The following is a 68,488-nucleotide window of genomic DNA, read 5'->3' as shown; positions in this document are numbered from 1 at the left end:
GCCTCTTCTCCTCTGTCTCCTCTCACAGGGAGGAGATGATCTGCAGCATCCTGGTGATCTTCATCCTGACCTCCTGTGTCTGTGGTCAGTTCACTTTAGTGTTTGTAAAGCAGCTGTGAAGCATCAGCACACACTCCTCAGAAACATCTGGAGATGGAGTCTAAAGGCTCCATGTTAAAGCTGTCACTTTGTCACCTCCTCCTCTCCTTCTCTGTCTCCTCAGCAGGGTCATTTGTAGTGAATGTGACACAGAGCTGGTATCATGCAGAGGAGAAGCACAACATCTCACTGGAATGGATGTTCCCCACCAGCACGGACCACTCCACCAACTCCCTCTATGTCTCCTGTGAGATGTTAGCTAATCAGACACCATATTTCCTGCTTCATCTACATGAAGGTGTGGAGGTCCCAGAGTATCAGCATGAACGCTTTGCAGGACGAGTCCAGTGGGACAAAGACGTCCTCAGAGAAGGACGACTCAGACTTCACATCTCCAGACTCCAGACTAGTGACTCTGGGCTGTACTGGTGTCAAGTGGACACAAGTTATGGGAAGAACTATAAGGAATGTCACCTCAATGTCACTGGTAGGTTCATGAAGTTAAACTTACTAACACGTTTAATTCAGCAGCTTTATTCAGATAAATAAACCTCTTTCTTTACATTAATAAACAGATTTGTTGGGTCTCTTTGCAGCAGTGAAGGATCGACCTGAACCTGAGAGAACCAGTGACACCAGTCTGAGAGCAAGCATCGTTTTCTACTGTGTACTGGGAATACTGGGACTAGCAGCAGCTCTACTGGGTTTTTGTTTATTATCTTTTGCATTGCAAAAAAAAGAGAGGAGTTCTGAATTACATCCACCTGAGATACATTTGGACCTAGTGGTAGAATGACTGTTAGATGTTGGAGGTTTGGTCTCCCTCTGACATCCCCTGCTTCATTTTGTTCGATGCTTCACAGAAAAAAAATATTTAGTCAGCCACCAATGGTGCAAGTTCTCCTACTTAAAAAGATGAGAGAGGCCTATAATTTTCATCATACCCTTCAACTCTGAGAAGCAGAATGGGGGGAAGAATCCAGGAAATCACATTGTAGGATTTTTAATGACTTAATTGGTGGTGCAATTCTTTGCATCACAACCGAGTGGTGCAAAGAATTGCACCACATAAACTGTGTTAAACCATGAAGAACTGTGATCTTATATGTTGTGTTGTAATTGAAGTGTACTACTTATAAGATGAACACACACTATGTATGCCATCTTACATTCACTCTTTGAGGCATAAAGCCAGATGTTTCTACATAGAGTGCATTGGAATGTGAGGGAGAGACAGACAGAAGACAGAGAGGTTTCAGGTTACTGCAGCAGTCACCTTTGACTTGGTCAGAAGTGACAATTCTCCATTTTGCAAAATACATCACTATTCACATTGTATTTCACTTTGTAAATTGTATTCCTGATCACTTTGTTTAGTTATTAAATCCTTTTTAAAATTTAAAAAATCAAGCCAGGTGACTCTCTTGATTCATCGCAGTGTGATCTCCCTCGAGGGGCCTCCAGAACCTTTACAGTAACACCAAGTCTCCAAGCCCCTCTACTGGCACCACCCCATGGACAGCAACCCTTCAGCATGAGACGTCCTGAAGAACCACCCTCACTCACAAATGACCCACTGCTCAGAGCTCTCACTGAAGAACCAGTAGAGAACTCATGATTCGGTGAATGCAAACACTTCATCCAGGAGGACCAGCCCCATGATACCATGAGGTTTCATTAGATGTATCCTGTGTCGATTCATACTGGTCACATGTCCAAACCTGGGAGACGATTTTTGAGTCTTTCTTACTTCTCAGATTTCTCAGATGACAGAATTCTTCCTTGTTTTATTCCCAAAGGGAGTTGTTGTTCTGTGCCAGATATGAGTGAACAAAGGGTGTCTGGATGTACATGTTATGATTAGAATGTGTAAGATCAAGCATATCACATTGGATCAAACGTTATGCTAAAACATATCATGCCCCTATTCGGTATTAGGTAATGAGAATATTGTAAAACCAATCGATATAAAATATGATTGTATTCAATGTAATGTAACCAACCAAAATGCATTCATGTAATACTTGAAAGCACCACGGCTGATTGCCAAAGGTCATTAAATGTACTGAGTATTAAGTGAGAGGCGATTGGTCAGGTCAGTGAGGGATTTCAGATGGAGCCAGGCTCGATTGTGCAGCCAATCACATACGACAACAGCACAAGGGACGTTCACTTTGTATTTTGTTATTTTGACACCAATGGACCTTCATACTAAAGAAGGGACACATACATCCAAACTTCTTAAGTTTTAACCTTAAAAGTAAGACCAATATAATCAGCCATATTACAGGGTACATGAGCTGCTTAAATAGTTATTATAAGAGCTATAAAATCATCTTTATTGACACACCACACATGTAAAGATGTTTTTGTTATTTCAGACAGACAAGTAGGGAGAATTGACAGCAGGTCAACGTTAAGAGGAGACGTCCAGGTGCAAGGTGGACACCTGGTAGCTGTGATGTGAGGCCCCAGAGGCCTTGAAGGGGACTTCCCCCCTCTGTGCTTCTGTGGGGACGTTCCTCAGTCTGTGGACTCTCTGGGACCATAAGGAGGACAGTTAGAGGGGAAGACGTGTTGGAGTGACCGGAGACAGAGGTCTGACTCAGGAGCGCTCGTGATTAGTGAGGGATGAAAAGTCCTGAGGAGACTTCTCTAAAGTGAGGTGGAGATGAATAACGACCTGCTGGCCAGGTCCTCTCATCACAGATGTTCCCCTGATGTTCCAGACGCTCGTCCTCCTCTGCAGTAGTCGAGACCATCAGTGTTCACCCTCGTCTCAGTCAGTCGGCCTCTGTGAGTAGATGAATATGTGGTAGAACACCTGAGAACACACGTGTGTGCAGGTCCTCCAGTGCTGTGGAGTCTGTTTACGTTGTGAATGAACAAGGAGGACATGTGAAGGACACACATCATGAGGCATGATGGGACACATCTAGTAGTTTAGGGACCAATGGCTGTCCCTCAGGGAGCAGATGTTCAACTAGAAGACGACACCTGTTCAATCCACCAGGGGGCGTCATGTGATCACACCTCTAACCAACCAGGTTCTCTGCATTTGCACTCCTGCAGTAGTTCCCACCCTTTTCCTGTCAGGGCCCCTTTGAGGACACAGACCCATCGTAAAAATCCCGTCGTTAAAAATATACAAAAGACAATGTAAAAAATTAAATACAAAATAAATACAACAAAAATCTGCAGTCCAGGTTTAGAGAACCATGATTTTGAAGATGTGGTTCATGTGGGTTCAAAACGTATCAGCAGACCATTCAGTGCTTTATGAACCTACAGCAGGAGGTTGAAGTCAACTCTTTGTTTGACAGGGAGTCTGTGTGAAGACCTGAGAACTGGGGTCATGTGATCACTTCCCTGTCCTATCAGGACTCGAGCTGCGGGGAGTTCAAAACCTTAACAAGGGCAGTTTCAGTTGAAAAGACACTTTGAAAGGCAGGTTTGATATTGGCCTTTAACTTTTCATTGTTGCAGCCTGTGATTGTGGGGTGGTGTGGAGAACAGATGTTACTCTGAGATGAGGACACAACATGTCCTGTGTCTGCTGTGGAGGAACTCACTGCTTTGTCTAAGTGTCTGAATGTCAACAGGGACGTTCTTGCATTTCTAAACTCTAAATTATTATAACAAAGTCTTTATAGATGTCGTCTGACTCTTTTCATCATTCTGGCATTTCTCCAATGAGATCTTTGCTTTCCTGCGACAACTTTCACTTCAGTGGGTGCAAAGTCCTCCATGCTGCGTTCTGCTGGGGAGGAACACTTCTGCAGGAGTAGTTCATGATGCTTTCAGGGACCTCATTCTGGACATTTGTGTGCAGGGAGACTGCACCAAATGATAAGTGTAAATTGCGCTTTGAGTGGTCGAGAGACTAGAAAAGTCCATTTACCATATTATATTTGTACAAAAAAACATTGCTTTCATATTGTGTCCTCTTGTTACCATTGTACTTTAGAATGTAAAACATATATAATAAATGATAATATATAATAAAAGATGAACACAAATGAAATCATTAACCCCTCACCAAACACTAACATTATATTTTTAAATACTTAATTTTTCCTTTCCATATTCCAATCAGAACATCGACACCCACCTTTCCAGAACTGCTTTTAATGTGTGACCAAAATTGTATTATTAAAAAGTGTCTTAAGCTAAATCAGCCTCTTCATTTTTCGTATTATTTTCAAAAAATCACAGTGATCAAAACCATCCTCAATAATACAAATGCGTCACATGAAGGTAAATGTTAAGAGAGAAGCACACATTAAATACACATAACATACAAGGTGTAGGCGACGTGGTTTGCTTCGTGTCGCTGAGAGGCTGAGTAGGGGAGAAATCTGCGGATGCACTTGATTCAATGACATCCGGATGCGGTAACTATTCACTTTAGTTTTATTTTAAGTACATTTATACGATCATCCGTGTTTAAAATTTTAATATCGTTTTGCGGTCAACAAAATATAAACTCCATCTCTCACCCCCTCTCTTTCCCATTTTCCAACCAAACCTTGAAGACGCCCCTTTATCCCTGTTGAAGACAAAAAACACCACGTGACTCAATTAACGTTCTCAAGGAAAAAAGGGGGGTACCAGGTAGCACCATCAATACCTGGCTCCTACACAAGGTACACACACTTCTCAGCATTCTGTCACTACAGTGAACTCTTTTATTTCATCATGTGATCAGTGAAGAAGACAAAAGGACAGATGTTTAGAGTCATTATCAGCTTCGTGAAGCATTAAACTGACTTCCTGCTGTGTGAGTTTCCTTTTAGGATCAAAGCTGGAACATGAATAAGAACTCATATGTGGTACAATAAAGAATAAAACATCTATCTGGAATGTAGTAAAGTTTATAATACAGATTACAGATTAAATCAAGCGCTCTGATTGGTTGAGAGTGAGTCACAGGGTGTAGTGTATTGAGCCATAAAGTAGTGTCCCAGTTGGCATGGTAGTGTCAGTTTTTATCTCGGTGCACAAGAGACCAGGAACGCCACAGATGATGGTTTAGGTCCATGCTTGTTGCTTTCACTGATGTAGGACACCTTTAAGCCAGAGAGGACAATTCAGGTGGACTTCATGAGAAATGTAAATCTGCTCAAGTCGGTCTTAACAAAACCCAAGAACTGTAACATTAATGAAGATAAAGTACAGACTCTCTGTAAATTCTTCACATATTTAAAGTCTTTGGGGTTTTTAGGACTTTATTTCAGTCCCATGATGACGCCACTTTGACATGAGGAAGAGAAGAGAAGTATTCTCCTCGATGATTGAATGTTTCAACACTGAATACTAAAGTGTTTATGGACCCTCAGACGGAGGCTCGGGTCAAAACTTAAGAGTCAAAACCTGAACATCAGACTATCAATGAGTTACATGATGCTCATTTTAAACCTTCTTCACTTCTGCTTTGACAACAACATTAATACCAAATGTAAAAGAGCAGAATGTTGAATCAGTTCAACATGATGATAACGCCATCATTAAGTCATCCAGTCACTTTCATGTGTGCAGCAGCAACAAGCGACTCAGACCAAAGTGCACCAGTAATAAGAGACGTTTTATGGGAACTTTCACTGCCTCTTTGATTCAGAGTGTTTCAAAACAGCTTGTTGACTTACAGCCTCGTTCTCCTTCACGTCGTGTCCTCGCTGTGCGCCTTAAACTGAGAAGAATCCAGACACAGAAGAAGAAGAGCCGCGTCGCTTCATGTCTTCATACGACTGAGGACGTGCAAGGTAACCAATGAACTAATGAGTGAATGGATGAATGTCCTGATGTTTGTGTTCTTATCATTTGGTCGACTTGCTTCGTCCTTCAGCTGTGAGTTATGTGGTCAGATCAGTCTCAATAATTGCAAATGCACAGAAAAGGACTTACAAATACATACAAATGCACAAATAAATAGAAAAATCCACACACAAACGCTGAAATTTATAAATATAAATATAAATATTTATTTATTTATTTTATTTGGTTGATGTTGCTGTCTTCAAGGAGTGTTTTTGTTTGTAAAGGGTTAATTAACTGCTTCACTCTCAGTGGAGAACGTGGTGTAATGCACCACATTCCCCAGTGAGCATTTTTTGGTTGAAAAGACTTTGCAAAATGGTTTAAAAGTGAAAATTGTTTCAACGTCTATTCGTAGACGTTGAATAGACGTCTATGTTCAGACCGCATATCAACGTGATTTTTAATACGGTAAAATGTCGCCCTCTACTTTGTGCTATAGCCTTAATTTATAGGTTTAAAAATACCACCGATATTAAAAATTAACGTTGAAAACGGGTCTAAACATAGACGTTATTTCATTTACAAGCAGTAGATGACTAATTTACTTTGTGGATGTAGATCTCAGGGAGGTTGTCATCAGCATCAAAGCTTTGTGTGTTTGTAACAAACATGATGATGAACACAAAGAGCATCAGGATGTGAAGACACACTGTAGATTGTTGATGTGATGATGATGTGATGTTGGAGCCTCTTCTCCTCTGTCTCCTCTCACAGGGAGGAGATGATCTGCAGCATCCTGGTGATCTTCATCCTGACCTCCTGTGTCTGTGGTCAGTTCACTTTAGTGTTTGTGAAGCAGCTGTGAAGCATCAGCACACACTCCTCAGAAACATCTGGAGATGGAGTCTAAAGGCTCCATGTTAAAGCTGTCACTTTGTCACCTCCTCCTCTCCTTCTCTGTCTCCTCAGCAGGGTCATTTGTAGTGAATGTGACACAGAGCTGGTATCATGCAGAGGAGAACCACAACATCTCACTGGAATGGATGTTCCCCACCAGCACGGACCACTCCACCAACGCCCTTTATGTCTCCTGTGAGATGTTAGCTGATCAGACACCATATGTCCTGCTTTATCTCTACGACGGTGTGGAGGTCCCAGAGGTTCAGGATAAACGCTTTGCAGGACGAGTCCAGTGGGACAAAGACGTCCTCAGAGAAGGACGACTCAGACTTCACATCTCCAGACTCCAGACTAATGACTCTGGGCTGTACTGGTGTGCTGTGGACACAAGTTATGGGAAGAACTATAAGGAATGTCACCTCAATGTCACTGGTAGGTTTATGAAGTTAAACTTACTAACACGTTTAATTCAGCAGCTTTATTCAGATAAATAAACCTCTTTCTTTACATTAATAAACACATTTGTTGGGTCTCTTTGCAGCAGTGAAGGATCGACCTGAACCTGAGAGAACCAGTGATACCAGTCTGAGAGGAAGGATCATTCTCTACTATGTACTGGGAATACTGGGACTGGGACTAGCAGCAGCTCTACTTGTCTTTTATTAATTTTATCTGTGCTTTGGAGAAATAATTAGTGATCAGCACAACAAACGATACATCGGAGCCAAAATTGAAGTTATTGATCCTTTAAGTGTTTGCACAGAAAGAGTCTGGGGTTGTCATAAAATAGCGCGTTAACGGCGTTAATGAGTTTTTTGTTGTTAATTACGTCCATTTTTTTAACACATTTCACGCATGCCCAGTGTGACAAATTATTCAGGTCAGGAAAGTAGCTCTTCCTCTAGGGAATGCAACACATTACTGCCACCTGCAGGCATATGTCAGGCCGTCAGGTTCAGCAAGTCGTTTGCGCCACGCTGAATGTTCGCAGCCATTAACAAAATCAACCTCAGATCATTTGACCAACACAATAGCAAAATGTTCCAACACGTTGGAATTCGACGCTGGAAATTGTCAAGCACGTGAGCAGAAATAAAGAGGCCGTCATCGCCAGACCGGGGGGGGTGCGGGTCAGAGCTGGACTGGTAATCGGGCATACCGGGCAAATGTCATTTTCATCGATGACTGTGTTTTATGTATTTTATATTCATTTTATTCAATGTCTTAATACATTCGTAGCTGTTACTGCTGTTCTGATGAGTCGCCAACTTAATTTTGTATGTTTTTACAGTGTAGAAAAACATCCTTATTCTAATTTAGTAATGAGGTAGAAACAAAGAGAAAAATCTCCCCCACTGGTTGTTGGTAAATAAACAAAAAGCTGCAGTACAGAAATGTCCTCACTTTGAGACATTCATACAGTTCTTTTATAAACTAACATTCATGTCAACATGCAGGTTCAAAAGAACAGTGTTTTCCTTTAAAAAGGCACTAAGCTTTGGTTCTCTTACTCATGAGTAAGTGGAGGGTGGAGGCCTCCATCATGTTCTCTTCTTACATTCCCCCCCTTGAGTCGTGACTTCTCTGCTATCATTTCTTTTTGTTTCTCATTCTAAAGGCTTCAGATAACGCACCAATTCCATTATTTGTTATTGGGGAACTTGTCACATATTCCATCACATATTCCATCACATGACACGCTGATTGGATGCCACACTGATGAACAACCAGTAGAACCAGTGATCCTCTGGGAGTCGACTCATGAAACATCAAACACCTTCATCACATCAAGCCTCCATTGGTTCTGTTAATGAGTAAATGAGAGATAATCAGTGATGATCCACTTGATCCTCTGCAGATTTGTGTGCAGTGTGGAATGGTTCCGTTGGTCATGTGATCACAGCGATGACTGTCCAGCTGGGACTGAACCAGTAACCAGCAGCGTAAAGGCTTTGGTCTCGTTTGGTGCTTTCATTGATTGTCACATTTAAAAAAAGTACATTCCACCCCAGAAGTGGAGCTGAGATGCTTTTGACTTCATATGAAGTTACGCTTTGAATCACAGGGCGTGTTGTTCCACCTTTAGTGTTTCCCTTTATTAAAGCCCGACTGGATCAAGTTCCTGTTGTTGATGTTCTTTTGTTCTTCATCATCTCACCTGGGACGTGGATTCACAAACTGCAGTTCTCACTTTTACATTTTTTTTTACGGAACTGTGCAGACGGAACCTTTCAACATAACACAATACACACATTGTCACACTCACACACACACACACATGTACGTATATATATATATACTGTATACCTTATATATGTACTGTTATCCCCTTGACATATTCATTTTCATTATACGGGTGGATGAAATCCAGCATTCTGATTGGTTGACGGGGTGTACTGTATTGAGTAATGTACATACCTGTTTACATTTACCTGAGCGTTTCATATCATTGTGCACTAACCCTACTAAATATTAACATGATGGCCGACTACAACTCGTATGCAGAGAACATCTGGAATGTGGCCTGATCTGTTTCATCTCTCTCTCTCTCTCTCTCTCTCTCTCTCTCTCCCCGCAGAGGCCAACCGCAAGACCTCAGAGCCGGTGAGACAATGGTGGGTCGTCCTCTACGTGTTCGCCGGGTTGTCCGTTGCCATGGCGACTGCGCTCAACCTCCTTTGTTGCTTTGGACTGTTGGGTTCAAATAATGAAGAAACACCCGATGGACGGGAGACATTTGAATGAACAGTTAAAATCAAAAGTATTTAATAAATTAAATGGTGTTAAAAGAACATCTCAGCTGAGGAGCTGCTGGTCTCCGCAACCAACAGGCCACAGGACGGTCTCAGACCCTCCCTAGACCGGGGCCCTTTCTCAATACCTGAGACGGCGAGAACGGACTTGCGTTCCCGCGAGAATAGACTCGGGAGACAGACTCGCAGGTTCGTGAGAACGGAGAACGGTAATTTCCGTAATTGGAACAGCAGCTGACTTGATGATGTCACCACGTCAGCTGGTCTTGCTAATACGCTAAGCTTTTGTCTCTTTTAGAGAAATGGTATATATAATATTGAGCACCATATATATAATCAGTCATAAAATAATTAGCTTTATCATTTTAGGAGGAGGTTGGATACAGTAACAAAAAATTAACTATTATACTAAAATATTTTAATCCACACACACCTACCGTTTGTCTTGTTACTCAAACATCAAGAGGCTGATAATCAGTGTAGTGGTCCTCATACAGCAAGCTGCTGACCACACATAAAAGATCTTACAGAGAACTATACAATAATTTATATGTGGAATTATTTTATTCATTAATATTATAATTCAGAGCTTCAGAGTTTCTTTGAAGTTCTGCTGCCGGTTTAGAGTTTTGAGGACTGTCCCCTCATGTCCTTTAATTAAAACATTGTTAGTTTTAATGCACAATGATGGACAATAAACAAGCTGCACTCTGCGGTTACAGACAAGACGTTAAAGTTACATTTAAACATGAAGTTATGAATCTAAACTCTGTCTTCAAATACGTAACCGGTGAACAACATCAGTCTCTGACACCACATTAAAACTTATGAAGACTCGTTATAGTACAGTTAAATCTCATGTATAACCGCTACGGAGACGTGAAAACCAGCGGAGCATTTCACAGAAGACTCGCCGAAAAAAGGCTGCTCTGTGCGGGCTGAGATGAGCTGACCGCCCGGTGCTGGAGGGTCTGACGGTCCGTGAACTACACCTCACATCTCCATCCACGGAGCAGACTGTTACGAAGGCTGAATGTTGACAAACATTTGCTTTAACAACAAAAGTTGCTTTAACAACTAACTTCAGTCATAAAATTACATTACGTTACTTAAATAAAGTAGTATTTATAAACTTCGACATAAAGTTGGGTTTATTTTCCTGTGTCGTTGTTGCCTGTTGCTGAGGTGAAATGCATTCTGGGATATTTGGCTCTCACAAGAACAGACGAGCCTGCTCCGAGCCATCCTTGGTAAAATGGGCGGGGCGAGTCACAACCGGGTATTATGACCGTTCTCGGCCAGATGCGGACTTTAGAATTGGAACAGTACTCGGGCTTCGACTGATCTTTGAGCTGTTTTTATCTAATGTTCTTTTCTGAGAGGCAGTAAGACGTCTGAAGTCCATCTAACATGGTCCAGCACTTTTAATATTAATGTGCAGGATACGTTTTATAACAGTGTTCATACATACATATTGATACAGTGTAATCAAACAGGAACACATTAACATTTGGGTTTACAGACACCAATCTGAAACATTGACAGATTTCTATCCAGAGGACTTGAGGTTAAGTCGGGTCCAACAGACGTTCAGAAACATCAGGAAGAAAGCGACTCCATTAGTGCGTCCCGCTCTCGTGGGCTTCACTGGAGGAACAAATGGGACTGCAGCTGGCGTGGTTGGTCCCTCCCTCTGATGGGTGCAGGTACCTTCACGCTGTGTTGTGGACCCAACGGGTCGCTGCGGCAGCACCCTGAGGATCGGCCAGTCTGGGGCAGTGGAAGCAGCTGATTGGTCAGTTTGGGGGAGGGGTGTCGCCCTCCAGAGCGTCTGAGATCATCCGGCAGAGCTGAGAGAACGGGGGACGGTCGTCGGGCCTCTGGAACAGAATTCAGGGTGTAAGTACCGAGCGTCAACAGGTTCAGAGGAAATCGGTACAAAGTGACCTCACATTTGATCAAAGGGTGGAAAAGGTTAAAAAAAAAAGAATACAAGAATCGAAACTTCAATCAGTTCCCTATCAGGGAAATTGAGTTGCGTGAAAACGCTGTGGGAACGGCCCTGCGTGACCGCGTCATGAAGCACGTGTGAAATCAGTCCAATGGCAAGCTGGTACGTCATAGGCGGGCGATGCCAGGACCAGGAAGCTATAAAGAGCCCCGAAACACAAGCCCATTCATCTCTGTGCCTTCATCAAGTGCGTGTGTGAATCTGACGATGGCTAGTAGCAAGCAACATTTCTCGCAGTGTGCTGCCCCCTGCACTTATCATTTATCTTGCGCGGCTGCGCCGTTTAGGACACCGGCATTGCCCACAAAGCCTTTGAGGACTACCTCTACGCTGGTGGGCAAAGCTTATTCGGCGGCAGGTCAGGCGGCTTCCTGCCTGCATACGATGGCGTTAGTTCAAGCGTATCAGGCGGAGCTGCTTGCGGACGTGGCCGAGGGGAAAGAATTAACTCCGGAGGTAGTTTGAGAACTACGGCACACGGCGGACTTGGCCCTGCTAAGGAGACGGCCAAGTCGGTGGGCCGCTCCATGAGAGAGGCACCTGTGGCTCAGCCAGTCAAATATGAGGGAGAAGGACAAGTCCTTTCTCCTTGACGCCCCACTCTCCCCGTCAGCCCCACTCTCCCCGTCAGCTCTCTTGGGGGACGCCATTGATACGGTCGTGGATAGGTTCCACGATGAGAGGCGGCAGCGGCATTTAATAAATACCTTCCCCGCCGACGGCGCATCCCCGGGGCTGTTTGTGAGAAGGGGCAGCACCGTCCGTCGATGAGCGCGCATCACCTGGCACAGCAAGAGAGCGTCGCGTCACGCGCACCCCCTTGCCGAAGCTAGGCCGAGACGCAGCGCTCTCAGACGGTGTCTTCGCGCGGTAGGGCTGGTCTGAGGACGGTCACTGCCGCCAAGAAGGCATCGTCTAAGCGGCCCTGACACCATGGTCACCAGGGCCCGGAGGGTGATCCCCATCGGGAGGGACAGCGCTTCACTGCACTACCCGGTGCTCCCATCCTCCTGGTACTCTCCAGGAGTCAGGCTGTTGTCGACGCAATCTTTTCAGAGCACGTCCGCTCGCTCCCTCCGAGGAGGGTTCTGGTGCTGCTAAACTAGTGTTTCCCTGCCAGTGCGCTGTTACAGGGCACTGTGTCTGCAGACCCGAGAGTTCCAGAGGCCAGTCTCGAGAGGCTGGTACCCTTAAGAGTTTCTGGGAGAGTGGCGAGACCTCTCCAATGTATCTCAATGGGTCCTGCGTACAATCGACAGGGGCTATGCCATCCAGTTCAAGAGGCGGCCGCCTCGATTCAGAGGGGTTCTACCCACAGTGGTAGACCCCCAGCAGGCTTTGGTAATGGAGCAGGAGGTACGGACTCTGCTGCAAAGGGGAGCTATAGAACGAGTTCTACCTCCCTGCAGGGAGTCAGGCTATTACAGCCGGTACTTTATTGTTCCAAAGAAGGATGGGGGTTTGCGTCTGATACTGGATCTACGCCAGCTGAATGCGGGCACGAGTAGCTTCGATCCTCTCTGCAGTCAAGCAGGCCAAGCTAGGCCAGCCACTCACTGTGAAACAGTTTCAGAGACTGTTGGGTCTGCTGGCAGCGGCATCCGGCGAGACCGTTCAGAGATGAATGGGCTTGTGTTTCGGGGCTCTTTATAGCTTCCTAGTCCTGGCGTCGCCCGCCTCGCCATTGGACTGATTTCACACGTGCTTCATGACGCGGTCACGCAGGGCCGTTCCCACAGCGTTTTCACACAGCGTCTCGTTCCCTTTAGGGAACTAAGGTTACATACGTAACCGAAGACGTTTCTATGCCAGCGATGGATCACATGACAGTCGTCCCAATAATCATCTACAACCCCCATTGAGACGAAATACAGACTTTAAATGAGCCGGCAACATGATGACGACGATGAAGAGGCGCTCACCTCCTGCCAGGTGAGCTGCATGATGTCGTAGATGGCGGCCGGGGCCATTTTGGGCCTGTAGAGGCGCTGACCCTTGGTCACCATGGTGACCACCTCGTGGTTCTGATTCTGCTCAAACGGCATGCGACCCTCGGTGAACACCTCCCACATCAACACCCCTGGGGACACACACACAGGAGCGAGGTGAGATGACTAGGTCTTTAGGTAGGTGTCTACGTCGGTGCTCCTGGACATTGGTGTCCTCACCGTAGGACCACACGTCCGACTTGCTGCTGTATCTGCAGAAGTTAAAGACCTCGGGAGGCGACCACTTCACTGGAAACTTGGCCCCCGACGAGCTGGTGTACTGGTCGTCCAACACGTATCTACCAAACACAGGCTTTAGGTCACTGGGTGGGGCGGAGGAATGGTTAGACAGAGGGGGGGGTCATAGTACCTGGTCATGCCGAAGTCAGACACCTTCACCACCAGAGAGTCGTTCACCAGACAGTTCCTGGAAGCCTGCGAGATGAAGGAAAGGAAATCGTTTGTCTCTCAGCTGTTTGACAAAGACGTTCCTGGTCCCCTGTGGATGAATCTAGATGGATATTCCCAGGAATGCCTTTTTTTAATATGAGCATGCTAATGATTAGCTTTAGCTCTACTGGGGGGAACCTGAACCCATCAGGAACTAGCTAGTGTTCAGAGTATCTGAGGAACCTGCAGTTACCAGGTCTCTGTGGATGAAGCCATGGGCCTCCAGGTGCTCCATGGCTTCGCTGATATCCAGGCAGATGCTCAGCAAGGACCCCAAACTGAAGCTGCCCCGCCGCTGCCTGAGGAAGTTCAGCAGGCAGCCGTGCTCCATGAACTCTGTGACGATGTAGATGGGCTTCTGCTGGCTACAGACTCCGTACAGCTGCACCAGCTTCGGGTGGGACAGCCTCCTGGAGAACACACCGTCGTATCAGAGACCGGGACGAGTGGAACAAGTGGATCTTCACCATAAACCCTCCTCACATCATGACTTTAGCCTCCTCGATGAAGTCCTCCTCGTACATGGCACCCGCCCTGATGGCCTTGATGGCCACTCGGTGCTGAGCTCGCCACTTTCCGAGCCTCACCACGCCGAACTGACCGCTGCCCAGCTCCTTCATGAAAGTCAACTCGCTGGGGTTGATCTCCCACTTCTCTGGAGGGAGGAAGAGGAAGAGGTTAGTCCACGGATGAACCCACGTTTAAAGATGGAGGCGCTGGTCGGTCAGCACTCACCGTAGCTGAAGCCGGCGGTGGACGGAGCAGACTTGTCCTGCTTCCCCACAGGATACCGCAACCTGGCAACTAGACCTGCCATATGGACCAGGAGTTCAGACGGGCAGATTTAGTAAGTTCATGACCAAATACTTACAGAACTAAAATGTTAAAATGAATATATCCATGAACAAAACCCTGCGAAAGGGTTGGAGTTGGACGATGTTGTGTTAGAGACCTGTCAATCAGCGATAGGCCCCGCCCTAAATCGTCCTGCTTTATGGTCTTGGACTCTAAATGGACCATATTTTACTAAACAAACATCATGCTGTATTGAAGATGACTTGAAACTAGACATTGAGACCATAAACTCATGTTTACTGAGGGAATACATCAAGAGAGAAGTAGTTATTTTCTCAGAGACGTCTGTGGGACCAGAGGAGGACGGCCCCACAGAGCTGCCAGCGTGTCAGTAAATCCTCTCCTCACATCAGTAGTCGTGGGTGAAGGCCATGTCTACCTGCCGCGTTGTGTTTGTGGTACTCGATGAGGTCGGGGATGGAGCTGAACAGGTGTTTCTCCGCCAGGTAAAACTGTGGAGGCGAGCCGTGGGTCTCCTTGATGTGGTAATGTTTTATGGATGCAACGCCGCCCCTGCAAACACACAACAATCAACGATCACTGACTCACATCCAGCTTATACAGAAGAGATGCTGATACAAAGTGACCCGTTAAAAGTCCCTCAACAAATGTGTAAAACTTAAGGACTCCCCCCCGCACCCCCTCCCTGAGGGAGACGAGGCACGGTGTCCTCACCCTGCGGCGGACTTGGCGTACAGCGACACGGTGAAGGTCCCTGGGGTGCTGGAGTCTCGGACCATGAAGGCTCCTTCTTTGTCCTGCAGGGGGCGACGGAGAGGGTTAAAGAGGGGGGGGGGGGGTGAGGGGGGGGCGGGTCAGAGCGACATGAGTTTGTTTTCATCCCCATGACGAATGAGAAAGGAAAGGAACAAAGTGATAAAGTCGCTCACTTCGTTCCTTAGCAGCTCCTCGGCCTTGTTCCTGTTGACTTGTTTACTGTACCAACTAAAACAAACAAACAAACAACAACAACAGGTTGTTCTACGAGTCACAAAGGTGAAACCGCTTTAAGTGGAACGGCTGGAACAAGACGCACACAAACTGCACCAGGCTTCCGGACTTCTTCTCGCTGACGTAGTTACTCGGAATGTATCCGTCCTCCCTGTGGGACACAAGGAGACATCAGCTCACGCTTCACGGGGGGGAGAGGAGGAGTTAGGGGGGGGGCTGGAACTCACCCCTGCTGGTTGCGCGCCTTGTACCAGTTGGCGTCGCACTTGTCCAGGATGACGTACTCGCCTCCTTTGACCAGGCGCAGGTCGTGCGGCTCGGTGCCCGGGAAGTCGTACAGCGCCACCACCACCTCCTCTTCCTCCTCCTCCTCCTCTTCATCCTCCTCACCCAGAGGGAGAGGGGGAGGGGGCCGCTGGAGGAGGAGGAGGAGCAAGGTGTGTGCGTGTCTGCTTTTGTGTGCGTGTGTGTGTGTGTGTGTGTGTGTGTGTGTGTGTCGTTACCTTCTTGTTTTTGTTTTTCTCCTCTTCAGGAATCGGCGGTAAAGGTTTTCTTGAAACTAGAAAAAAGGAGGAACAGAAACTTTAAACTCAGCAGAAAGCACTCTGCAGTTTGACCTTTGACCTTTCACTGCCGGGTTCCACAGGTGAACAATCACTGAAGCAAGGCAGAACCTTCTGGTTTCCTGTTTTTAATTCTCAATCGAGCATTTCACAGTTTTCACAGTTTTTGCTTCATACGGCTGGTGACTGGAGGTGGAAGTACTTTAATTACTGCAGAGTGCAGGTTTAATGTACTTTAACTACATGTATCTCCTTGCTAATAATACTATAAATAGTTTACATTTAAAGTAAATAAAGGAGCTGGACTTTAGCACCACCAGAAAACAGCTGGAATACTGTTTGAATGTAAAGTGGAGCAGCAGAATGGAGCGTCACATATTGTGTACTCGGTGCCGAGTACACAAAGTACTTTTTAAGTCTTAATACTAGTGGAACAGGTGGTTTTCTTACTGTCTGCAAACAGGTTGTACTCCTCGCAGCCAGGGGCCTGTTTCTCCGCCTGGCGGCAGCAGAGCCACGCCCCTTCCTGCCAGAACTGAGGGTGGAACTTGGCGGAGACCACGGCGTTGTCTTTGATCTCTGCGGAGGAAAGACGAGGGTCACAAACACAACGCGGAGGACCGCCCACTTTCCCCCACGACTCGTGTAGCACCTGGACGTTAACCATTCGTGTCCTGCAGCACGGCATGATGTTGGAGCGCTGAAACTATACCCCCCCACCCCCCAGTGTGAAGAGCTATTTCAAACGTGTGGTTTTAGAAGTGTGAAACCGTCTCGGCAGCATCTCAACGTAGAATAGAGTAGAATAGACAGTGACCCTCCTTGAGGCTTTGGACCCAGATAGAATAGAGTAGACACTGACCCTCCTTGAGGCTTTGGACCCAGATAGAATAGAATAGAGTAGAGTAGACACTGACCCTCCTTGAGGCTTTGGACCCAGAGGCTTCTGCTGTCGTGGCTGGGGGCGAACACGTAGAGGATGTTGTTGTCGTACACCACCTGGACACAAGAACAGGACATTTAGAACCTTCCCGTCCAGAAGGTTTTCTCGAATGATTTGTCCGTCTTCATCGTGTTGAGCTTCCAGCGTTGTTCAGGACTCCTCTGCCGATGAAGGCTATGGGGGGAGGGGGGGGGTGGGGGGGCTGAAAAAACCAAGCTGCTAACAGCTAGTTTGGTTTCACCAAAGCATCATGGGAAATGTAGTTCTAGAATATAGCGCGTGGCAATTGGGTGGCAGCGAAGTGTCTCTAAAAGCAGTTTTGGGGCTTTGGGCCTCCTTGGAAACATGGTGGCTCCACCTCCAACGCCGATTGAAGGGCTCATTCGGTGCTGATGCGAAAGCACTACGGTTCTTAGTTTCAGGGGATTTATGCACCAATTAAAACATGGATACAAATATTTTGTATCAGATGGAAAAGGGCCACTGGCGCTTTAAGTAGAAGTGAAACTCATCACAATAATAAAGAGCTTTGCTGGAGCAGAACAGTATCAAAGTCTGACAATATCTAACCCACATGCTCCAAACCGGTCCAGCGTGAGGTCCAATCGTAGCTGACGATACGCAATAATAAGAGTGGAGCACGGCGCGGGAGGACTGCGTTGGTACCTGGAAGGGGTATTTGTTCTGGCAGGGCAGGAGTCCTCCTCCGTGCCTCACGATCTCGGCGCATCGGATGCGGCTCAGCTCGATCGTGCCTCTCCTGAACTTCTTCTGTGGGTGAAAAGGTGTATGTGTGAGTAAGTGAGTACACCAGGTAGGCGGGACGTATCCGTGCGGCTGAGACGGAGCACGGCGCCAACAAACACTGAGGCACCTCTCTGCGTCCATCGTAGTAGGCCAGCTGGCTCTCCGTCAGGACAAACAGTCGCTCCTTGTAGTTCAGCGGCGACGTCCTCTTCTTCTGCTGCGAGCGCTTGATGAGCATCTCCTCCAATAGCAGCCCGCCGCTCATCCTGGCCCCCGCCCGCGCCCTCAGCCCATTGGTGGACGTTGTCAGGACACGGCGGTCTGAGCTGAAGAGAAAAACGCACGCTTCTCCTCTCCGACACGTCGTCTTCTGCAAAACTAAACGCAGATATGGTGCTTTGTGTCTCTTTGTAGTTCTTCTTGTCATACAGAAATAATATTTTTGAAACATGAATCAATGTTGAGGCGTGTTTTATCTTCATTCATTCTGATGCATTCATTCATCACGAGGGAATGTACTTTATAAATAAATAAGACGTCCACTACTTGTGTTGAACCGCTTGTCCACGTCATTGATGAATAAAAATGATCGATTCATATACATATTCTGAAATGAGTCTGTGCAGAAGGAGTACTTAATATGTATTTTGATGTCCACTCTTATAAAACTGTATTTTTAGACTATATTACACTATCAATACTTTTACTAAAGTTTAACTAACTTGATCTCGGTGTTTTCAGACAGCACCTGAACGCAGCAGGAGGCGAGAAGCACCTGCTCTCAGGTAATTAAATGAACGTTAGTTCACCTTCGTGATTAAAGGTTGTTCGTACTCACGTGGGACCTCACTGTGGACGCCTTTCGTGTTTTAAGCTTCTGAGTAAACGCCTCGCGCGCCGTCACGTCCTTTGTACGTAACGTAGTCCTTAGTGTTGCACGTCGGGTTTTACTGTTATTTGCCGTTTTGGTGTCATTTGCCGTGCGCGGTTCCTGCCGCGAAGAGCTCGTTTGAGTTAAGTTTTAATTGATTTAAAAGATGAAACCGAGTGACGTCATTTAAACCCGAGCAGCGTGTCTCACCTCGCGTCGTCCCGTCGCCTCCTTCGGTCCCCGCGAGGCTGCTTCACGGCAGCGCGAGTCAGGAAATGAAGACGAGGGGAAGGACGTGCGCGCGCACACACGCACGCACGCACGCACACTTTACACCGAAGGGAGGTCAGTGCGCGTGCGTGTGTGCGCGTGTCAGAGAGAAAGAGGTCAGATCGCCTGACGTCTTTAGTCAGTGGAAATAAATGTGAAATGTTCTGCAGCCCCGAGACGGTTTTTAAATGATCGTTGGGACACATTTTAAGTTTCACACAAATTTCACACAATTTGAGCTCAGGATATTTGTTTAAAAATTGCGTAAGAGTCCTAACGTTCCTTTATGTTGAAACGTATCTGAGGACTTCCTGCGGGACGTTTTAGTTTCAGGATTTGAAAGTGACGAGTTACTAAAACAAAAGTTATGACACTTCAGATAGTTTAGACCAGCACTTTCTGGAATGTGTTGAAATTCACAGCAGGAAGTGAAGAAAGTTTCATCAAGTGTGTGTGTGTGTGTGTGTGTGTGTGTGTATACTTAAAATATACAGAACTTAAATTAAAATTATTAGCAATTTCAAATCAAAAAAATTCAGCAGTCAGCAGCTTGATTTTTAATTTGAAAATCAGATTGCAGATGTTATCTGTGTGAACAAATCACCAGGTTCTTCATTCATGGCACCATCTCCTCTCGAATCATTCTAGTATTAGTATTAATATTAGATGTAGCAATGGAAGCCACGTTCGTTTTATTCGGGGCCATTGTTTTGATTTGTTGCTTTCTGATGCGTTCAAGGACGCTCGGGCATCTGAGTGTTATTCCTCCTGCGGTTCAGACTATCAGGAAACATTCGGCACATCTTTTAGAATCTAGTGAATACATTAAAGGCACGACTTTTACAAAAAATATGTCAGTTTGCATGTGTGCATGCAGTTTATTCTAAAGATCTGATATTCCATAGAGTTTTATGATCCATTAATCTATTGAGTGTTGATATCTTATTCCATAGTCATATGACATATTATTCCATAGAGTGTAATGACTCTGATTAAATTGCACTTTCTTGTTTCTTGTTCTTCTGAGTCTGCATCCTTATGGTTGAAATGCACTTATTGTAAGTCGCTTTGGATAAAAATATGACAATAACACTATTCCATATAGTGTTATGATATATTATTCCATAGAGCGTTATGACATTTCTCTGTAGTCATAAAACATGAGCTGCTTGTCAGACGTAACAATAATACTGAAGCAGAAAAAAACAAAAGCAGAAGAAGTGACCTAAAGATGAAAAGTCGCGACTATTTGTGTTTAGATGAAAAGAGACCAAAGCTTTAACCCCTCTGAACATCAACAAATGTCTGTATTCATGAATGTTTATTGAAAAAAAGCCTTTTTCGGGGACTATAAATGGAACATTTGTCGCCATGTTGTTTTTCCTCTAGTCGCGCTGAGACGGATGCTTCGTGGTTTCCATCACGTCATCCTTTCACTTCCTCTCTCTCTCTCTCTGCCATCTTTCCCACCTGAGTGGCATCACATCGGTGAAAGCAACCAGAGACACGTTGACCTCGACGGAGCGAAAGAGGAAGATGAAGAGGAGCTGAAGAAGAAGAACGTGACCACGGAGGCCGTCATGATTCACTCAAGTAAGCAGCTTCAAAATAAACCTTTAACAAATGAAAGTGGATGAGTGTCAGCGTGTGATTCAAAGGTTTGAGGGGAACGAGGACGTCTGGTTTTGTGGGGTATATGTATTTATATGATTGGGGCGGCACGTGGTGGGGTGTTCAGCACTGTCCTCACAGCCAGAAGGTCGTGGGTTCTGTGTGCGGTCTGCATGTTCTCCCCGTGTCTGCGTGGGTTCTCTCCGGGTTCCTCCCACACGCCAAAGACGTGCTCTGGGGATCAGGTTGTTTGGTACCTGGTAACCCTGAGTGCAGCATAAGCGGTTTTGGCTGACACACACAGGTTTGAAGATGGATGGATATAGTTATAATATCTCCTTCTGGAATGTTTTGCAGAAGAAGGCAGTTTCCTAAATACTCAAGGAAAGTATTCTACTTATTACTTAATATGTATAAAATCCACATAAACTGGTTTATTCCCCCCGTTTATTAAACATTTATTCCCCAAAAGCCCAAATATCAGGTGATCAGTCTGGATCTTGAGATGTTGGTTCACAAAGAGTGCGTCTCTCCAAAGCGCACAGCTGTATCTCTGGGGCTTTTATTTTGGCGGTTGAGCACGTGACAGTCTGTAGGTGTGCATTTGTCCTCCAATGAGTTTAATTCACATAAGCTGGAACAGGAAGACGTGTGAGACAAAAAAGTGACCAACGCACACAGAACCACACACAGACACCCACACAAACACCCACACAGACACACACGCACACACCTGCAGATGAAAGAGAGAGTGAGTTAGTTTTGAAGAAATGGAAACTATACTTCCTGACAAAGACCTCCTACTCAAAACCACAAAGACTTCAACTAGAACTGAACGGTTTATGTACATTAGCATGTTGTTAGTAGTTTATTGTACTTTTTATTGTACTACTGGTAATAATTGTATTCTGTTTAATATACTAGTATATGAAATAGATGTTGTTTGAGTTGTTACATTTTAATCCATTATCAATTTTATTTCATTGTATGTGAGTTGTATAATTCTATATTTTATTAATCTAAGTTTCAAGTCGTTTTATTACTACTTTCATCATAGCTTATTATTAAATACAGATTCATTATTTTTAAAGACTTTAAAGACCCTTTGATCCACGTGAAATCATAAAGATCGAACAGTTTGATTTGAGTATTTATAAACTGAAGAAGCATTATCCGGCCTCTAGTGTGACGTCGTGTTGTCTGTGCTCCTGCAGATCATTCCATCCACTCGGTGTTCTGCTGCTGCTGCAGCGTGCAGAGCAGGTACCAACGCCTTCTTCTACACAAACTAACTCGCTGCCAAACAGCTGCAAAAACATCTGTATTCTGATTGGCCTCCGCAGGGAGATCAGCACCCACATGGAGCTGGAGGGAAGCGCCTCGCTGTGTTTCCAGAGCAGACGCTACCCGGGGCACGCCAGCAGGGTAAGACGAGGTGCGCGTGCGTGTGTGTTTGTTGTGTCTCGTGTTTTCATGCGTGGACGTGTTTCCTCTCAGGGCGACAGGTCCAGGAAGAAGCTCCCGCTCCCGCCCCCCGACGACGAGCACGGCGAAGGTCAGGGGCTGCTAACCGTGGTCGCCATGTACGACTTCACCGCCAAGGAGGACACCGACCTGACACTCAAACAGGTACGCGCACACACACACACACACACAATCACAGGAGGGGTGCGTGATGATGCAGTGCGTTGCGTCCACAGGGAGAAGAATACGTGATCCTTCACAAGCAGGACCAGCTGTGGTGGAGAGCGCAGGACAAACACGGGTAATCGAAGAGAGTTAATACGACATCTATTCATTCATTTGATTCCGTTAATTACACAAGACGTAACATACCAAGGAGTTCAGTGGTTCACACCAACCATCTTTAAACCAATTGTGATGAAGCCGGCGTTCGTGCTCCCCAGAGGATAAAATTCAATAACCCTGGTGACCTTTCATGAGGCGCCATCATCGGGTCAACATATTAATGGGTGACGCACTTTAGCATGCTAACACGCTAAGCTAAGATGCTGAACGTCTCCTCTCCAGCAGGTGACCCCAAACTTCCCCTTTGGCCTTTTTTGGGCCACATCTACCAGCTCAGACCGGGTTCTCCTTTGCACCTCCCCCTCGCATCTCTATGGGAGACGTTAGCCCCCCTCCTGAGGAAACCCATTTTTCGCAGCTTGTTGGCAGCTCGTGCGCGTGACCGTAGGTGAGCGCAGGAACGACGATTGAACGGTCTTTTACGGCCCCCACTGCTCCAGTTCTCAGGCCAAACTCCCCCTCCATCTTCCCCTCAATCGCAAACAAGTACTTTGATTTACATTGTAAAACGTCTTTTGGTAGCCAGAGAATCGCTATAAAAAAACATAAAGCTGCTGAATGTCAGCGTGCTAGCATCCCGGTGCTAGCATCCTGGTGCTAAGAGGCTTTTGAGTTTAAAGGAGCTGTGTTCTTTCATCAGGAATAAAGGATTCATTCCCAGCAACTACGTGACCGAGAGAAACAGAATCGAGGCGAACTCGTAGGTTTTATTACACAATTCAGATATTTTCATGTTTGTTTTTTAAACCAAAGGTTTTGTGCTTTTAACTCAAACTGCAGTAACGTTTAAATATTGATCGAAAGGCCACAATTTAAGTAAAGATTTTGTTTCTCTTTCCTTCTTGCAGGTGGTACTGCAAGAATATCACCAGGACAGAAGCCGAGCAGCTGCTGAGACAGGAGGTATGCTACCTGTCCATCTACATGTCCATCCACCTGTCCTTCAACCTGTCCATCTACATGCCCATCTATCAGTCCATCTACCCGTCCAACTACCTTTCCATCCACCTGTCGGAAACAATTAATCAATTAGTCAGTTTTGAGAAGAATAACCCTTTTCAATGATTACTTTTTATTTTCCATTTTTAAAGTAATTTGGCAATCTTTAGTTTTAGGAGACAGGAAAACAAGCAACATAAAGACGTATATCAATAATAAAAAAGAGATAGAATTGTAGTAAAAGTAACCAATGGTTTGTTTTCCAGGACAGAGAAGGAGGTTTCGTGGTGCGGGAGTCTAGTCAGAAGGGAGTCTACACCGTCTCCGTCTACACCAAAACATTAAGGTGATCCCCACCCAACTAAAGCTATGATCATAACATCCAGAGTTAATCTTTACCCCGAAACTAAACTTTATTTTTGCGTGTGCAGCGCTAACGGGGTCATCCGCCACTACCAGATCAAGAAAACTGATGCGGGTCAGTTCTTCTTGGCTGAGAAACACATCTTCAGCTCCATCCCTGACATCATCCAGTACCACGAGCACAACGCAGCAGGTTGGTACCACCCAGCGCTACCTGCTATGCTACCTGCTATGCTATGCTACGTGCAATGCTACCTGCTGTGCTACGTGCTATGCTACATGCTGTTGCCTCGTGTGGCTAACGCTCAGTTGGCCTGGTTGGGTGCGTGTGTGCAGGTCTGGTGACCCGGCTGCGGTACCCGGTGGGTCCAATGGGACGGTGTGTGCCGGCCACGGCAGGATTCAGCTCAGGTGAGCAGCTGACAATTATCAATTAATAAATTATATGTAACACAATTATAACACTCTTACAAATAAATGTGTAGAATGATGAAGTGTAATACATGAGCTGAATACACCACTTTGTTCCTTTAAAAAAGAAAAGGATTCAAGATGATGTCCTCTTCCTCCTTCTTCCTCTTCCTCCCTCGTTCCCTCCCTCCAGAGAAGTGGGAGATCAACCCCAGCGAGTTGACCTTCATGAAGGAGCTGGGCAGCGGTCAGTTCGGCGTGGTGAGGCTCGGAAATTGGCGAGCTCAGCACCGAGTGGCCATCAAGGCCATCAGGGCGGGAGCCATGTTCGAGGAGGACTTCATCGAGGAGGCTAAAGTCATGATGTGAGGAAGGGGGAAGATGGAGGACAGGAACAAGAAGTTTTGATCCTTGTGGTCCACACAGTAAGTGAAGCAGTGTGTTGTTGTGTCTTCCAGGAGGCTGTGCCACCCTAAACTGGTGCAGCTGTACGGCGTTTGTCTGCAGCAGCGCCCGATGCTCATCGTGGCCGAGTTCATGGAGAACGGCTGCCTGCTGAACTTCCTGCGGCAGAGGAGGCGGAGTCTGAAGAAGGAGTGGCTTCTGTCCATGTGCCAGGACGTATGCGAGGGCATGGAGTACCTGGAGGCTCAGAGTTTCATCCACAGAGACCTCGTGAGTCACTGGGGTTTACTTGTACAACTACTAACACCACAACATATACTCCACTACGGGTAAAGTTAACTGCTAAGTAACTGTCAATTAATTGTGTAGAGCTAAATCTACTTAAAGTGGAATGGTCCCAGGGTTTCTATTATTATATCTGGTGTATCTGTATCAATAGCTACCTCTGAGATGTAGTACGGCAAAAAGTAAAATATTGACATTTAAAAGGGATATTTGAAGATTACCTGGTGGTTTCTCCAAGTGATTTCTGGTTATTTCTCTCTCATCCAGGCCGCGAGGAACTGTCTGGTTAACAACTTCAATGTTGTGAAGGTCAGCGACTTTGGGATGACCCGGTATGGCTGCCTCTTTATCGGATGTATGGTCATTCAGATTACAACGGTAAATGCTGTGTCACGTCTCGGGTGTGCTTCGCAGTTGTTGTGACTCTGTGTTTCCTGTCTGCAGGTACGTTTTGGACAACCAGTACACCAGTTCATGTGGTGCCATGTTCCCGGTGAAGTGGTCTCCTCCGGAGGTTCTCCACTACAATAAATACAGCAGCAAGTCGGACGTCTGGTCCTTCGGTGAGGAGCCACAGCGCCTCTTCATAGTCGCTCTAACGGACTCAGGACCTCACACTTAGCTGGAGGCCGAGTAAAGTAGTAGTGAGACCTCTCAGAGACGGAGGAACTGCGTTGCTAGTTTCTGTATCTTTGAAACCTAAGCATGGAGGAGTTAGCGAGTTACCAACCACTTAGCTAGCTTGCTAAATCCGGTGCTGCTTTCATGCTACACTGGTTACAGAAAACTTCTGCTCATGTGACAACTGTGGAAGAATTAAGTTATACAATTTTACTCATTTAGCTGCTAGCTAGTTAGCTAGCGGGCTAGCTGCTTCCAGCGCTTTGTAATGCTACACTGGTTTCACAAAATGCCCTGGCAACTGGCTAGTGAGCTACAGCGAGCAGGCATTAGCAAAGGGGAGCTAACAAGTTAGCTAGCAACTAGCGATGCACAAGTTAGCTAGCTTAACATTAAGAGTTGGAATTATTTCATCAGTTTAGAAAACTCTAGCTATATTCTTTTTTTCGCCCTAACAAAGTCAGACAGGTAAAGTGAAATGTAAATATCATGGAAGCAGCGGTAGCAGTATTAGGTTGTGTTTGTTGCTTTGTGTGCAGGTGTGGTGATGTGGGAGATCTACTCGGAGGGCCAGACCCCGTTTCAGAACCGCTCCAACATGGAGGTGGTCAACGACATCACTCGGGGGATCCGGCTGTACCGGCCGCACGGCGCCTCGCAGCCGGTCTTCTCCATCATGTACCGCTGCTGGCACGAGGTACTCGCCGAGCACCCACTCGTTCATTTATTGTGTTTCAGCAGTAAAATGAGAGGCATGTAAGGATGTAAACTACTGAGGTTTGATCGTAATCCCTGAAACTTTCAACCACTTTTGATTTGTTGACCTTGGAGTCACAATTTTCTTTTTCTTTTTCTTCTTCGTTGGTGATGGTGGTGCAGAAGCCTGAGGGTCGGCCTTCTTTCTCAGAGCTGCTGGAGGAAGTCAGAAAACTGGCAGAAAATCCGGAGTAACACACAAACACACTTATTTTTCAGCTAATTACTGTTTCCCATGAACTGAATGATGTCATTGTAAATAACTGTCATTTTTATCAAAGCCCTTTTAGATAACTTTTTCACAGATGTTTTTTTTTATCATTTATATAAGCAGCGACATAGAAAATACATGTAAAGAAATGTATATAATGTGAATTAATCTAATGTTGAACATTTCAGGATCTCATTAAAGCACAATAATTGCCCCTTTGTCCCCAAAAATTAGTTACAGCAATGGTACTTCAACGTATGACTATTTTTACTGTGCACTCAACACTGGGTAAAACATATATTGCATACCTGCCAACTTTTCAAAAAACCTTGGAGTGAGATTTTGTCGGGGTGACTAAAATCCTGCCACGCACACAGCCACACAAGTTGGTGGCTCATATATCAGAGAATTTGAATTAATTAATTTGCTGTTGAACCCGTGTTGTACCCTGCATTCTGGTGATTTGTGGGGAGGCACAAAGCCATTGATATGGGCAGCCTATTGGAGATGGACAATATTAGTTACATTTTGTGAAGCAGACATAGCTGAAGGTCCACCCCCCCATGACATTTTGGATTGTATAGATGTGATTTCCTGCATTCTGGTGGATTTTGAGTGGTCTGCTAAACGTGCAATACCCGAACTTATTCTGATTCATCTTCAGCATTCTAGACTTGAGCTGAACATTCAACCAGAAAACTATTGTCTAAATGACGGCCTATGCACCACATGTAAGCCTTATTCATAGAGCAGTGTTTGAGATTTGACCTAGGTAGGTAGATTGATATTTTGAATGGTATTATACTAATTCTTGACTGAAACCATACCCATGTTGTGAATAGCTGTATTCTTAAAGAGCACTTTATGTTCAGCCAAAAACGACACAAGATTAGTTAAGGAGGAACATTATTCTTCATTCAAAGCCTCCCACCACAAGGTCCATTAGAAACAAATAATAATAATAATATTTGCCTGAATCCGGGATTCAGTGCATCCCTAGCTATTTTAAGCATCTAGCTAGTATACCAAGAGGCTTGTAATAATGTGTTCTCCTGCTGCTTGTTGACAGCTGAGTTTACATTCACCACACTAATCATGTTCACATTCACAAACGAATAACTTATTTCAAGATTTAAGGTTTAAGAGAGTGAGTAGTGAACTGGATGCTATTCCATTGCTACATACCTAGCTAATCTAGTGACGTTTCTTCATCCGTTTTGGTTCTTTCGCGCCACTGGTATCTCTTCTTCTGTGGCTTATTTCGGGGTGCAGCGCATATGGCGCAGTGACGCTCATCAGCGCCATCTATCTTGGAGTTTTGAAAAAGGAACAAACGAGTCTCGGCCGGATTCTTTTTTTTTGCGTCAGAAATTGGATGTGTGGCGTGAGTGCGTGAAAACAGGCAAAAACGTGTGTCACACGGCGAAAGGGTGAGAGTTGGCAGCTCTGATATTGTACTTTCTTATTGATTTTTCTTGTATTCCTCTGTCAAACTCCATAACATCTCCAAAACAAAGAAACGAACGTTAACCTACCTGTGTATTAATTCGTCAGTAAGATAAATATACGACATTATTGCCAGAATGAAGCTGCAGCGCACGGGGCACGTCAGCAGGTAAAAGAACACAGCTTCCGGTCTGAGAAAGGGCTCTATTTATATTTACTCATGTTCCTGGTTTTATTCATTCCATATTTGGCTTTGGATAAAACACATTAAAAATTCCACTTTTTGGACGCATGTTGTAATGACGTGGAACAAATTCTAAAAGAAACGGAACGTCACGTCCCTTCGCTGTGTGGATACGTTACCAAGGCAACGTAATGCGTGACATCTACGCACACACAAACACGCACGTACACAAACAAAACGTTCCTCCAGTGTTGATGACGGAAGTTCACCGCGGCGATTCAACCGACAACGGGAACCCACGTGCACGGTTGGTGCGTGTGCATGCGTGCGTAGGTGTGCGTGTTACTACGAACACTAGTAATACTTATACTATAATAGCGAGCCGAGTATTCAGATCCTTCACTGGAGTAAAGATACCAACAGTAGAAGAAATACCCCCCTGAAAAGCTCTTAATAATGTAAAGGTTTTAAAACTGTGACGCTTGAGTTTTTATTGTGGTTTCAGATGATTGATAATTAATTAAATGACATGCCAAATTACAAGCCATAACGTTGATTTAATACATATATATACTTAGTTTCAGCGTTTTGTGTTAAATGCCTCGTTGTTCAAGAAAAGTGTCAATACGTTATACGTATATTTTTCTCCCACTACTCTTCTTCCTACAGCTTCTGTAGTTTTATTCATAAAAGAAAATTTTTCCATATACTTCTGTGGTTTATCTGAATGTACAATATTTTTATTTGTGATCAAGTATTTTACTCAAGTGAAAAAAATATTTATTTATAATAATGGGGTAGATTAGTATATTTTAAATGATCATAGAATAAAATTAAATACATTGTTTACACATTATTATCTTTAGTTCATTCCCTTTTTAAAAAACGTACTTACTACTAATCGTATTTTCTTTCTTATTCTCTTCTTTCTGAACCGGTTCACTTTCCTGAAACCGTTGCCTCTCAGTAGACGGAGGCCGGACGAGTAAAGGGTGTTTTTTTGCTCGTCGTAGTTCAATGGAGTGCATTTTGAATACGCCGCAGTGCGTTTAATGGAGCGCTACGAGTCCCTCGGGCTGGTCGGGGAGGGAAGCTACGGCACCGTGCTCAAGTGCCGCCACCGGGACTCCGGACGCCTCGTCGCCGTCAAGAAGTTCATGGACTCGGACGACGACACCACGGTGAAGAAGATCGCCCTGAGGGAGATCAAGCTGCTGAGGGTGAGTGTCGGTCGATCAATCTATAGGCCGATCAATCACACTGGAGTCATATTCTTGACAAAAGGAAACATTAGAACTGGCGTCTCCATCTATAATTTTAACGTCAGTATCTAGAAACATTCCATTGACATATTTGAAAATCTTATTGTCTTATTATTTCACTGAAACATGTTACTCAATAACTCAATAAATGAAAAGGTAATTTCTCCGCTCTCATCCTTCTAACCGACAAGCAACTGCGCCACGATAACCTGGTGAACCTTCTGGAGGTGTGGAAGCGCCGCCGCCGCTGGTACCTGGTATTCGAGTTCGTGGAGCGAACCCTTCTGGATGATCTGGAGCAGAACCAGGGTGGCCTGGACCTGAACACCGGCCGGCGGTACCTCTACCAGATCCTCAGGGCGGTGGCCTTCTGCCACCAGCAGAACGTGAGGAAAATTGACTGGATCTTTTCAAACCTACATTTCTCTTGGTTTTTCATCTTGTGTTTCCCTTCCAGATCATCCACCGTGACATCAAACCGGAGAACATACTCATCTCCCAAAGGGGCGTGGTTAAGGTGTGCGACTTCGGCTTCGCCCGGACTGTGGCGGCGGCGTCCGACGGAGGCGTCTACACCGACTACGTGGCCACTCGCTGGTACAGGGCGCCTGAACTCCTGGTGGGAGACTCCAAGTATGGCAAGTAGGTGTCGGTCTATGCGCCCAAGGATGTGTTTGTTGTCTCTTGGTACAGATGTTGACAGGTGTGTATGTGTGTGTAGGCCGGTAGACGTGTGGGCTGTTGGTTGTCTGTTATTGGAGATGTTAACGGGTCAGCCTCTGTTTCCCGGAGACTCTGACCTCGACCAGATCTACCACATCGTCAGGTGCTTTGGTAAGGACGCATTTACTTTTTTTTAAATGCACTAAATCTCCTCTTTAACAAATGCTCTCTTTTATGTGGGTTTCCTAGGAAACCTTACAGCTCATCACCAGGAGTTATTCCACCGGAATCCCATCTTTTCTGGAGTCGGACTGCCTGAACATTCTGTCAGAGTCCGACTGGAGCAACGATTCCCTTCAATCGCACCCGCCGCCCTGGACCTGGGTCAGGTACATTTGAGACTTTGTATCACTATTCAAAATAACTTAACCAATCAATAAATGCTCAATGTATATGAGCTACTTTTCTGCCACTTTCAGATCCAACGAAAAAAAAAAAATCTAAATCAGTAATACGTCTTTTGTGTGTCTTTTAGAGTTGTCTCCAGATGGATCCGGAGAGACGAGCTCAATGTTCAGAACTGCAAGAACATCCTCTGTTCACAAAAGACTCTTTCCACATCAGGTATTTTTGAAGTTAAAGGGTGATTTTCTTTTACAAAGTTACACCAGAGCGTATTGTATTTTCCATTGAATTTCCATATGTAGTGTAGGTTCATCCGGTCCATCTTTGTGGACGAGCTCGCAAACATTAAGAGGGCATTTCTTGGGGTGGCTGGCACACCTTAAAATCTGTGCTTGACGGATCACTACTGATACCATGAGTCAAACCTCCCATATTTTGTTTGTTGAGTCCTCTGGAAATTTGAGTAAATGCCCTTGTTCCTATTTCCTTGTACATATTCAGATTTTTGGACGAGCTGAACGCGAGGATCCAAAAAGACAACAGACAAAGCTCTACTTTCCCCAAAATAACCCGAACTCCAAGATGGAGCGAAGGGGATCACAAGAATCGAGGAAGCAAAGACAAAAAGCAACCTGTCGGTGTGGATCAAAAAGTCAACAAGGAAACAAAAGGAAAGCAACCTTTGAAGCTTTCTAAAACCGTTCGTAACGCTTCGGAACCTTTGATGCCCACCAAAAAAGACAAAACAGGAGGCCTGAAGACAACCAGTAATGCAGCAGAGACGACTGTGGCTATGAAAGGTAAAACTGGAAAGGCCACCCGTGCAGAGCTGAGAAAGCATTTAGAGATTTCTAAGTTAACTAAAACCCTTACTTCTGATTCATTGGAGGTTGATGAGACTGCAAACCATTTGAAAGAAAATGACACAGTGGCAGCTGAAGCTAAACATGGCGCAGTCGCTGCACCTGACCCAGGGCCAAACCATGTGAAAACTGTGGATGCAAAAGACAGAGACTCCAGTGGTTTGCATTCTAGTTACTCAGACTACGTTGTGTCAAGAGTGATTGAGAGACATGTGACGGGGATCAGGAGATCTTCAAAATCCGAGCCAATTCAAGACTCTGGGAAGAGCCAGAGCAACTCAAACTCAAAAGTGCCCAAATTGTCTAAAAGCTCTACCACTGATCCTCCAAAACCTTCTCTGAAATCAACTTCTGATCGTAAAGACACCCACTTAACAGAGAAAGTGGATAAAATGTTATTAAGCAACGACCTCATTGAGGTTGTTACCCCAACTATCCCTTCTGTCAGCAAGTCATTCCAAACAACTATGCCTTCAGAGCACCGTTTAAACATGGAGGGGGGACAAAGAGGGACAGCTGAATCTCCGAAGGTCTTGCCTTCAAACCCCAGACCACAAAAGTCTACCTCAAACTTTGGCCCCAAAATGACCCAAAACCCCAAATCCTTGTCCCACAGCCCTTCAGGATCTCTTACCCCAATTTCTTCTAGACAGTCCTTATCAGTTTGCACAGAGGCTAATCCTGCCCACAGCAGTGTAACACCACCTAAAGGAACATCAACTTCATCTTCAAACAGTGCACCCAACAAACCTTTGAGAGGCCTTCTGACAGACAGGGATCCTACAGAAGGGTCTGTCGCAACCAAATCTCAGCAGGATAGTATTCACACTTTCATCAAGGACCTGAAGGAAGCTCAAGGATGCTTGAAGATGGGCCTGTCGACCAAAACATCTGCAAACCACACTGAGATATCTAATGTGTCAGGTGGAGATTACAAAGGGAGTCTTGAGTTCCTGGAGCCTTCCAAGATCCATGAGGATTTTAGTGCTTCTAAATCCAAGATCACCTCAACCTCCATGGCTAATGAAGTCTCTAAAACCAACTCCTCCATGGGGACCACTATTCTGAAGACATTGAACGTCTCGGACAAAGAGAACAGGGAGGATTTAGCGGTAATGAAGCCTTTAGTAAATCAAACCTCAAAGTTTTCTAGAAACTCAAATATTGAGCAAAAGAGCCACAGCAGGAAAGCTGATCCTGACATAAAACCCACGAAACCCCCTCACTTCAAATCTTTGATCAAAGGCCCTAAAAAGTCAACAAAGTACAAAGCAGCAATGACCCTAAAAAAAACTACATTTCCCACAAAAGCATTAAAGAAAAGAGACAACCCAGAAAGGGACGACAGAACAAACATACCCACAATCGCTGAGTCCACTTCATTCCTCTCCACACCGACCCCAGACGCCAGAGCGCCAGGAAGAAGCTCGCTCTTTCCCAACAATGCGGACGTCCACGTGATTGATTTTGGCGCACATCCTTCCTCTCCACCACCTCTTCCTCCTCCATCCTTCACTCGTCCCCTTTTCCCTCCTTCTTCCGCACCCCTCATACCCTCCTTCTGTGTCAACAGCGATGATCTTGTACTCCACTCGGGGACCCACAACTTTTGGTACGTATGTTCTCACACACAAATGCGATACAGAGTAATTTGGGCCTCAGCACAATATTTGCTTGGTCGCATTGACAAAGTGAAAGGTTTGAGTAGAACATGGTTGGAGCAGTGATCAATGATCCACCTGCAAAGCTGTATGGATAATCAGTAATACCAAACCTGTGGATGTGGTGTTGATTCAGAAGTCTGAACCAGGCCAAACAACAATGGCAATAACAATATAATTAATAAGTAACGCACTTCAATTTCTTAACTTCAACTCGTCGTTGTAAATCAAACATTTGTTGAGTGAACATATGACAGGAGGTGTTTCTTCGTGTACGTGACAGGCACACGGGGGGCGTTTATGGCCGTCTGTCGAGCTACGGAACAGGACCTCTGTCTGCACAGGTAACCGTGCGTGTTTTGCTAACTTTAACAACAGATTCACGATGAATCTGATGAACTTAATACGACGCCGCCGTCCTTCCTTTCAGGCGCCGGAGAACAGTGCGACCTACGAGCGCCCCTTTCGGCCCGATAGCTGTAACCGTGGTAACAGCAGAGGCAATTCAGGAAGCAAGAAGAAGTTGGACATCCATTTCCCAGACGTGAGGAGCTCAGTGCTGCCTGAGGTCAGAGGGAGAGAAGGTACACGGACAGAGCTCGGACATTCAATCATACTTCCTACCAATCGCTGAATAAAGTGAGAATTCTGATGTTTTTACAGGCAAACACAGCAGAAGAACCTCCAAGGAGCAGAGGAAAGAAAAAACACCGGTTCCTCCGTCACAACCCGAGCAGCAGAGACACAACAGTACTGACCCGTAATACCGTGACAAAAGTCCCTTTAATAAAACACAACCTCAACATTTCTATGAATGTGCGCCCTGGTAGACTTTAGGTCGAGGTCACGACGCTCTGCCACCTTACAGGTCATTTGTCAAGCGCTAAAGCAAATAATGACGAGAATAAAATGATACATTTGATTATTTACTGTCAATGAAAGGTTTTCAGGTTTAAGTACGTAACACCGGATCAGTGTGTATAATTATTTGTACTTTTAGAAGTGTTGAAACAAAAAGCGTTGTTTAACCTGGACATGAGATTAAAGAAGCTTTATAAACGAACATTCACGAATCTCCTTGAAACACTTAAACGTTTAATATCACTGTTAAGAGCCTTGTCAACCTGTGAAGGAGGAAGCCACAACCTGAAACTTGACCTGAAACTAAAGGACTCAAGACTCGTCACTCGAGTCTTCTGACGAAGACGAACTCGATTCCCTTCTGTTTGATGCCACACCGTAGCCTTTGTGAGGAAGCCCTCCCATTGGCTGAGCGTTAAAGCTGTCAAACCCCAGTAGAGGACCGGTGGCGTGTCTTCGCCCATTGGCCAGCAGGTAGTGCAGCAGGCTGTCAATGATTGGTCCTGCTGGAGCTGGCTGTGGCCTGATTGGTGTTCCAGTGTTTTTGGTTGCTGGTTTCTTCGCTGGCTCTTGGACTGCTGCCCTCTTGGTTGTGACCACGAGCTGCTGGAGAATTATACATATTTTATTAAAACAAACTTAACTTCTTTGAGAAATGAGAAATTTAGCCCCTAGCCGTACTCTAACAAAAAAGTAAATGTGTATTAGCATCCAGATGTTAGCATTTTCTGTTGTTGGTGGATGTCCATGTTTTGGGACCCAGTAGTGACCCCTGGATGGGGGTCGTACCTTCATGCTGCGGGGGGGTGTGGTCTTTCTTTTTGTCGTGGTGGGTGTGGTCGGGCGAGCTGGATCTGGCGTGGGGTTAAATAAAATCTTGCAGGTTTCCACCGGAAAACCATCGATTTCTGGAAGCTCCAAATCAACAAAGGAGACGAACCGAGCTGATGGAGGGAGATTAGAGGTCAAACAATTCACTACAGCCTTGTGTTAACAAGACAAACAAAAATACATTCTGTTGATATAAAATCCATGTAAATGCTTTTTATTAGTGATATAAACCAGAAAAAATTGAAATTGAACTTCACATAAAATAACTCAAAAGGCTACAAAATGCCAGGAGGTTAATGGTGGCATTATGGAGAAGAAAAAATATTCTAAACTGTATAATTACCACTGACTGAAACACAGATTTATAAGTCGATAATTAAACATTTATCGAGGATTTATTTCAATTTGTTTGGTTTCCAAAAAGTCATTTTCTGTCTCTCGTGATGCCAAATATTCCTCTTTAGTTCGTAGATATTAATAAGACATTTTTTATGTCTCACACGCTGCTCTGCATTGTTATGAAGGTGTGTTTCCCTTACTCTACCTTTTCTAAAGCCAGGTCACACTATGATGCATCTCTCATGATGACAGCGCCCAGGTGTCTTTTCCCTTTGTCTCCAGTTAAGCGCACAGGCAACGCGCTAAAGAACCCCCCCAAGAAAACATCAGCGCTTCTCCTCACCGTGAGCCCTGGTGCTCTGGAGTCCCAGGAGGAGGAGCAACGGGACGGACAGAGACGTCGGCCTCCGGGACATGATCGTAGAAAGGTGAAGAACGCCGAAGAGCATTGAGAGGGAAGAGAGGAGCTGGAGGAGCTGGAGGAGGACACGGTGCCGACGGGGACGACGATTTAAAGACGAAGAAGGAGCTGGAGGAGTAGAAACAGGGAGGGAAGGAGTGAAGAAGGAGTGAAGAAGGAGTGAAGGGAACAAGAGGATAACGTCTAGACGGGAGAGGTTGCGGTTCGGAGTTGCATCAGATTAGAAAGCGGTTAATCCTCGGGGCTTTTTGAACTTTATTCATGGGGGGCCCCGCCCGGCTTCAGGCTGTGAATTTACATTTGTTTTTTGACCCAATATTTCCCCATCTTTACTAAAGCCAATGACGTATTCCTGTTGCTCAAAGGCACATCAGTACCTGTTTCCCTCCTGAGCTTTATCGCCTGGAACCGGAGATTTCATCGCGCACACCCAGCGTGTTTGTTCCCACGGTCGCCATGGCAGCGGGTGTCTGCTTACACGCCCACGTGTCTCCCCCCCCCCCCCCCCCCCCCCCCCCCCCCCCCCCCGCGCTGAAACGCACCAACAGGCGTCACGGGATGTTTGCTGCAGCGCCACCAGGAGGCCGACACTCATAGTTCGGCTGATTCAGATGTAAGAACCAGAATGAAGTATTCTGGTTTTTAAAAGTTGAGATTCAAGATGTAATTTCCGTGTTTAATTTATAAATATAAAGTTGTATTTTTGTGTGAAAAAAAAACGTTCAAAAATATTACTTCTTTGGCTCTGAACTTTATTTATTATTGTGCAAAATAATCATAACACTTAATAATTAGTCAATACGTTTTGGGTAAATAATGAGTGAATGAATAATGAATAACTTAAAAATGAAAACATCTTCAAATACAAATGTTTGAATATTCTGCAAATACATTTTGTCTTATTTAAGATGGAGGATTACAAAAACAAAAATAATACCAGCAAAACTGTTGTGAGAGGAACAATTACTGAAGCCGTGTATTTATATATATTACACTGGTGCACAGGGGCAGGTGGAGGTGCAGGTGGAGGTGCAGGTGAAGGGCAGGTGGAGGTCTAGGTGGAGGTGCAGGTGGAAGGCAGGTGAAGGGCAGGTGGAGGGCAGGTGGAGGTGCAGGTGAAGGGCAGGTGAAGGTCTAGGTGGAGGTGCAGGTGGAAGGCAGGTGAAGGGCAGGTGGAGGTGCAGGTGGAGGTGCAGGTGAAGGGCAGGTGGAGGTCTAGGTGGAGGTGCAGGTGGAAGGCAGGTGAAGGGCAGGTGGAGGGCAGGTGGAGGGCAGGTGGAGGTGCAGGTGAAGGGCAGGTGAAGGGCAGGTGGAGGTCTAGGTGAATTTCCTGATGAAGCGCAGCTTGAGGTACGCGATGCTGAGGAAGCAGAAGGTCATGATGCCCAGAGCCATGTGGTTCTGCCAGAAGCCCCAGGTGGTGAAATCCACACCTTGTTCCGTCAGAAACTCCTCCCCTGTGCACCTGGTGACCAGGTGAGCAAACCCGTTACTCCACACGACCCCCGGCCGCTCAGCTCAACAGGTAACAAGCCCCAAAAGTAACGACCAACCAACTCACGAGGTTCTAGTTGGGTTTATTTGAATCAAATATGCAACGAATCGATCAAACATTCTACAGGCCGACATTTACCAAGAATGTAACAAATACTAATTTAACCTTTATTCTAATTAAACAACTAAGCACTCCACCAGCCAAGCGTCTTCAGAGGACGCGTGTGGACGAGGACACTCACTTGAGTCCAGGCGGAGCGCCGCTGCTGTTGTATCCTCCACAGAAGTCGAGTCCGGTGAACTCGTTGACCTGCAGAGCCTGAGGACCATCAGCATGTAAGACACTGTGTGTGTGTGTGTGTGTGTGTGTGTGTGTGTGTGTGCACGTACACCGAGGCCGTATCGAGGGATGCTCAAGTATTTCAGCCAGGAGAGCCAGCTGACGATGGAGGGAAGATTCACCAGCAGACCTGCAAAGATCTGCAGGGGAACGTTCACAGGTCAAATAAATGCAACTCCTGTGTGTGTGTGTGTGTGTGTGTGTGTGTGTGTGTGTGTGTGTCACCATCATGAAGACGCAGGCGATGGTCATGAAGATGTTGGCGATGGCGACCACCGTCTGGTCGGCTGAGATGGCGAGCGCCATGGCGGTGGCGGTGTAGGCCACCAGAGTCACGGTGAACATGAAGGTGAAGAAGGCGCCGGCGGTCGGCTTCAGACCTGCAGGAGTCACACGAGGAGGACAAACAACAAACAAACAACAAACAAACAACAAACATACAAATGGAATTATTGGTTTGAAAGTGAAAGAAATCTGGAAACACGACTAAAATGAGGCAGAAAAATACAAATTAACAGCAAGAAAAAATAAAATGAGCAAACATATGTATATATACATACATACATACATATATATGGCATATTATATACTATATATATGTATATTATACTGTATATATAAGTAAAGGTTTAAGGTATACCTCCTGAAGGACCACTGTGATTAAAGGAAATATAAAAAAATACCTTGAAAATAGAAATTAAAAAGTAACTTCAATTTCAAATCAATAGTTGTCCTAATGTCCTCGTGTGGTGATGTCTGCCTCCGCGGTGAAGTAGGAGTAACGCACCGATCATGAAGTAGGCCACGCAGCTGAAGGTGATGGCGGGGACGGTCCTCAGCGTGATGATGTCAGACAGGATCTTGGACAGGAAGTACACCGACACCCTGTAGTACCCGCTGATGTACTCGTGACTGACGAGGGGAACACACACGCAGCGTTAACCAAGCCGTGTGTGTGTGTGTGTGTGTGTGTGTGTTTGAGCTACATTGTGGGCACTCCACCCATTCGGGGTCAAAGTTTAGGTCCCCAGTTGTTTTTTAGGTGTTTTCCATTGGAATAGAACCCACATGAAGAGCTTCCTCTCTGCGATGAAGAGCTCGGCGGACGACAGCGAGCTGAAGCACTGGTTCACGGTGATGAAGAAGAGCGCGCCGACCCTGAAAACAACAACAACAACAACAACTCTTTGTTTGTCTCTCTGCGTTTTACTGCATCTGCCAGATAACTACGAGTTTACTGGAAAGTGACTTGGTCAAGTTACTTTATAGAACACGATAATACAAGTAAAAGCAGAATGGAATTTAAAACCTGTTCTGAATTCCACTCGGATCGTTCTTCACGTCAAAGAAAATGGCGCCGACCACGAGAGCCAGGAACAACGTCACCGCCACCTGAAGGCAGTGAAAAGAGGCGGCAGCAGCTCAGACGCCACGTTTAACATGAAGACCACCGTCTTCATGACACCAGCTGGCATGGAAGCGCCTCGTCCTACCTGCGCGACGGAGGTCTGAGGGTTGAGCATCAGGTTGCGGAAGGTCCTCTTGAGAACCCACCTGAACTGGGTCAGGAAGCCCGTGTTGTAGGTGATGGTTCTGGAGGGAGCGGTGGTGGTCGCCTGCATTCCCTGAATGATCCTGTCTGAAGGGGGGGGGGGGGGGGGGGGCAGAAGGGAGTATTGTCACCGTGTAACGGCTGCACTAAAGGTACACGACCCCGTGACCCCTCTGAACCCACCCAGCTCGGCTTTGGTCTGCTGGAAGAAGGCGGAGCCTTTGTATTCCTGGACGAGCTTTTCCTCGATCCCTCGTCTGGACTTGGTCAGAGTGTCTGAATCCAGATCTGAGCGGAGGAACCAAACTATTCAGAGTCATTCCAACAAAGAACATACAAGTCACTGATGCGTGATATCGCTCGTGCAGGACCTTCTCTGTCGATGCTGTTGAGGGCGACGGCGGTCGAGTCTCCGTTGATGATGTCCAGGAAGAAGTCGGCGGGGTTGTTGTGGGGCTCACAGGTGTATCCTGGGAAATCACAGCGGACATTACACACAGGGGGACCTGTCACCTCCGCTTCAGGCCGAGATGGATTCGTTTCACTTTCCTACCAATGTTGGAGAAGTACTCCAGTGCGCTCTGAGCCGGGCCGTGGAACACCTGATTCAATCACAGCTTATTGACAAAAGACAGCGAAAGAGACCCAGAACATCTGGTACAAACATCTGTGTGGGTGCAGAGGTGGGGACCTGTTTGCCGTTGACCAGCAGGGTGAGGCTGTCGAACAGCCGGTAGATGGAGTACCGAGGCTGGTGGATGGAGAGGATGATGGTGCGACCGCTGTTGGCCATCCTGAAGAAACAAAGACCGGAAAACACACGTTCCCCACCGAGACTTTGAAAAGCTCAAAGGAGTGTGTGTGTGTGTGTGTGTGTGTGTGTGTGCGTGTGTGTGTGTGTGTGGACCTCTTCAGCAGCAGCAGGACGGAGTTGGCGGTGCTGGCGTCGAGGCCCGTGGTGGGTTCGTCCAGGAAGAGGACGGGCGGGTCGATGATCAGCTCCATGCCGATGTTGGTCCTCTTCCTCTCGCCGCCGGAGATGCCCCGAATCAGCTGAGTGCCCACCTGCACACGCACACACACACAGACACACACACACACACACACACACACACACAGTGGTGATGTAAAGGCTCTTTCCCTCCCTTTGTTCTTTCTGTCTCCTTACTATTTTTATCACGTTTTCTAACTTCTGACCCTTTCCTCCTCCTCCTCCTCCTCTTCCTGCTCTTCCTGCTCCTCCTGCTCCTCCCGCTCACCTTGGAGTTGGCCACTCGGCCCAGTCCCAGCTCCTGGATGAGTTTGTCCACCTTGGCCTCCTTCTCCCGCTGCGAGACGGAGGCCGGGAGCCTCAGCGCGGCGGAGAAGCGGAAGTTCTCTCTGACCGTCAGGGTCCCCATCACCACGTCGTCCTGGAGACCACAGGCCGTCATTGGACCACCCGCGCGGGGGGGAGGGACACACACACCTCGGGGTCTCAATCGCAGCATTCCGTCTGACGCACCTGCACCACGTATCCAGACAGGCACTTGAAGTTGGGAGGCTGGTGAGCTCCGTCGATCAGGACTTCTCCCGACAGACCAGCGGGGTCCTTCCTGGCCGCCAAAACGTCCAGGAACCTGCCGGACGAGAGGAAAGTGCAGGAGGTTCCACAGAGGAGCACCGTGCCCCCCCCCCCCAGGTGAGAGAGAAGGTGGTGTGAAGAAGCCCAAGCAGAACACTCACGATGACTTCCCACTTCCTGTGGCGCCCATGATGGCGTTCAGGCCCGGCTTCATGGCCCCACTGGGAGACAGAGGACATGGTACCATGGTACCACAGGGGTTACAGGACACACAATTTCAAGCATCATTTTATAAACCACATTTTAATGCAAATTGTATCTTTTTTCATGAAAAAAGGTTCATGTTAATCTTGACAAGGTTTACAGTGTTTGTGCTAAGCTAACTATTAGCACACTCATTTTTGCTTATTCATTCTGATTGAATGTTTTGTATGAAATGACGAGGCAGTTTCACCTCGTATTCCTGCGGAACTCAAGCATTTCAGCTGCTTTTAAACTGTTAAATCAGCTTTGGGTCTTTTTGCTGACTAACGACTTCCAAAATCCTGCCACTGTTTGGTTTCACTTCCTCAATAATGCTTGTTTTCACGTTTATTTCCACACCAGGTGTATATCTTCACAGAGCTCTAGAGGAGCTGGTGGTGTTGTTTCTTTAGGTCACATTTTTTTAAGACGGAACGGATCAGTTTGTGAGCTTCTTCAAAGGAACTTTTTGATGACGCCGTCGATTTAAATGTCTTTGAGAAACTGAAGAAGCTATTTAGTAAATTACCACATTTCAGTTGCCGTTTTGCAATAGTTTGAATCAGCTTTTCTTTTTTTGCTTTTTTCCATCCCATCAACCGTCAGGTCACTGGTTTATTTTCACCTCTGGAACCATCAGGCGGCAAATAATTACACGGATTTACAGATATTTTTCCTTTATTAATTTGCATTTTTTAAATTTAAATCCACTCTACTGTTATTTTAACTTGTGTCTCCTTCCATATTCCCTCGTATCTGTCTTTTTTTAACAGAATCATACATCTTTAGATGTAGAGATTATGTGGTTCAAGACAAATGAATATCAACATATCCTCACACTGTTACTGATGGTGGGGGGGGAGGGGGGGGGCAGAGCCGAGTCCTCCTCCCCTTTGTTTGACATAAGTAAGCAAACCGAGTGTTTGAGGTCCCGCCTCCTCTGGATGACACATTAACAGATTCTCACTGCTGTCGGGTCTCGGTCACAGAGAGACGTTTTCATAGAAGGACTCAGGACCTCAGCAGACACCTTGTGAATAATGTGGTTTAGCAGAAGATCCTCCACCCAAATCCCCCCCCCCCCCCCCCCCCGGAGCCTCCAAGCAGAGCCTCAGCGTTGAGTCTGGTCAATGATTTCACTGAGCGCAGGTTTTCATAATGTTTCACGCCGTCATAAACAAAGACTTTGAACCTTTTTCATAATGTTTTGTGACACAATTGAAGGCTCGAGGCGTCAGATCTAACAGCAGTGGAGAAAGACTGATATAATCCCCAAGGCAAGAGGGTTCATCCTCTGGGAGCCATGACACGTGGTTGCAGCAGTTCATTTAATATAAAGACATCGTCATGGATACGTTTAAGTAACTTGAAGGTGCAGCTAAAGGGGAAAGCTCCTATAAATGTGTCTGATTTGACACAAGTGACCAATAGAAATCAACTAGTTTCACAACAGGTACCTCATGGTGGTCAGTAGGATTCATCCTCTCACGACTATGAATGCCTGTGTTTAATCGATTGGTAACGATTTAAATGTCCTCCAGGTCCCTACAATTGACAACATTCCCCTTGCGGCATCCTGCCTTTGTTTCGGCCTGTTGGTTCAACCTTGAGACCTGTTTTTTTAGGTGCATGTGTTCGTTTGTCACAGAGGAAGAGAGAGTTTCAACAAAGAACCCTTCCTTCCTCCGCTCGAGGCCCCCGATGGAGGCCCTGATGGAGGCCCGTTTACCTTGCCGGTGTCCTGCTGGTGGCACGTAGGCAAACAAAAAGCACACCGACCGCACACTTTGACCAACTCGGTGCAAATAGATAATTAGTCATTATTTATTAAAGGAGCGTAATATCCGTCACAGGACAGGAGTCCATGGAGTTATGTCCACCGTTAGCAACCCAGCGAGCAAGTTTGCAAACGCTCTGGTTAGCCGTTAAGTGGCAGAACTAAAAGCCCCCAGAAGGTCCCCCCAAAGGGCCTGGGGCGACGCCTGATGTGCTTTATCTCAACAAGCGTTGACTAACTTGAGGTTGACGAGGATGTCCTTGGTGGTGCCCTTCTTCCGACACAGGCAGCTTCCTCCCTGCACCACCTTGTAGTCGATGTTGTGGAAGCTGACGGTGGCGCCTCGGCGCTGTCGGGGGTCCGCACCTGAAACCTGAGAGACGACCGGACTTACCCTGGAAACCGAGGTGCTACCAACGGACCTGGTGGTGTTTGAGACCACGTACCTGGTGTTTGGAGCCTCCATTCAGCCCGAGCTCCATCGCCTCCTGGGTCTTTGACATCTTCCACCTCCTGAAAATAGAAGAAACGTTTCTATAAGGCTTAAAAAACTTTTTTCAAGTTTATTTGACTAGTTATTTTTTACATTATAAATTAAGAAGGAAAAATTGTTCTATTCTCACTACTAAGAAAAAAAGGAAGAGTTTCGTTATCTAACCGAACAGGAAGTGCGTTTAACCAGCTTAAGCTTTTTGTTTTTTATTTATACACTTGAACAAAGTTTTAGCCCCACATGCATTTCAGTGGTTTTCTTAATATTTCCTCTTGTTCCCGAAAGAAGAAGCGGCTCATTGCTACGTTCATTTATGCTAACGTAAACCGTGCCCACGGCTCACTAACGCGTGATAGCGCGCAGACGTTGAGTTTCACCTGTAGATGAAGATCTCGAGATTAGATAAAAGCATCCAGAAATGAACCTTTAACCTGAACAAAATACACAACTTCCTGTTGCTTTTAAACAAAGATATAGTGCGTTGTCACGTTGAAAGAGTGTTAGCAACGTAAAACACTTAAATGACTCAACATCTCAAACCCCAACTATCTACATAAGATTTCGATTTTTCAAACATTAAACGGCAGTTTAAATCTTTGATTGGTTTCTTGGCTTCTAAAATCAGCTGAGAATAGCATCAATGATCTAATAAGGCTAGAAGAAGTTTCAGGTTCTGTCTGACCTTTGACCTTAGTGTTACATTTCCTGTGAATTGAAAGATCTAACGTGACCTCACTTCCTTTTTCTGTCCTAAAAACTACACCACTCAGCAGTATTGGGAGAAGTATTCATATTTTGAACTATTACTTAGTACTACTACTAAGTAAAAAGTACAACAATCAGAGATCTTGGTGACAAATTTAAAACAGTTCATGCAGAATGGTAAATTTACAGAATAGCATATATACTATTATTGGATTATAATGTATATATTTATGTCTATGCCCCGTTTAAAGTAGAAGCTGTAGAGGTTGATCTCATTTCACTGTTACATACCTTGTGACTTACATCATACAGTTTCTCTTTATTCTATACAGCTGCGTTGTTATCATCGGAATCTCCAAAACAAACTAGTGAGTAAAGCAGTTGAATAGAACACAATGGCCTACAGAATGCTATATTTGGCCATGACATGAAGCAAAGACAGAAGCAGAGAAAGAAAAGTATTTAAAGGTGAGGTGAATGTACCTTCTGGGCCTTTCCCTGTGCTCACCTTCAGCTTTACCTCTTTGCAGAAGATGCAGGAGATAACTGGAGTGAAAGAGTTTACTGCTCACCTGCTGAAGTCCAGGTGACACCAGAACCACCGCACGACCAGACCAGAGGACAACAGGACCAGAGGACCAGAGGACAACAGGACCAGAGGACAACAGGACCACAGGACCACAGGACCACAGGACCACAGGACCAGGGGACCAGGGGACAGCAGAATAGCTTATTTACAGAGAGTTTGTTCCGAGTCAAGCCTTGTTTTTATGACTGAGGGCTGATAAGAGAAGTAGAGAGGAGGTCGGCAGTGAGTCTCTCTCTCTCTCTCTCTCTCTCTTCTCTCTCTCTCTATCTCTCTCTCCCCTCTCTCTCTCTCTCTCTCTTCTCTCTCTCTCTCGCTCTCCCCCCCCCCCCCCCCAATCTCTCTCTCTCTCTCTCTCTCTCTCTCTGCCGCTCGTTTTGTTTGATAATTATCCAAAGTGATCTTTCTCGCGACATCTTGTGGATCAACGTGAGCAGCGCAGCCAGGGGGACTGAGATCTCGCGAGACTTGAGCCCCGTGGCGCTCTCTCCGTGGTTCGCCGCTGCACCAACAGCTCTCTCAGTCTCACAAAGTCTCTCAAATCTGGAGGTAAGTGATGCCGATGAAGCGCAGTTTGTGCGCGCATGTTGCATCGTGTGCAGGTCATTTAATATCAAGCCGTGGAGTTGAGATTGACGTTTTTTTGCAGAAGTTTATGTTTGTTTCGCTCGGTTTTAACGCTTTAAGCCACATGGTGCGATGAGATAAGTCACGCTAAATATGCTTTACGGTGTTAAATATGATCTAAAAAGAACACTGTATTATATTCATCAGATATTTGTACTAAAAACTGCTTTTTAAAAGTAACGCCACTATATGTATACCTGTAAGTGTGTATTTACGTGCATGTGTGTATAGATATTTATTATCGAACGTTATTTATGTGTACACATGGCCTAGTAGTACTCCTGCTCTATTAAGTTCTCCACTTCACAAGTTAAAGTTTGGACGCAAAATATTTAATAGCAGTCACAGTTTGAACTTTTGAAACTTTTGAAAAACATACTTTACTGCTTCCCGTCCTGAGGAATGAAGTTTGTGGGTGTGATTCTGCTTTGTGACCAGCAGGTGGAGCCTGTGCTGAAGTCTCTCTCCTCTGCACCTGAGTGTCAGTAAAAAGCACGCGCGCGCGCGCACACACACACACACACACTTTCAGCGTGTCAAGGTGTGGTTGCCGTGGCAGCCTGCAGAGTACAAGTGTGTGCAATCAACAAACACACACACACACACACACAGAGTCAGGAAGCACTGCTGCTACCAGATAGTGGAGGTACACGCACACACACACACACACACACACTGTGAAATGCACCCCGATGAGCATGTTAGCAAGTCATCTTAAATTGTGTGTGTGTGTGTGGGTGTGCGCGTGTGTGTGGGGGACCGGATGACAATGTGTTGACAGTGGTGTGTTTCCGTGGCGACTGCCCTCTCTACTTACACAGCCGGATTGAAGTCACCGTTTAACACCAAGAGGAACCGACCTCGCGCACTGCAGTGAGTGTGTGTGTGTGTGTGTGTTTGTGTGAAACTGACTCTGTATGAAGTTGTCTGGAGTGAATGTTTGTCGTGGCATTACTTGCGGGATGATTGTTTTTTATTTGCTGTCATTTGTGCCAGGCGGGCTGGAGAGGGGGAGCGGCTTGTCGCCATGGAAACCAGCCGAGCCATTTATTACCGCCATCCAGCGTGCAAGAAGTAACCGCCGTTTCTGGTTGGTACTTGTTGTGGAAGTCACACATATCTGTGTTATCTGATGATTCATGACCTACGGCATCATGTTCTGTGTCCACACCGAGGCTGCTTCACTGCAGGGGCTCACAATGAACAGGTTTCGTTTCGAACTAATCGCAACAGATGTGATGCTGGTAAAACATCGTAGACGAGGGGTAAATAACTTTTAAAGCACTTGTTTTCTGAGTTTGGCTCAATCGGTGCCAGGCTAAGCTAACGCTAACGCTGTGGCAGCTTCACAAAGACTCAAAACGATGTCATTAAGGCTGAATGAAGCGTATTTAGAAGCCTCTTTGAAGAACCCTGGGTGGGTTTTAGAGGAGGTTGATTTTTCGTAACCCTTCACAATAAAAGCATTGAGCAATCACGTTGCACATTGGGTGGATTTTCACAACAATATGAACTTTATTTATCCTTTAAACCTTGACAAAAGCAACGCAGAAGAGATCCACTCTTTGATTTGGTACCTTTTACAATAAAAGCCCTATATATTTGATATTCACAGGGCAATATTTTTAATATCTTTTCTTTCGTCATGCTGCTGAAGTACCGTTTGAGGGTGGGACATTACACCATGGACGGGTTCTGTACCTCTTATTTCTAGGAGCGCTTAAGAGGATCAGTCTTTACGGGTGTGTAATACCAGCATCGCTAGCTTTTACACACACACACACTCCGCTGAAGAGGGAGGAAGGTCGATTTTTAATATTTCAGGCCGTTTTTCTCTCTTTTCTTTCTGCCAAATCCTGACCGTCCGGCCAGGCGCTTTGCTAACCTGCATATTTCCCATCATGCCAAGTTTTGTTTTTAATCTCGTCGGCCTTGACAGAAGAGGAGGAGGAGGAAGAGGATGAGGAGGAGGGAGGGAGCACAGAGACATTCAGCCGGTGTGTTTCAGGCTTTTCAGCCGAGGGACGGAGACTGAAGCGGGATTTTCATTTGATGGATTAATTTGTCCGGATGCCTCATTTTTTCCTGATTTTCTTCTTCATCTTCTTCTTCTTTGTCTCTTTTAGTCGTCTGTAGATCCATCAGCTGCGGCTGTCAGACATTTATTTGACACTTTGGTCCAAATTTCAATAGAAAAAGGTGACATTTCAGTGGTGCATTCGGGTGCAGATGTAAAAGTATGTGTTGCATTCAGTTTTAGCAGTATTTTGTAACTCGGCCGTTACTCTGATTACTTTTAGTTGTGAGCGAGTTACTTTATTCTGAAATATTAGCTTTCTATCAAATTTTCGTCAAAGTATAATTCACAAATTCTTAAAAAAAATTCATCTTGTTATTCTTTAAACAGAATGATGACCTGAAAATAAATGACAAAATGTGTTTTAACGCTGCAGTTTAAATAACATGTTATGCAATTGAAACCTCTTTGACATTTTATTTTTATTTTTTCATCACAAACTATTGTTATTTTTTGCTGAAAACGTTCTGCATGAGATAAAGAGACCTTTATTTTGGTAGGATTCTCCTAACAGCAAATTTTGAGCTGTTGAATAAAGTCAGAGCCGGAAAGGAGAGTTTTTGGGGGCTCTGTTCATTCGTGGGGATGCAGAGCGGCTTGATGGCTTGCACCAAATGTTTCTGTCCACCAGGAGACAACGGCTCCCCTGCTGGACAGGTAGGGAGGTGCACCCACAGTGAGTGGGTGTCTTTGTTTGATGAGGATCAGCATGTAAAACCCTGTTGTTTAGCTGGAGATCTCAGAGACAGATTAGCTCAGAATGTGTGTGTGTGTGTGTGTTGTTGCATAAACCTTCAGCTGCAAACGAGGAAATGTGGCAACAGTTTTCATGGAGTCAGAAGCTCAGTATTTTGTCCTAACAGAACTTTTGCAGCAAGCGTGACTCCAAGTTCAAAATAAAACTTATATTATATGCAAATATATTAATACATAAATGAGGACGTAGTCGTGAGTAATAAATAAAGCAAAGGATTACTAACATTTTTAAAGGATGACTTTTAAAGATAAATTATTTTAAAGCCTCTTCCTCCACTGGATGGTTTAAAATAAACACCAGAATGAAAGAGATAATATTATGATGTCAAAGGCAAGAAGATCTGACTTCTGTGTGTGTGTGTGTGTGTGTGTGTATTTTGAGTGCTTTTCACTGTGGTAATCCAGTGATTATCGCCATGGCAACGAGTTGCTGGGAGGGATTGTTGGTCCATGGCTGTGACCTCGATGATTGTGTGTGTGTGTGTGTGTGTGTTATATTTATTTATTAATTCAATAATAATGCAGAATATTGACGTGACATAAAGTTAAAGGATTTAAGGAAATGTTTTTTGAGGGAATTCATCCAGGAGAGTGGAGTTGATTTGACTCAACTGTTTTGCCATATTATTAAATTTAAATTTAACATGGACACACACGTTGAACATTAACAAAGGTTTGATTTCCTTTTGGCTGTTTGATCGAGTGATGAAATAATGTTTGTGTATTCATAATTTCTTGTATATTAATTAACTTGCTAAAACCTCTCAGTTTAATTAGACACAAACTTGTCCGTCTCCTTCTCTTCTAGAGGAGCTTTCTGGGTTTCACCTCCTTCTCCATCAGAGATCTGCTGGGGGCCAAAGAGCCTCACATCTCCCCGAGTCTCAGGTGAACACAACATGTAATGATCTATTGTTTACAGTCATGTTGATCCTATCGATCAATATTCACCAGTAGTCCTCTGAGGTGTGTGAGTCTTTGCCTGGTTGGATAGAGCCAGGATGGGTTAATTATTTTGATGGGATATTATGGTGGTTATTCTGATGCTAGTTAGCTTTGTCTTGGTTATTCTGATGCTAGTTAGCTTTGTCTTAGTTATTCTGATGCTAGTTAGCTTTGTCTTAGTTATTCTGATGCTAGTTAGCTTTGTCTTAGTTATGTTGATGCTAGTTAGCTTTGTCTTGGTTATTCTGATGCTAGTTAGCTTTGTCTTGGTTATTCTGATGCTAGTTAGCTTTGTCTTAGTTATTTTGAAGCTAGTTAGCTTTGTCTTAGTTATTCTGATGCTAGTTAGCTTTGTCTTAGTTATTCTGATGCTAGTTAGCTTTGTCTTAGTTATGTTGATGCTAGTTGGCTTTGTCTTGGTTATTCTGATGCTAGTTGGCTTTGTCTTAGTTATTCTGATGCTAGTTAGCTTTGTCTTGGTTATTCTGATGCTAGTTAGCTTTGTCTTGGTTATTCTGATGCTAGTTAGCTTTGTCTTAGTTATTTTGATGCTAGTTAGCTTTGTCTTAGTTATTTTGATGCTAATTAACGTTGTTTTGATAGTTATTAACTTTTTCTTGTTAGTTATTTTGATGCTAGTTAACTTTGTCTGGGTTATTCTTATGCTAGTTAGCTTTGTCTTATTAGTTTTTTTGATGCTAGTTATTTACTTTCCAGTTTGTTTCTCTTGCTAGCTGCTCATTGTCTTGCTTTGTGTAATGTTGTCTCTGATAGAACATTAAGTCATTTGAATGGTCCTACTGAAGCTGAACATAAACGTCTTCAACATGTCTCTAAACCAGGACGATGGACGCCGCTCATGAGGCCGGCGAGGTGAAAGTGTCCCGTCTGCAGATGGAGGGAGAAACTCCTCCCGATTTCGAGGTCTTTTCTTGCTCCGGTTGTACTTGTGTCTCCTGGAGGAGTCACAGTGTGTTATCTCATATTTCATTTCCACTCTCTAGTATCCGGCCCTGTGTGACAGTCTTCACGGCTCATTTCAAGACAGAGAAAACAGTCCCATGATGAGGGCAGGTGAGAGACAGTTCAGCTTAGCTAAAGACAGCTTCGTCTTAGCCGGAGATGGAGACCAAACACAGAGCTAAAAGAGGAGAGAAGGTCGGACGTGATGATGGTGTGTCTTTTTGGACTGTGTGTTCAAGACGTGCACGTGTGTGTGTGTGTGTGTGTGTGTGTGTGTGTGTGTGTGTGTGTGTGTGTGTGTGTGTGTGTGTGTGTGTGTATAGTGTTGTGTGCCCCGGTGTGTAAGGTGTACAGGTTTCAGACGGAGGATCAAAGATGGCTGCTGGTCCGGGAGCAGATGTCGGAGACGCCGCTCTCCTTCTCTTTGCCCAAACAGCTCCTGAGCGCGCTCATACGCAGCCACACCAAAAGGTGTGTGTGTGTGTGTGTGTGTTTGATATGGATTCTGTTATTATTACTCAAGTACCTTACCAACTAACCCAACGTGAAATGAATGTTGAAAAGCAGCCCGGATCTGCTTCCCTTCTTCAGGGCGCAGGAAGTGAAGGAGCTCGGTGACCTTTCACCTCGCTGGGACGGCCTCCGTCGGGACGTTGTCCACCACTGCGACCACCTGGTTGGCAATTACCAGGAAACGCTCGCTGAGCTCGAAAAACTCTCAGGTGTCAATTTAAAGAAAAATAGATACAGATTAGATCAAATATATAGATTATGAATACTATCAATGTAACACTGTTAGTAAAAGCTACCCAGCAGTTTATGAAGTAGTTAATAATACTTTCTACTTTTATATGCTGCAACATTAAAGAGAAGAACACTTCATTCTCAATGTGAATACTTCTACTTACTTTAAGTGTGTTTTGATGCTGATGCTTTTGTAATTTTTCCACCTCTTCCCAAAATGTTGAAATATACCTTTAAAAAAATAGGCTGTTAAGAGTTTTTAATTCACTGTTGTGTTGCGGGAAAATAATCTTTGTGTCTTTCAGCTTCGTCGTGTTTTAAGTCGAGCAGCAGTAAAGCCGACAAACACCTTCAGTTTGTTCCAACGAACCTGCACTCCCAGAGGATGGAGGTCAGCGATCCGGACGCTACACGTACGTCCACAGATTATCATTTGAATCGCAAAATTGCAAAATTTAGTGTTTTGACTTTAAAATATTTTTCGTGAATCTCAACTTGTAAATGTATTGAATTAATACAAATATTTAACTACATTTATGAGGTTTTATTCAGTATTTAGCGTCAGATGTTCTTTCTAACTGTTTCTTCTCAACTTTCTTACCAGCTTCAGTTCACATTTCCAAATGAATTTCATTCTCTTCATCCTAATCTCCTCGTGTCTCTCTCCAGGCGTGTGGTATGAGGTCATAACGTTCGGGGCTCCAGCTGATCACCATCAGGCCTTCAAACACGGGGGACTGAAGAAGCTTCTCAGTAAACACACCAGCCACAGAGACAGGTGTGTGTGTGTGTGTGTCCTCCATCATACTCTCCCCCATCTCTTCTCAAAGGATTAATCTCTGTAATCTCTGCTCTGGATTAGTGATGCTGTGTTGTAGATTTGAATTTGAATAGTAAATTTGAATTGTATATATATATACAATTCAAATTTACAATTTCATTTAAATTGAAATCTACAACACAGCATCACTAATACATATACACATCTATGTATCAGATCAGCTCCGTTTATTTTCACTTTCCCAAAATGCAACAAAAACTGAAAGGCATCATTATATGAAACTACGAAACCTATTAGCTGATGTTGCTAATGTTTACGTGTGTCCAGCATCGTTCGCACAGAGTATTGATGATGCCGATGCCCCCCCCCCCCCTCCTCCCCAGCAGCGTCTCCTACTCCCTGGACGAGAGCTCCAGAGCCAGGGAGCTGCTGGCCAGCGTGGCCCAGCTGCAGCCTCTGGTCTTCGGGCTCACTGAGGAGCTGCTGTCCGTCTCTCTGGAGCTGAGCGCCGTGCGGCTGCAGCAGGTCCTGGAGGGCCTGACCCAACAGGTGAGGGGGGGGGGGGCATTTAACCCCCGAAACCATTCAACCAATAGTTAAACATTGTTGATGATGTACTGGTATCTCAGACGGAGCGATTTGTCCACGCGCTGAAAGACGAGCTGGTGAGGAGCGCACTGTCGGACGCCCACAGCGGCGGGGCGCCCCCCCAACACGCCGCGACCAGTCGGGAGGGGCGGACCTCGCCAGGGCGACGGGACGAGGAGGAATGGGCAAGTGTGTGAGAGACGTTCACTCGCCTCTGAAGGCGTTGGGGCTTGTTTTTATGAGTGCATGCGTGTGTGTGTGTGTGTGTGTGTGCGTGCAGGACAGGGCCTGGGCGAACGTCGCCGTGAGCCTCAACTGCATCGTGGTCATGGTGGACCGGCTGCAGGGCCGTGAGGTGACGCCATCGCAGCAGGAGGCCGGTAGGACGCTTGTTCTATCGCGAGAGGTTCATCTCATTCGGACTAGTTCATTGATAAGAGATGTAGGCGATGATGTTGTCGTCCCCCCCTCCAGCCCCCTCCTCCTGGCAGGAGCAGCTGCTCCCCCTGGTGGTCACTCTGAGGGATTGCGTGCGCGAGGCGGTGGGGAAGGCTCGGGCCGCCATGACCTTCGTGCTCCTGCAGGAGGCGGCGGCCACCACCGTGGGTCAGGGACCCGCCCACATCGTCCAGAGACGCCACGCCGTCTTCAGCCAGGCGGTGAGTGAGAATTAACACCTTTAATCCTTTCAAGTCTTTTCTCCTCTCATCGGGTATTTTCTCATCTCTCATCTTCTCAGCTCTCGGCGGCGGTGTGCGGTTTCATGCTGAAGCTCTACGGAGGTCTGGAAGATCCAGACCTCCTGCTGCAGCTTCACTCTGTGGGACTCCTGGTCCAGTTTGAGGGCCTGCTCAGCACCTATGGTACACACACATAGGCACATACACACACACACACCGTGTTAGGTCTCACACGGTGTGTGTGTGTGTGTGTGTGTCAGGTGAGGAGCTGGGCATGCTGGAGGACATGGACGTGGCCGTAGCTGACCTCAGCAGAGTCACGTTCGCCGTCACCGAGGCTCGAGGTGAAGAACCGGAGGACCTGCTGCCGACACTCAGCGGAGCATGGTGGGCTCACACACACTCACACACACACACACACACATGCAGCCTTCGCTCAGTGTGTGTGTGTGTGTGTTCCCCTCGTTCAGGGGCGATTTGGTCGTTGAGGTCCCGTTGCCCCCGGAGACCTTCGGGTCGTTGCCGCGGGAGACCAGAGACGGGCGTCTGATTCGAGTTCACCCGGTTCTCTTCAACATCGGGATCAACCAGCAGCAGAGTCTGGCTGAGAGGTAAAAGTCTCCTGGTACTTATTTATTTATGTATATACCATCTGTCTCTATGACCCATTGTATCTTAATCCATCTCATTTATACATATGATTGATTTATGGTCAAATGAATTGATCTCTCTCTGCGCTGCGAGCGGCTCACAGGTGGCGGGCGGTTTGTTTACCTGTTTGTTGACTTGTTTGTTTGAGGTTCGGGGACAGCTCCCTGCAGGAGAAGGTGAACCAGCAGAGCTGCGAGCGCCTGCGGGCGTACTGCAGCGCGCTGACGGACGCGATGCCTCGCTCAGGTACGGCTCGCTCGCCTCTGCGTCCGCGCCCGGAGATCAGGAGCTGAACCCTGTGTCTCCGTCCCTCAGCAGGGAGCCGGTCCCTGGGGGACATGGTGTCCTCTCTGGAGCGCAGCCTGGACATCAAGAAGAGGAAGAACGTGGGGGTTCTTTGGACCGCCGCTACGGTGGGATGCTCCACAGCTCATCAATGTACACCTCAGTAGCTTAGCTTAGCTTAGCATCCAGCAGCTAAAGAGACCTTTGTCTGAGAAGGAGGAGAACAAACCTGGAGCTAAAAGAGGAGAGAAGGTCTCTCACTCATCAGGAGACACAGCTTCAGATGAGATGATGATGCTAAAGGTGTGTGTGTGTGTGTGTGCGTGCGCGTTTTGAGGTGTGTCGCGAGGTGCGCGGCGTGCGACTGACGAGCTGTAAGAGCGCCAAGGACCGCACGGCCATGTCGGTGACCCTGGAGCAGTGTGCGCTGCTGAGGGAGCGACACCAACTCGGCCGCCAGCACTTCACCGCCGCACTCGACTGCATGAGGAGGTTCGTAAATAAAACGCACAACTTGCACTTCCTGTCCGTCCTCCGTTGTTTCCTACACTTCCTCCTTTGGATTTCACCTTTTTTTCCTCCTTTTGTTTTTTTTTCTTACTAGAACTTTTTCATCCTTTATTTTCTTCTCTCGGTCTCCCTCCATCGCGCACACACACCCACACACACACCCTAACCCCTCCAGGTCTCGTCAGTCCTGGGGACAGATATCCGGCTGTTACCCCCAATCGGGGGACCTCGGCTGTGGGAAGCATCCCCTTGACCTCCGGGGCTCCCTGGTCCCGCGGTGCCTGTCGCCTGAGGCCCCCGGACGCCACCTGTACCCGGTGGTCTTCCTCCTGGTGTCCTCCCACCTGCTGGTCCTCTGGCTCATCCTCAGCCTGGTGCTCCTGCTGGCCAGATACCAGTAGGCACCAAGTGGTCTACATGGATTTATTTTTCCTCACTCAGAAACATTGCAGAAATCCTCTTTTAACCCATTTTCAGGGAGGTTTGTCAGGCACATGCACCAACTTTTAAATAAACAAGGTTTGTGTTTACTGAGAGTTTATTCATTCATATTTTTGTCAGGATTTTTTTTACTGTGCATACGTCTGCTTCTGTTTTGTTTGTTTATTTTCTGGTGTTTACGACTGATGAAGCAGCAGCTAACACTGTGATGCTTCTTTGTGTGTGTGTGTGTGTGTGTGTGTGTGTGTGTGTGTGTGTGTGTGTGTGTGTGCATGCAGGGACGGGTGCAGGATGGACAACGTGCAGAAGAATGTAGGCAGCAGGAAGTTTGCCTTCAGCGGCGTTCAGCTGCTCACTTTCCCCAGACTCTACCGACCTCCAGACGGCACCTTCGGATAAACAAAGCCATGTTTGCTTTTGTTTTGTGTACAGAATTGTTGTTCTCATTGTTTTTGTAATGTGATTGTGTCATTGTTTTAATGACTATTAAAAACTTTATTTAATTTCCGACGATCGTCAAATTACTCAAACCAAATGTTCAGTCAAAATGTGCTTATTTCTACTTTTACTGCGGTGAAAGATCCAAATAACGGGATTTGTAGTTTTAAAGTGACAGCTGTCTTCCGGGCCGCCAGGTGGCGCTGCGCCGCCTCACGGCTAAAACGCAGCTGCTTCAAGTCAAGCGCATTCATACAAGTAGTTTTTAATGCTCTTCAGAATAAAAGAACGGATTTTGTTTGAGTTTAACGCATTAACAAGAATGAGGTAAGACAGGTTTCATCAAGAGAATCATTTTCTTATTACAATGTGAATCATACAAGCTTCAATTTAGCAATACAAGCTCTTCACGAGAAGAAAGTCTGCTTTTACTTTTTTGTCAAATCGCCGGAAGTCTTACTCCCCATTAGCGCTAGCTTACCACAGGTCCAGCGAAAACAATGCAGCTGCGGTCCTGTTGCGTTTAAACATCCCTATAAAAACAAGCGGCAACTTCATAACAAAGTCAACCCCCCGTACGGGGGTTTCCGTCGTCATCGCGTCGTCCTAACGGCCTGCTTTCCTTCCGGGGCCGGTGAGGCTATCTCCCCCCGTGTGTGTGTCTGTTGTTGTGTTCTCGGTGACGGTAGATAATGGAGACGGCTAACGGGCGTCCGAAGCTAACGTTGGGTAGCCCGAGAGCGGCGGTGGGAAGCGGCTAAACCCGCTGGAGACAGGTGATACGATAGAAAGCGGTGGGCGGTTAAAGTTAGAGGCAGGCTGGTTTAAATCAACCCCCCCCCACCCGGCCGTTATACGGGCGGCATGGCGGAGTAGGCGTCCGCGGCTGGTTGGGATTCGCTCCCCGTCGCCATGGCACCGGGCTCGCTGGTGGCGGCCTGCCGCAGCCTGGCCCTCTCTACGTGGCTGCTCTCCTTCTGCTTCGTGCACCTGCTGTGCCTGGACTTCACCGTGGCCGAGCGGGAGGAGTGGTACACCGCCTTCGTCAACATCACCTACGTGGACCCCGCCACGTCGGAGCTGCGCACCGAGAAGACGGAGTGCGGCCGCTACGGGGAGCACTCGCCGAAGCGCGACGCCAAGGGGATGGCGGCGCTGCCGGTGGCCCCGCTCGACCGGCAGGCCTGCGACCCCAACGCCCGGTTCGCGGTGCCCGCGCAGGCCGGGGCCTGGGTGGCGCTGGTCGCCGACGGCAACTGCACCCACGGGGACAAGATCCGCCACGCCGCGGCCCAGAACGCCTCGGCGGTGGTCGTCTTCAACGTGGGGTCCCCCAACGCCAACGAGACCACCACGATGACTCATCCGGGTACCGTGACACACTTTACACGTTATGGTCCTCTCCGCGTTACACGCGCGCTTCACGTTGCATGACTGGGGTCAAGAGACATATTTATAATAGCAGCATTAGCACCGGACTAAATATAGACCCAAGGCACATAATACGGTTATCAGCCCGTTAAAGTGCTGCTTTATTCGGTTCATCTGCTGGCTGCTTTCAGTATTTCAAATCGACTAAAGTCGCCTGCCTGTGACTCTAGAAATCACTTTATCGAGTCCATGCTGACCTCTGTCACGCTAATCAATAACCGGCTATTGATTGTGATTACAAACGAGGAGGAATGTGGGGGCAGATCGGTTAAAAACCATCCCTTTGACTTTAGGCATTCGGGTGTTGGAGAAGCAAAGGGCAGATGCAGCGTCCTCAGAGGTCTCCTTGAAGGGAGCCAAGTGAAACCTTTCCTTCTCCAACAGTCATGTGATGGAATGTTTGAGGGCGAGGAAATGACTGCAATCAATGAGCCGCCCTCCCAAATGAAAGCACTTGTTAGAATAACCCCCCCCTCGGGCCTCTTTATATAATAAAGCCTGGTGTAGTAATTCTGCGCTCTCTTATGTAATCAGGTTTGGGCTCCACCACCACGCTGGGGTTAAGGGTTATTTTTAGAGGGGGGTGGGGGGCGATACAAAAGCTGAATTTATTTTTTTCGTTTTTTTTATTATTGGGTAACAAGGTTGAATAATTTAGAATTTGGTTCGGTAACGAGCTCTTAAATAAACACTATTAAACGGTTTGCTAGAACAAAATGACGCTGACTAGAGTGAGATGAACTCCAACCAAACCCCCGTTTACAGCGCTTCCTCGTCTGCAGGTACGGGCGAGGTGGTCGCCATCATGATCCCGGAGCCCAAAGGCCGCGAGGTGGCCGCCCTGCTGGAGCGCAACGTGGCGGTTACCATGACGATCACCATCGGGACCAGGAACCTGCAGAAGTACGTGAGCAGGACGTCGGTGGTGTTCGTGTCCATCTCCTTCATCGTGCTGATGATCATCTCTCTGGCCTGGCTCGTCTTCTACTACATCCAGAGGTTCAGATACGCCAACGCCAGAGACCGCAACCAGGTGAGCGCCGGCTCGCCACCTCCGCCATCGGGGGTTAGGTGGCCATTTCCCACAATTCATAGCTATGTGAAGTTAAACCCGGGTAGTCGCCTGTGTTTTCAGTATAGTCACATTTGCACAGAAATGTTAGAGATTATTTATTCATTCATCTCTCTCCTCACAGCGTCGTCTCGGCGACGCAGCGAAGAAGGCCATCAGCAAGCTGCAGGTGCGCACCATCAGGAAGGGTGACCAGGAGACTGAGGCCGACTTCGACAACTGTGCCGTCTGCATCGAGGGCTACAAGGTCAACGACGTGGTCCGCGTCCTGCCCTGCAGGTACACACACACACACAGGTTAACGTGTGTGTGTAAAAGCCTTCATATTAAAATAATAAGCTTGTAAAGATATTGATTAATGTTTACTTTATTCAGTTAAATTAATAGTATTTGTTTTAGTCAAATATCTTATGTACTAAAATGCTACTCAGGGATTCCAAAGAAATATTTTATCACTTTGTTTTTTTTTTTTTTAAATCTAAAATGGGCTTCAAAGTAAATGGGATCCCGGTGAAGAAGCTGCTTGTGAATACTCGTGAGGTTCAGTCGAAAGGGACTCTGCTCTTTGTGAAGGAATAAAAAGTATTTTCCTAATGTTTATTCATTGATTCCCTTCAGAAGTGACGCTGTTGTTGTTCTCTGCAGACACCTGTTTCATAAGAGCTGCGTGGACCCGTGGCTGCTGGACCACAGAACATGTCCAATGTGCAAGATGAACATCCTCAAAGCCCTCGGCATCGCTGTGAGTCCATCACATCCTTTATTTCATGACGTATTGAAGGCTTTCCATAAGCAGAACATTGGATTTTCTGCTGTAACTCTGAGAATAAACCAAATGTTACTTTAGTTTGTCCAAAACAAAGAATTGACGATGGAAAAGTCTTGTGGCAGATGTTCCTCAAACTACCCTCAGTAAACATGAGTTTATGGTCTCAGTCTCTAGTTTCAAGTCTTCTTCAATGCAGCATGATGTTCATTTGGTGGATGATGGTCCACTTAGAGTCAAACAGACCATGAAGCAGGAGATGCTTTAGGGCGTGGCTAAGCATTGATTGACGGGTCTCTGATGGACCATGAAGCAGGGGAGGCTTTAGGGCGGGGCCTAACGCTGGTTAAACTGCACCATTCCTCCAGCTGAACGCGGACTGCCTAGACGACCTGCCGCTGGACTACGACCTGCCGCTGGGCGGCGTAGGGGGGGTGGGCGGAGTCGGGGCCGTGGCCCTGGAGGCCAGCGACGGCACGCTGAGCGAGGGCGGCTCCTCCGTGGTGCTGGATCCCGGCGTGCGGCGGGTGGGGCTCCCTCAGGACTACCAGGACCCCGACACCCTGAGGGACAGCCCGCTGACGGCCACCACAGACACACACACAGGTAGCGCACACACACACACACACACACACACCAGAAGTGCTGCACCCAGTAGTGTTTACAAGGATAAACTCACATTAAGCTTTGTTTTATTTGATTTTTTGTTATAAAAAATGGCTAATAAGGGGAGGTCGATGTTTAACATTGATTCACATGTTTCTGCGCTCGGCTTTGTGTTCAGAAATCAGAAGATCAGTTTCAGTTTTACAAGGTTTATGCAGAGTGAGGTTTTAAATAAGACTAGAATGCCACGATGTTAAGCTTTGTTAAATAGTTTTGACAGTAGATTTGTTTGAATTCAGAAGGACGCAGAAATACAAATCAAAGCCTTTCTTTATTGTGAAATTCTTTATTTTTGACCCCCCCTCCCCGTACTCCCAGGTGAACTACAGCCGATGGCCAGCAGCACCTCGGTGGCGTCCTTGGTCATCACTGTGGAAACGGGTCTCTCAGACGAGGAGGGGTCCATAGATCAGTGTCAGCTGGGGGACAAGTCCTGAAAGGAGACCAACTGTACCAACCCCTCCCTCCCCTTAACGGACAAATCGGGTTCAGATCTTTTACGTACTTGAGTGGACCTAAAGCCCTGGACGACCCAACTGAAACCAACCCCTGGACCTAGTTCTAGTGTTTAGTGCCTTTGGACCTGTGAGACACTAAGCTGAACTAAACCACCTTGTTTGGACCAGGGGATGGGGCCGAAAACCAGAATCTAGACTCTGGGGGGGGGGGGGGTGTGCACAAAGTGGATTCATTTGGGCTAAAGGTGTGTGTTGGTTTTAGTCTGCTGGACTCTCGGCGAGGACCTCACCCGGTCTCACAAGACTCTGGTCTTACTCTTGGTTCTACCGGGGTTCGCCCACCTTTCTGTTTCTAGAAGTAGACTCACTTCTCCGTTCTGAGTCCAACCCACAGCGACGGAAACGTCCACTCCTCAAGGTGTGGACTTTTGTCTCCTGATTTTGACGGTCGAATGGGGTTCAAACTGAGAAGCTACATGTGACCCTTGAGAACATGATCCCGTGTCTCCTGGTTCTCACTTCCGGTCCAGGTCTAGTCAGGAGGCAAAAACCAAGTTCTCATTTCTGGACGGGTACACTTGTTTTTCTGCCTGGGTTTGTGTGTTTGTGTTAAATCGGTGGACTCGGTACTACAGACAGTGTTTCTGGCATCTTTAAAGGCTCCTTGATCTCCACAGTACACTGGTACTGACCGTATTCAGTTTGGGTTTCCTCTGTGGAGAACAGGATGTATGTGAAGCACATAGTTCCTGTCTTTACACCTTTTAGAATTGTAGTGTCGCGCCAATATTAAATGCTACAATTAATGTACGTTTTTGTTCAGCTTTACTTCTTAAACCGCCTCTCTGCAGTGCTAGTGATGTACATACCGATCGCTTCTACCCCTGAGCTCAGTGACGCCACAGGTAGACGTCCAATCAAGTCAACTCAATCCGAGTGTCAAGACTTCAGTTTGAGCCTCTACGTGTAAAATAATGCTTCATTCACGCGGTACAAGGTCGTTTGGCCAAGGCCAGATTGGCGGATCGGACGATAAAGTTGTGTCGTTGTAATTGGCCGTTCTCATTCATCCTAAGGGCCAATCAGAAGCTGTAATTGGGCAAGGTCGGGCTTCATGGTCTTTTTATAATGCACTGTATCTGGGCAATATAGTTGGGTCATAATCCAGCATCGTATTCTGCTGTTTTCAGGCGATCATTTGGCGAGCCGTTTGGGGTAAAGCGCTGACGTTCGGTAGTCATTAAAACCGCGAGGTAGGAACCCTGTTGTTAGCGTGGCCTTGTTTCTTTTATCGTCCCCCCCGGCCTCATGCTGCCTTTTAATCAAAAAATACCTTTAACCTTTGAACCCTGACAATCAAGAACTGACCCATTTACTGGTGGCATTTCTGCGCCGATCTTTAGCAAAACCTAATATGTGTTTTCTAAACGTTACTATTTCCAGACTTTGAATCTTGGGGTAGGGGATGTGTCCTTTCCTCTGAAGAAGAAGTTCAAGTTCCTTGGGGTCTTGTGTGAGTGAGGGGAGGGGGAGTGTGAGTTGGGCACAGCGGGGGCTCTATTGAACTCACTTAACCACATCGCTGTGACGAAATGTGAGCTGAGCCGGAAGGACTCTTTGAGGGTTCACCTGTGGTCATGAAGCTTGGGTCAAGAACTAGGTCATGGGTATAAGCGGCCTAAATAGGTTTCCTTTGGAGGGGGGCTCCGAGTGCAGCCGCTTCTCCTTTTAGCACAAAGGGGCCAGTTGAGCGGGTTGGGGCACCTGGTAAGGATGCACCTCCCCAGGGAGGTTTTCCAGGCACGGCCCGGCTGGGAAGAGGCCCCCAGGGAAAGGAACCCCCAGTCAGAGGTGGTAGATGTGTTTGGGTGCCCTGCTGAGACGTGCCTGTCCTCTCTGAGACGTAGACTTGCGTTGCATCCTCCCTGTTTCACTGAGCATGTAAATATATTAACTAACACGTATGTTCCACATTGCGCCATGCAAGATACAGATTGTTGTCTATTTTGATAACAGAGGAAAGTTTTTATTTTTGTAACAAGGACGCCGAGCAGCAACGACTGAATTCCCCCCCCCCTCCCCCCCCAACACTCCCCACCGGTGATGGTAGTCCGGTATGTAGGTTTGGAGGATGCAATCAAACGTAGCTCATGCAACTAGCTTAAAGATTTTTATTTTGGTCTTTCCAGTGAAAACTATGACCTAATTTCTCCCCCCCCCCCCCCCCTCCCGTAATGACGTCTGGTTTGTTTCTCCCAGTCCGGTCTCTCCTTGCCCGTTGGCGGTTTCCTCGTGGTTCGAGGCTGTGTTTCATTGGTTGCTCTGCCTCTTTTGTCAAGGCACTTTAACTGTGTTCCTCTGGAAGATTCTGGAAAACGATAACTTTCCGCCTTGCTTCTATTGGTTTGTTCTCATAGTTGTTCCCTACTTTAAAACTGCCATTTTAAGATATCTACTTTTCTAAAAAGTTTGAGATGGATTTTGCTGGGCTTTTGAAGACAATTTTCAATAAAATCGAGAGAAGATGTTTCCCTGTCCAGATTCAACTTGTTCAACTGCCAAATTTTGTGCCACGATTTGTAGTTTGTGTGAATGGCAAGTTGTGTAATCCCACACATTTTTTTTACATTTTTTTTTTTACTTGACACAAAGCTCCAAAAGTAAAGGGAAGTTTGCCAGATCCCTCCGGAGAGAGAGTGGAAGTTGAGACCATCCCATGCATCTGTAGCCATAGCGTTGCCTCTGCTACCATGACAACCGGGTGTGAAGAAGACGAGGTGGCGTGTGTGTGTGTGTGTCTAGAATATCTTTTAGAGCGTCTGTTTGTGTGGTAGTCCTGTGCACGCAAACAAAGTTTACACACACACACGCGCAGTGTAAATACAAGGCGGAGACGTGACGCCATGTTGTTTCTGTGTTTAAATTGTTGCACGTGTTCTCATTCAGAACGGAATTTAAATAAAATATGGATTCAAGTTTCTGTTTGAGGTTGGTTTGTTTTTTTATTGTACACCCCAGATAACACGTGTGGCGCTTAGAGAAGAACATACAAATATTGAAAAATAAGGACACAACTTACACAAACCTTAATCTAGTGACAATGAAGCACCCCTTCTACCTAATGTGTACATCTAGTATTGATTCTATCCTTTAGTAAAAAACTTCTAGCAGGAGGAAGTTGTGAACCAACTGAACATCTCTATTTATATTACATTAGCATGTAATGTTAACAGAATGGTAACTTGAGTATGGTACAAACTGGTAACCCACGGGCTACAGTCTTTTACTAATGGTAACGTTAGCATGTGTTAGTAATTTCAAAAGAGAGGCTCGTGTTCAAAAATTGGAAGCCTGGATGGGGACGTCTGGAAGAATTCAGCCAAACTACTTCTCTCGTTCTGGTAGATTTATTCATCAGATCACAGGTCAAGTATAAGCGCTGCGTTTGCAAAGGCAGGAGCAATCCTACCGGCCCGCAGGCCGGAAGAACACACACTAACTAACATCAGCAAGAACATGTTTTATAACCCAAAAGACAAAGAAAAGATTTCTATTGGCCCTAAGCTGGCGTAGGGGATGAACCTTCTCCCCCCGCCTCTAAGGATCCGGTCACATCCAATGTGCAGACCACCTTGCCTAACGTAAACAAAGAACAATGGTTGAGTGTTGGTTGGGGTGTGGTGTGAACCTCCCTCCTTATCTTACACATCTGCTGGTTGACCCGCTGACCTTGCTTCCCTAGTCAGAACAGAAACCGATCCCCTTATCAATACACACAGAGAAACCTCTGTTTGTCCGTGCGGGTCCCGACTCTTAAATCAAGTCCAGACAGGAACCCCCATCCTGCCAGACTGTCTCTGACTTGAATTCTTCAGCAGGACAGGGCAACATTTTCTAACTTAGCACAAAGAAAGAAACTTTTGATTATCAATCCCCCTTTTTACATAATTCATTATGTAAACCAAAAAATCAAAAGAAACGACTAATCTAAACGCTAAAAATCTATATCAGTGGGTATTGGGTGAATGCAGCAGTCGTGGAAATTTCTAAACATTAAAAAACACTAGAACCTATATCAGTGTAGAGGGTGTATGCAGCAGTTGTGGAAATTTCTATGCATCACAAGAAATACTAAGAAATCTCTATCACATCTAAACCGAGTATAATAGACACAGAAATACATCCTAGCCCCAAAAACTATCACACCACCTACGTGCATGCATCCACTATATATGATGTGTGCAACAGTTAGCAGATCATCTATTCAGGGACGTTGACCCTAACGGGGTGTCTTCTTCAGGTCCATTGAAGTCGGTTCTTGCAATATCAATCTCCTCCATTCTCCCACAGCCCTAACAATTGGATCCTTTCATGTAACAAAACCATCTTGTATGGCAGGGGCATTTTAGCATCTACTGCAGTTGTGATGCATTAAAGACATAATTGTCTGATACAGGGATCTAGTATCCACAAAGGGTGAAGGCTACTATGCTATACTATAGTACAAAACAGTGACATTATCAAACCCTTTCATTGTCCAAAATGTTGACCTAACCAATCATTAATGGGATTGTCTATGCCAGAGTGTTCAGCTTATTTAAAGGACATGGCTCTTAGTCTATTTAATGCTCTAGTAAAGGATCCATCTGGGGCAGAGTTAATTAAAAGGAGAGTGTCAACATATTTGACTATAAAAACGCCTTTTATCCCATGTGATGTACGCACAACAGTCTCGTGTTCCATTATTAACTGGTCTATTTTAGTTTTAGTTAGTTTTTTTAGCTATGTTCCTTACACAAGTAGGGTGCCATATTTCCATATTATCTAATTTGCCACTATATTGCATCAAAATCTTTATTCTTTAATCTGTTCTACACACCCCCTTTTGAAACAGAACAGAAACCACAAATCTGTTCTTTTCATAAACACCCAGATAAAACAGTTACAATTTGTCAGTTAGGACACAGAAAAAACATCTTCCAGGTTGATGCTGGTGAAACATCTCTCATCAGAGCCTATTGAATTAAACATAGTGTTAAACATAGAATTTGGGGCGTCATAGTGTGTTGACACCACAACTTAAGACTCAAATTGTGCACCGCATGATAATCGAGCTTCTGGTTCTAGGGACCCGATTAATCAAGGTATTCCAGGGGAACCTCGTCTTTTCCAAAACGCCTGCATCCAGCAATCCTTCAATTTATTTTCTATCCCTACTGCTTATTATCCCTTAAGGGGTACTAAGGACGGTAAATTTGGACCGTTCCATTTAACCTTTTCAATTCAATTACCACCGTTGCAATTGGAATCAATCCCACATCAATCAAGCTCCCTCTTTTGTCCAAAATGTGTCAAGAAATCTACCATGAGTTGTGTTTCCATTGTCAGTGTGTGGTTTCACATGTGTTTCTCTGGTATGAGTTTACTTCAAATGTGTGTGCAATAGTTTAATATTTGTAGTGGGCTCCCAGTCCGTGGCATCAACCCCTGTCTTAACGATTGACCCCATGTTCTCAGCTTCTCCTCTGCTTTGGATGATCAAGGTGATGTGAGGAGCCGACGTCTCTCGTAGCGCATCTGCTACGCCTTGTTTTCCCCACAAAGATGTCACAGACGTTGGGTGTCCATTCAAACTCCAGTCGTAATCCACAGGATATCATAGTCCTTCTCAGGAGAAGACAAACAGTTAATTGTGCAATGTTCAGTCCGGTGTAACACCTTGAATCAGGAGCTCCAACAGTGAACAGTCTCATGTAGATCAGGTTGGTCTTAGTCTTCCACTCTCTCCCACCAGACGTCTGCCTCTGTCTGTGTCTGCTGGACTTCAGCTTGCAGCAGCTGGCTGTCAAAGTGGGGCGTGGATAGAAAGCAGCCACTCCTCTGATTGGCCCGAAAATCCGGCACAGCATTCCTTGATGGTGGCAGATGGCATGTTCACTGTGGAATAGCACCAGAGTCCAGCATACATCTGTAATGTCTTCCATTGATCGTCAGAGTAACCTCAGGTTCTGGAACAGGTTACCATCAGCCATCGGATCTGGGCACCACTATGGCATCTATTATAGTGTGTATGGTGCTTGTGGTGGATGGACATCATGAGGGCATCGAGCTGTGTTGGACTGAGGCCTCTGGCCTTTAGGTGATTAGGAGCGTGCCCTGGAACAATTTCCAGACTGCCCACAACAGAAACAATTATTTTCTTTGTCTAAACTGCCCCTCATTCATCTTACCTCGGCCTCGGTTGCCCCTCCCCACTGTCTTCTCGGTTGGCTGTAGCACCGTACAGTGGGGCCCCCGTCATGTCCTGTAGTCCTGCTTGTACGAGGCATAAAGTTAGGGACAGAGAGCCTGTGGAGGAGGGTATGCGTCTGGTTGCTGGTAGACGGCGCCTTAGGAGAAGGGAGGGTTATCTGGATAAAGGCTGAATTGGTGCTCACTCTCACCCAGTTCACCTTCTTGGGATATTAAAGTCTGATCCTTGGCCAGAGCTTCGCAACCCAATTATCTTACAATTAGCTCATTCTCTTAATTTTTATCTAATTGTAGTTTATTCATTAGTCCTGCTAACTGTGGCTGATAAGAAACAATGTTGTACATTCATCACAAAGACAAATTTGTTCTTACTCCCCGGTATCTAAAGCCTTGGTATAATTTCTCTCTTTACTTGTTTTTTTTTAAAAACATCTACTGTTTTATTGAACACAATTCAATCAATTCGGAAGGGTTAGGGTTAAAGATCTTTAGGTTTAATATTCAAATTGTATTATAACGTATCGGTGCAATTTAATTTAATTCTGGTCATTTAAACTTGAGGATTGTGTTTTGCACAATTAATCCATGCCCAATATTTCTCTCTTTTGTAATAAGTAGCACAGCAAAACTGTACACACATCTCCATCACTCCTGTTGAGGCCTGTATTAATTTAAAACATGGTTAAAAATATGCCCATATGAAGTTAAATCTAATATCCAAATAACCTCAAGACCTCTTAGGCGATATCTCAAATTTTGTGTTTATCCCCAAAACGAATCTCCCTTCTTACTCTACTATATTTGTTTAAAAATGTTCATTTTTATTTGTTCTAATCATTCTACGTTAAATCCTCGATTTAAGTGTTGCACTTAAAAAGAAAGTAGGTCAGGGCATTCGTTGTTTCCTGTTGAAACACGATCAGCACCTGTTGTGTGTTAACCCTCGAAAAGTTGGAATATATTTGATCAATCTGTTTGTAAAATCCCATCTACAATCCAATTGTTTGTGTAACTTTGTAACTTTTGACATTACAGTAGTGATGAGCCAAATCATCTAAACTAAAAAGGAAAAAATATCCTCTTTATGTCCTAATATTTAAGAAAACTACATAGACTTAATCACATCACTGAAGAATACTTACATTTAAGATTCATTTCATTCAACAGTATGTGTGTGTGTGTGTGTGTGTGTGTGTGTGTGTGTGTGTGTGTGTGTGTGTGGTTCAAGAATTTGCTTGAGTTGCTCCAAGTGAGCAAGCATCTCTTTGTCCAGCCTTAATGGCCCCACCGTCTCTCCCACGCATCTTCTGACTGCTGTGACCTTGTTACTCCCATAAAACCCTTCAACAAGATCTATTACGTGTCTTCTAGCATATCTTGATTTAAAGAACGCCTGTGCATATCTTCCTTTCTTCCTGCATTGCATGTCTATGACTTTACTGATTTCACTTCCTGCATTTTACTTCAGTTCTTTCATTGCTGTAAAACTCTTCAACCTCCTTAACCTTCTTACACATCACTTTACCCTCTGTCATACTCTCAAACACTTGTGTGTTTCTCTCATAACCTTTCAACTTCAATCTCTTCTTCACTTACTTACTTCCCTATTTTCCTTCCATCTAAATAAACCATCCAATGGCCCCCATCATTACAGTCGATTTGCTCTAAACTTGTGAACTACTATCACTAGTGGATGGACATCTGCAGTTGTATCAATCACTAAAACCCACAGTTTTAAACAATGTATCAGAAGGTTAATCCCAAACCACCAGTGAAATAAACAATCGGACTAAGAGACAATAAATTCAGTTTGCAGCAGACCCATCTGGTCAGGACTCCCCATCCTACAGCAGCCTGAGTGTCTCCACTTTTACTGCTTTTCGACCCAAAAGCAAAAGGAAGGCATATCTGTTACTTGCAAACACAACTTAGCTCATGTCCAAGTTGGGATCCAATACATTCACTCATTCATTCATTCAACACTGATAGAGTACAGATCTCTCATGTTTAGCAGTCAAATGCAGTGTGTAATACTTGTTACTTGTTGAACCATTACAAGACGACAGTCTGTGACAAAGTTTCCATATTTTATGTCCTGCTACTATCAATATTCCTTGATCAGACATTTGCTTCCATCATCAAGATACTGTATCAAGTGTATCGTGCACTATACACTCAATATCAGCACTCAACGATTTACAGCTCATCTCTGAGTGTAGGAGACTAAAACTACAAACATTAATACCAAACGACTGACACTATATACACCTACTCTCCTCATTTCTCATCACTTCTTAGGTTTCAAATCATTACTTTGATGCAGGTTCTGATCTGGCCGAGTTTCCTTGATAACATTACCCTGTCTCATGCTTGTTCTGTCCGAACCGGGTGATTGATTGCTGTTTTCCTCAAGCTACGAGTTGGGGCCTTTTCTGACCATCCCGTGACCTTGTGGTGTGTTTAGATTACTCTAATTGACAGGCTCCGGCTGGGGTCTGTCTTTCAAATACCCAACTTGTTTCTCCCAGAAATGTTCTACCACATTTCCACATTTAGTTACAGTTCTTAATAACCTATTGTTGACCTCATATAGTTAAATCAACATTGGGGTAATAGCTTGGAGTCCTAGAAACTCATTCACATAGAAGTCATTCATGCTTCATTATAACAACTTTATTCACTCTGAAAAAACAGGATAACCAAAACTTTTTGATATCTCCAATTGTTGTTTTGTTTGTAAACCTGTTGTTGGATCTACAATCCCTAACTGCACCGACGCTTGTGCGTGTCTCACCCATAAGGGGTGTTAACATATTAATTTATTCTGATTCGTCAAACTAACTGATTTATGTGAACCCCAAATGACACAAAATCATTAAACCATTACAATCAATTTTTATTTTATATCTTTTTCTTTTGCTACGTCTATCTAATTCACTTCTTGCACTGAACTTTTCTAACTGCCTGTGTGAAACTCTGTCGGCATCAATAATCACACAACTTTATAAGAATTGATCTTCTTTCCACATTGTCTCCCTTTAGCTCCTAGCACTGCATGTGCTTGTGTGTGTGCTGGCTCCGCAGCCGGCTGCAGCACC

General features: G+C 45.7%; 6 protein-coding genes and 1 pseudogene across 9 annotated transcripts in view; 5 read left to right on the top strand and 2 right to left on the bottom strand.

Moving 5' to 3' along the window:
* Positions 1-947, top strand: part of LOC134124415 (uncharacterized) — a 2,095-nt gene extending 1,148 nt beyond the window's left edge. The window contains exons 2-4 of one of the 2 annotated variants that reach the window (XM_062560824.1): positions 29-84; positions 224-586; positions 696-947. In XM_062560824.1, the coding sequence (XP_062416808.1) occupies positions 36-84; positions 224-586; positions 696-895 (612 nt within the window). In that variant the 5' untranslated portion in view covers positions 29-35 and the 3' untranslated portion in view covers positions 896-947. Of the gene's footprint in view, positions 587-695 lie in introns of both variants that reach the window. The other variant, XM_062560811.1, reaches the window with a different exon arrangement.
* A 9,968-nt stretch (positions 948-10,915) lies between these two features.
* On the bottom strand, positions 10,916-19,170 carry tec (tec protein tyrosine kinase). 2 transcript variants are annotated; one of them, XM_037479920.2, is made up of 19 exons: positions 19,099-19,155; positions 18,856-19,008; positions 18,145-18,395; positions 17,937-18,041; positions 17,245-17,326; positions 16,778-16,906; positions 16,268-16,323; positions 15,992-16,179; positions 15,850-15,915; positions 15,704-15,758; positions 15,489-15,571; positions 15,193-15,326; positions 14,694-14,768; positions 14,442-14,613; positions 14,152-14,368; positions 13,879-13,943; positions 13,689-13,807; positions 13,443-13,600; positions 10,916-11,389 (listed from the first exon to the last, which is right to left on the bottom strand). In XM_037479920.2, the coding sequence occupies exons 3-19, from the start codon at positions 18,280-18,282 to the stop codon at positions 11,306-11,308; spliced, it is 1,926 nt and encodes a 641-aa protein (XP_037335817.2). In that variant the 5' UTR covers positions 18,283-18,395; positions 18,856-19,008; positions 19,099-19,155; the 3' UTR covers positions 10,916-11,305. The 2 variants fall into 2 exon arrangements, with proteins under 2 accessions (XP_037335817.2, XP_037335816.2); XM_037479919.2 differs by lacking the exon at positions 18,856-19,008 and having other exon boundaries at positions 19,099-19,170.
* A 1,165-nt stretch (positions 19,171-20,335) lies between these two features.
* txk (TXK tyrosine kinase) lies at positions 20,336-26,876 on the top strand. The gene is made up of 16 exons (XM_037479952.2): positions 20,336-20,751; positions 21,984-22,032; positions 22,113-22,194; positions 22,267-22,398; positions 22,470-22,534; positions 23,219-23,278; positions 23,427-23,481; positions 23,784-23,863; positions 23,949-24,073; positions 24,217-24,291; positions 24,485-24,656; positions 24,750-24,966; positions 25,249-25,313; positions 25,426-25,544; positions 26,142-26,299; positions 26,482-26,876. The coding sequence occupies exons 1-16, from the start codon at positions 20,562-20,564 to the stop codon at positions 26,551-26,553; spliced, it is 1,716 nt and encodes a 571-aa protein (XP_037335849.1). The 5' UTR covers positions 20,336-20,561; the 3' UTR covers positions 26,554-26,876.
* Positions 26,877-28,434: 1,558 nt separating this feature from the next.
* Positions 28,435-33,959, top strand: LOC119222875 (cyclin-dependent kinase-like 2). The gene is made up of 11 exons (XM_037479846.2): positions 28,435-28,506; positions 29,213-29,419; positions 29,653-29,847; positions 29,919-30,103; positions 30,183-30,295; positions 30,374-30,513; positions 30,660-30,748; positions 31,031-33,004; positions 33,337-33,397; positions 33,484-33,637; positions 33,717-33,959. The coding sequence occupies exons 2-11, from the start codon at positions 29,252-29,254 to the stop codon at positions 33,815-33,817; spliced, it is 3,180 nt and encodes a 1,059-aa protein (XP_037335743.2). The 5' UTR covers positions 28,435-28,506; positions 29,213-29,251; the 3' UTR covers positions 33,818-33,959.
* A 2,837-nt stretch (positions 33,960-36,796) lies between these two features.
* abcg2a (ATP-binding cassette, sub-family G (WHITE), member 2a) lies at positions 36,797-44,475 on the bottom strand. 2 transcript variants are annotated; one of them, XM_037479914.2, is made up of 19 exons: positions 44,246-44,475; positions 42,922-42,988; positions 42,715-42,848; positions 40,617-40,676; positions 40,396-40,510; positions 40,151-40,303; positions 39,799-39,956; positions 39,583-39,685; positions 39,445-39,493; positions 39,263-39,361; positions 39,075-39,179; positions 38,833-38,978; positions 38,649-38,731; positions 38,408-38,497; positions 38,127-38,251; positions 37,565-37,719; positions 37,390-37,479; positions 37,242-37,318; positions 36,797-36,970 (listed from the first exon to the last, which is right to left on the bottom strand). In XM_037479914.2, the coding sequence occupies exons 2-19, from the start codon at positions 42,976-42,978 to the stop codon at positions 36,823-36,825; spliced, it is 1,947 nt and encodes a 648-aa protein (XP_037335811.2). In that variant the 5' UTR covers positions 42,979-42,988; positions 44,246-44,475; the 3' UTR covers positions 36,797-36,822. The 2 variants fall into 2 exon arrangements, with proteins under 2 accessions (XP_037335811.2, XP_062414970.1); XM_062558986.1 differs by lacking the exon at positions 42,715-42,848.
* A 2,763-nt stretch (positions 44,476-47,238) lies between these two features.
* Positions 47,239-54,570, top strand: LOC119222895 (type II inositol 3,4-bisphosphate 4-phosphatase-like; annotated as a pseudogene).
* Positions 54,571-55,143: 573 nt separating this feature from the next.
* Positions 55,144-62,118, top strand: rnf150b (ring finger protein 150b). Its single transcript, XM_037479992.2, has 6 exons — positions 55,144-56,114; positions 56,959-57,209; positions 57,373-57,527; positions 57,894-57,990; positions 58,383-58,620; positions 58,999-62,118. Exons 1-6 carry the CDS (start codon positions 55,658-55,660, stop codon positions 59,115-59,117), a joined length of 1,317 nt encoding a protein of 438 aa, XP_037335889.2. The 5' UTR covers positions 55,144-55,657; the 3' UTR covers positions 59,118-62,118.
* The last annotated feature ends 6,370 nt before the right edge of the window (positions 62,119-68,488 follow it).

Source organism: Pungitius pungitius, chromosome 1, assembly GCF_949316345.1.
Source record: "Pungitius pungitius chromosome 1, fPunPun2.1, whole genome shotgun sequence".
NCBI classification, from domain to species: Eukaryota; Metazoa; Chordata; class Actinopteri; order Perciformes; family Gasterosteidae; genus Pungitius; species Pungitius pungitius.
This window is presented reverse-complemented; position numbering and strand designations above follow the sequence as displayed.

What these genes read in the sequence shown, in the direction of transcription:
- abcg2a (XM_037479914.2), bottom strand. Translation starts at nt 42,978, where the DNA reads ATGTCAAAGACCCAGGAGGCGATGGAGCTCGGGCTGAATGGAGGCTCC. An exon ending in GTCCTGCTGCTGCTGAAGAG is followed by an intron (nt 39,686 to 39,798) that starts GTCCACACACAC and finishes TTGTTTCTTCAG; the next exon opens with GATGGCCAACAGCGGTCGCA. An exon ending in CTCAGACCTCCGTCGCGCAG is followed by an intron (nt 38,732 to 38,832) that starts GTAGGACGAGGC and finishes CACTGCCTTCAG; the next exon opens with GTGGCGGTGACGTTGTTCCT.
- LOC119222875 (XM_037479846.2), top strand. Translation starts at nt 29,252, where the DNA reads ATGGAGCGCTACGAGTCCCTCGGGCTGGTCGGGGAGGGAAGCTACGGC. An exon ending in CCACATCGTCAGGTGCTTTG is followed by an intron (nt 30,296 to 30,373) that starts GTAAGGACGCAT and finishes TGGGTTTCCTAG; the next exon opens with GAAACCTTACAGCTCATCAC. An exon ending in CAGGACCTCTGTCTGCACAG is followed by an intron (nt 33,398 to 33,483) that starts GTAACCGTGCGT and finishes CCTTCCTTTCAG; the next exon opens with GCGCCGGAGAACAGTGCGAC.
- rnf150b (XM_037479992.2), top strand. Translation starts at nt 55,658, where the DNA reads ATGGCACCGGGCTCGCTGGTGGCGGCCTGCCGCAGCCTGGCCCTCTCT. An exon ending in ACGCCAGAGACCGCAACCAG is followed by an intron (nt 57,210 to 57,372) that starts GTGAGCGCCGGC and finishes CTCTCCTCACAG; the next exon opens with CGTCGTCTCGGCGACGCAGC. An exon ending in CACCACAGACACACACACAG is followed by an intron (nt 58,621 to 58,998) that starts GTAGCGCACACA and finishes CCGTACTCCCAG; the next exon opens with GTGAACTACAGCCGATGGCC.
- tec (XM_037479919.2), bottom strand. Translation starts at nt 18,282, where the DNA reads ATGAGCGGCGGGCTGCTATTGGAGGAGATGCTCATCAAGCGCTCGCAG. An exon ending in AAGGCGCGCAACCAGCAGGG is followed by an intron (nt 15,916 to 15,991) that starts GTGAGTTCCAGC and finishes TGTGTCCCACAG; the next exon opens with GGAGGACGGATACATTCCGA. An exon ending in TGCAGCTCACCTGGCAGGAG is followed by an intron (nt 11,390 to 13,442) that starts GTGAGCGCCTCT and finishes ATTCTGTTCCAG; the next exon opens with AGGCCCGACGACCGTCCCCC.
- txk (XM_037479952.2), top strand. Translation starts at nt 20,562, where the DNA reads ATGCTTCGTGGTTTCCATCACGTCATCCTTTCACTTCCTCTCTCTCTC. An exon ending in TGCTGCAGCGTGCAGAGCAG is followed by an intron (nt 22,033 to 22,112) that starts GTACCAACGCCT and finishes TGGCCTCCGCAG; the next exon opens with GGAGATCAGCACCCACATGG. An exon ending in GTTTCATCCACAGAGACCTC is followed by an intron (nt 24,967 to 25,248) that starts GTGAGTCACTGG and finishes TCTCTCATCCAG; the next exon opens with GCCGCGAGGAACTGTCTGGT.